The sequence below is a fragment of the Phragmites australis genome, chromosome 5 (assembly GCF_958298935.1).
Source record: "Phragmites australis chromosome 5, lpPhrAust1.1, whole genome shotgun sequence".
Classification (NCBI taxonomy): Eukaryota; Viridiplantae; Streptophyta; class Magnoliopsida; order Poales; family Poaceae; genus Phragmites; species Phragmites australis.
The window spans coordinates 30,079,081-30,151,169 of record NC_084925.1 but is presented as its reverse complement, the minus strand read 5'-3'; the positions used below and the strand labels follow the sequence as shown (position 1 = coordinate 30,151,169).

Sequence of the window (72,089 nt, the reverse complement as noted above, 5' to 3'; positions counted from 1 at the left end):
AGACCTGTTTATAATAATGCACGGTGCAACAAAAAAGTAAGCAACCTCAAATAACAGACGAGCAAATCACCTAACACCAAGTTCAAGCAGGAGAACAGACAATATCACTAGGCCTTCAATTAGTTACTGTATTTTCTCAAATAAAGGATTCGAGTCACGGTATTCTACCGTCTGAATTTCTCTTGTCAGTTAAACATGATTCCATTTCTCGTCAATTCCATTTGAAATGGCCAGAAAATAAGTCCAAAAACACCTCGAATCTAAATGCGAGATATTGTAAAACTGATTGCTGACAAGTATATTCAACATACATGCTCAACATCTTGCTAATAAACCAATGTTGTAAAATCACTAGCTTGAGAACATAATACAGACGGTTGATGATTCCAAGTCGAGGGAATCAGGGGGTACACAAAACCAACGATGCAATGCTGCATTGATGCATGCATGGTGCCTACGTTCCTATCGAATCTCTCCCTTCTCCATGTCCATGTCCGCGCCACCAGGAGCGACGCCAAGCTGCCGCTCCCGCTCCTCGCCGGCGTCGTCGGCCTTCAGGAAGAGCCCCAGCTGCCGCAGGATGCTGGGGCAGTCCGGCGCGGCGAGGAGGAGGCCGCCGTTCACCAGGGGCCACGCCGTGCGCACGTCCTCGAAGGAGCTCACGACGTGCTCGAACGCGGCGATGCCCAGCAGCTCCATGTCCAGCGGGTGTATGCGCTCGTCGGGTAACGCCGCCCTCTCCCCTCGAGCACCTCCTGGCGGGCCTTCTTCCTCGCGCTCTCCTCCTCCTCCTTCCGCCGCCGCTCTAGAGTTTCATGTGCCTTGGCGATCAGGTTAGTGATCGGGAGCGCTGCGTCCTGGTCTTGGAGCTCCTCTGGTTCTGCAATCTGCACCGCCTCCGGCGCTGCCTCCCTTTTAACGCCGAACGTGTCGCGCGGCACCTGGGCGCCCTTCCTCCCGGGTGAGAAGGACTCCTCGTCGCCGACGCGTTGGCCGGCCGGCTCTATTGCCATCTCGCCGCGCGCGAAAGCCGCGGCTGCGACGTACGCCCGGCCGCCGCTCCCCGAAATGGGCGCTCGCGTCGACGCTTCGCACGGAAGGTTTACGGGAAGCGGAGGCGGAGGTGGAGAAGAGTGGAGAGAATGGTGGCGCTCGCGCTCCCTACTTGAGGAGAAGGGGCGCGGCCGCGGCGGACTGGGAGTTGTACTCCGCCGCAGGGCAGATTCGGGGAAATAGCAGCGTTCAGGCCGACTGCAGGATGGAAACAGCAAGGAGGGACATGCACCCCACGTGCCAGCCAAAAAAAAGGGGGCAAAACAAATCGAATAATCTTCATAAAAGATTACCTTCATACATCTTCAAACTTCCCTGCCAAATTGTTACTAGTGTTTATTGATTCTTTTAGCTCAAGCAGAATCCATATATATCAATATAATTTCTCACCAATTGCTTGGCACGAAAACATTGCGCAAGGTCTTCAAACTTAGACTTTGATTATTATTTTATCACATAATATATTGTTTATAGCTAAGAAAAAACCAATATAGCGTGGACATGTCCCTTTCACTACTACAAAAACTATTTTTCGAGGGGTCATATGGCAAACCAGCTAAGTGATTTCTAGAGATAGGCGACATAATAATATACCTGTGTAAAGATCATTTTCACAGGCGATTCTTTATGTGAAGCGCCTATAAAAATAGAATGATTAACACATGCGGTTCACATAAGAAACCGTCTTTGAAAATAGATAACATGTTATCTTAAAAAAATTATAATTTTTTCATACGAATTCGAATAAGGACAAGTTTTATATAAAAATTATATCTCTCAACGAGATCTACAATTTTGTAGTTGACAAACTTTTTTATTTGAAGTCATTTATGTATCAAAATAATCGATTAAAGTTTTACACATAAGTGTCACATGCTATTTGTTTCGAGGATTCGAAACACACCGAGTGTGTTCAAATTGTTGTATTGCATAACTGTATATATATCACAGACGTGCCAGTATACTATCGTATACGAAAGTAACAAGAGACAAAATGTAATTGAAACACGTAACTTTATTCATTCATTATCGAAATCATAAAGTATAGTTTCATTTATTACAATTTGTTCATACATATGTACAAACGCACACACTATCTAATGAAACTTCCTGGCGATCGTGTCTTCCTGGTTCCCGTGGCCTCGCAAGGCCGCCGGTTAATTATATCTGGTTTCCCGGATAACCTTCGAGTAAGCTGCTTCACTGGTCGTCGTCAGGTCATCTCCGAGTCTGCAAGGCTATAGTCACACGTATCAAAACAGATCAAAGTAAGTATTAGAAAAAAAATAATTAAAAGGAAAAGACAGGACAAACAGTCTAGCGTGAGCTTTATGGACTGTTTATATATCTTGGATCATCATCGGCCACGTAGGTCTCAGAATCTGTAGCCCCTCATCATCGGTCTCGGCCTCAGGTACTACAAAGGAATAGAGGGAGAGAGTCTAGACACATGGCAGTCCACCAGCTTCAACCTAACGGAGCCTGGCGAACTGTGTAGCACCTAAACTCCTATCTACAACCTCTATTACTCTTCCACCGACCACCCAGCCACGAAGGCAAGCACCACAAAGGCAAAAGGGTAATAACAGTGGCAACAGAAAAGGGCAACCGCACTCCTGGACCTCAATATGGATCATTGGCCATGGCACAGTACTAAACTCCCAAACTCATAGACAATGAACCTGTTAATCATCACTGGTCCTTTTCATAACATGATTATCAGATCATAAGTACGAGTAGTAGAAAGGGCCTCAGATTAACATAATTTCATCATAGGATCCACAACAGTCGGACCATAATAGCAGGATCACAACCACAGGGCCATATCAGTAGTAGATAAAAAGCCACAAGGCAAAAATAAGGATATGTACGACATCAAACAGCCAGCCTCATGCACCATGTCAGAACCATATTAAACAACAGTGCTATACCACCTAGGAGCAGCACCATAAGCACATGATCTCAAAAGGGGCAGCACCAAGGGGCACCCACATCAAGCCATCAACACAGCAAGGCTCAGAACAACAGAGAGCTCCTGAAGCAGCAGAGCTCATAACAATCAACATGTCAGGCTACCACTGCACAAGGCACCATCACGTAACAGGATTAGCACCACTTATCTTGTGCTACCATAGCACCACTGCAAGGGGACAAGGACAGTAGCAACAAGACTCAAAATCGGCACGGCAGCGCACATGTCCGGCGGGGCTTAGACCCCCTGCCGGCATCCCGGCGGCCCTCTAACACCCTACCAACCACATGAGCACTACAACAAACAACAAAAGGGGCAACAACATATATGCACCTATCAAAACTCGTGATAGCACTTCCACAGCCATGGTGCAAAGCACCGGGCAAAGCACCTGTATAACACATGGTCAAGGTATAAAGCTGGTCGGATCTCATCACAGAACAAGAGCAGCCAGCCCAAAATCATAGTTATTCCTATCTCCTCGGTCACGGCATAAGGGATCGACCAGGACTCCATCAAGCAACAGCCGGCTAGAACACAACCATGAATCATGAACCAACAACGATCTATATGGCCATGACGCAAAGCGCCGACCGACATCCACTAGGGATCAGAAAAAATCAACAACGAGCTACACGGGCATATGTATCTCACACGACCACTCCACAAAATGCCGACCGGATCACAGCACCACTACACGGTCGCGACGATGAAGGCTAGCCGGTCACCACCACAACCAAACACAACCTCAAATCACCGCCTATTTCCACCTCCACGGCCATGGCACGGAGGCCGACTGGAACCACCACAAAGCAAAACAGTCGGCCACCACCACAAAGCAACACCTCATCCATGGACATGGCACACGGCCGGTTGAGCAAACCACAGAAAGCAAGAGACAGCCGTTGGCGCCCCAAAATCACAGCATAAATCCAAGGACATGGCGCAAGGGCCGGCTCAAACACCTGTATAGCACAGACGCGGCGCCGAAGCGCCGGCCGACAACTTTTATGCGCAGACACGGGCACGAAGCCATGACCGACCACCTGTATATGCAAGGTCACGATGCCGAAGTGATGGACAACCACCTGTACGTAGGAACACGATATGAACACCTGTTGGCTTCGCCTGTTATGCACAGACGTGACGCCAAAGCGCTGACCAGCCACCTGCTTATGCACGAATGTGGGAATGAAGCCCGATCAGCCACCTGCTTATGCATGGACGTGGGCACGAAGCCCTGCCGGCCACCTGCTTATGCACGGACACAGGCACGAAGCCCGTCGAGCCACCTGCTTATGCACGGACACGGGCATGAAGCCCGGCCGACCACTTGTTGAGTATGGACGCTGTAGATCCCTTGACACCTTCGATCACTTCAGCTACAATTGGACATCCTCAAGCTACTACATCATCTATGTGTATTGAAGGAGAAGAAGAGATTGCTTCCCGAGTGATAGCTCCTTTGCACATTCAGCGGAATCATCCACCTGATCAGATGATTGGAGATTTGCATGAGTGAGTCACACAGTCCAGGTTTATTGATTCTAAGTCTCATGCTCATTCAGCTTTTGTTGCTTCTTTTGAACCCAAAAATGTTTCACATGCATTAATTAACGGATCTTGGATCAATGCCATGCATGAGGAACTTTAAAATTTTGCACACAACAAAGTATGGAAGCTTGTCGCACCTCCTCTGGGTCATACACTAAATGGGTTTTCAAAAATAAACAAAGTGAGGATGGTGTTGTTGTTAGAAACAAAGCTAGACTTTTTGCTCAAGGTTTTATACAGGTAGAAGGGCTAGATTTTGAGGAAACTTTTGCTCCGATTGCTAGACTAGAAGTGTCGGAGGATTAACTCCTGTCGCAGGGATCCCGAGAGACCCCTTTTTAGAGATTCAGTCGGGGGGATGATCCTGAATAAGTTCGTCGGAGAAATGAATGAGAGTAAATGCAACGGCCGGTGGTGGGGGATGATGACCTAGTGCAAAAAGAAGTAAATGCACCGGAGTTTAGACAGGTTCGGGCCGTACGGGGGCGTAATACCCTACTCCTGTATGGATGCAATAACTGTCCTGAGTAAATCCCTCAAGGATGTAGCTGGTTACAAGAAATATGATCTAACTAAGAGCTTGAGGCTCCCTGTTCTTTGGCTGGAACTACACTCTGGTCTTGTGCTTTGTGTTCGTCTATGGTTTTGTTCTTGATGCTTGGATGCTTGGATGCTTGTATGCTTGTATCGGGTCTCGTTCGGTTTCTGGTTCCGTCTTCCGCCTTCTTTGTTCCTCTGTGCCACCGGCTCTTTTAAGCACTCGCCGGCTATGACATGCCCCAAACGGGAAGGAGGAGGGCACAAGTTCCAAGAAGCCATCCCTGGGAAAGGCGTCATCATTTCTTCTGGGCGAAGTGACTGGAGGGAGGAAAAACACCGCCCGCCCGGTCACCTATCACTGTAAACGCCCTGGCAACGGGCGCCATGGAGAGGGCCCACCGGGCAGCCGCAGAGCAACCCGGCGTGCCCGCCCTGTCTTGTTCCTCTGCCACAGCAGGGCGGCAGACGGAACGCGATCCTTGCGATGATACGGGTGATACGGGACGGGACCCGTGCAATTAATAGCCCCACGCCCCTCTGCCAAAGCATGACAGGAACTGACACTGCGGCGGGAGCAGTTGGATGTGTCAGGCCACGCACGCTCATTAAATGCGGCCTCGGACCTCTGACTGGCGGGCACCTCATCGGTGGGCCCCTCGGGGGCCTTTCTGGGTCGTCGGGGAACCGAGTGCTCGGGGGTACTGTTTACCTCCCCGAGCACTCTATCCCGGGAATGCCTATCTTTGTCTTCGGGGTACCGGGCGGTCGGGGGTACTGTTCACATCCCCCATCACTCTCTCCCGAGCACTCTTGCACGATCCTTCGGGGAACAGAATGCTCGGGGGCCGCCACGTGCAGCCCCGAGCACTCTCTCCCGAGCACTCTTTGTGTGGAACCTCAGGGAACCGAGCGCTCGGGGGCTGCTGCCCGCAGCCCCGAGCATGCTCTCCCGGAACTTTAGCTCTTCTGGTCATCGGGGAACTAGGGTGCTTGGGGGTGACCAGGCACCGGCCCGAGCACTTTTCTTCCCGGTACTTAGACTCCGCGGATCATCGGGGAGCTGGGGTGCTCGGGGACCAAGGACTGTGGCCCCGAGCACCTTCTCCCGGGACTTGAACTTTCCTCACCCCGCGGGAGGGACCTCGCGGGATGGCGCCATGTGGCGGACGGCTGGCCTGGCCTCGGGACTCAGGGACCCCCGGTTCTTGATACACCGACAAGAAGCCATTAGAATTCTTTTAGCTTTTGCTACATCTAAATGCTTTAGATAATATCAAATGGATGTCAAAAATACTTTTCTGAATAGGTACATAAATGAAGTGATTTATGTTAAGCAATCACCTGGTTTTGAAAATCCTAAATATCCAGATTATGTATACAAGTTGTCTAAAACTTTGTATGGTTTAAAACAAGCTCCTAGAGTATGGTATGATAGGATTAAAATCTTTTTGCTTGAAAAGGGTTTTGAAATGGGAAAAATGGACAAGATGTTGTTTGTGCTTAAGCATGGTAATGATCAACTATTTGTTCAGATTTATGTAGATGATATCATCTTTGGTTGTTTTTCTCATGCTTTGATGTCCCAGTTTTCAGAAACGATGAGCAGGGAATTTGAGATGAGTATGATGGGTGAACTAACGTACTTTTTGGGACTTCAAGTCAAACAAACCAAAGAAGGTACTTTTGTTCATCAAAGTAAGTATACACGAGACCTGCTACGATATTTTGAGATGGAAAATAGCCAGTCGATCATAACACCTATTGGAGCAACAACGACAGTTGATCCTGATGAAGATGGTGAGCCACTTGATCAAAAAGAATATAGAAGTATGATTTGATCACTTTTGTATCTCACCGCTTCAAGGCCAGACATACAATTTGCAGCATACTTGTGTGCACGATTTCAAGCTTCTCTACGTGCTTCACATCCACAAGCTATCAAATAGATTCTAAAGTATCTTCATAGAACTCAAGATTTTGGTATTTGACTTTCTGCTTCTTCATCTATTAGCTTAAGAGCTTTTTCTGATGCTAATTTTGGAGGTTGTAGAATTGATAGAAAAAGTACATCTGGTACATGTCATTTCTTGGGTAATTCTCTTATTGCATGGTCATCTAGGAAATAGTCCTCTGTTGCACAATCTACTGCTGAATTTAAATATGTAGCTACTGCTAGTTGTTGTTCACAAACTCTTTGGATAGTTGCTACACTTAAAGATTATAGGGTTAATTTAGAGAGTGTTCCACTTTTCTGTGATAATACTAGTGCTATAAGTATTGCTAAAAATCATGTGCAACATTCTCGGACTAAGCACATTGACATCAGATTTTATTTTCTTAGAGACAATGTTGAAAAAGGAAACATTGAACTTTTTCATGTGAATACTGAACACCAATTGGCAGACATTTTCATAAAACCTTTGGATTCTTCTCGGTTTACTTTTCTTCGGGGAGAACTTGGTGTTATTCATCCTATGAGATTATTTTGAGTGGGAGTTCTTATATCTTGGAACTTGTCAAAGTTTATAAAAATGAGAAAACAATGAAATATGATGAGCATCATATCTAATACATATGTAACTTTTGAAGCCAGTGCTTATGCTAAATAGGAGCTTTTGCACTTTCATATCTACATGTGTAACTGTGTAGTTTTTGTCATGATTTTTTTAAATCGAATGACAACTTGAATTGAATTTTGTCATGGTTAAACTCTCTTGATTGCTTTGATCTTTGATAAAAATGCTATATGTGAAAGAATCAAAGAAATAAAAAAAAGTGCTGAATAATAGTTGATAGACAAATGATCAAGGAAGTATGCACTATTGCACTTCTTCTTTTCGAGACTACTTATCATTGCACTTTGATATAAACTTGGAAGAAGTCGTGTATGACCATAATCATTGTCTTAAGCTTCTGATTGTCTTTTTGACATAGGCTTGGCATGGTTAGATAGAATAAGGCTGATAGTGCATATAATTCCATGCAAAAGAATATGAGAAGTTCTTGACATCAAAATTGGCATCTTGTTATATGTCTTTTTAATCAAAATATTGACATACTTTTGATATTCATGTTTTTGATAGCATATATATTGAGGATTCGAGTGATTAAGATTGGGAGACCATGTCTTGCAAATAAATCATTAATTATACTTGATAAGTTATGCTCACACTATATTTTTACATGTGTAGACGGGTTGGTCCAAGTATTCTTGATAGTGTGGCTTGGTCAAGTATTTGTTATATATGTGGATGATTTTTGATGCTCATTGAAATGATTGAAATAACAAGCTTGATTCTCTCTTTTGAATTTTTGATGAAATCATTGCCAAAGGGAGAGAGAAAGTTGCCCATTTTTTGAGAGAGTTGCGAAAATTTTCTTCAAAGGATTTTATTTTTGATCTTTTGATTTCACTTTGCATTTGATTTTAAAATCAAATCATGTCTGTTAAAAGGTTGCCAATGTTCACATGAGGGTTGCCAATGTTTTTATCAAGGGGGAGATTGTGAGATCATGTGATGAAAAATTGGTTTGATTGATGAAATTGGCAGAGCAAAGTGATTTAGCATAATGACATTTGGTTTATGTTCATGAGTTGCTAAGATATGCTTATGCTAGCGTGTTGGTTTTGCTTGGAGTTTGCATGGTGTTGTGTGAACTGATCTTGAGTCAAGTCGGGAAGGACTTGTGCTCGTACTCGATTGTTGTTTGATTTATGTGTAGGTATTGCTCGAAGGTGAACGTGGTTGATGATGGATCGACGAATTAAGTTCAGGGAGGAACTGAGGTTCAGCGACTAAGTTAAGAAGGAACTGAGGTCGTGGTGATTGACGATGTCATGCGGGACGTTCATGCTGAGAAAATAATGCATATGAAGACAAGGCTTCACGATGGACGCAAGAGGCGATCTGATCATGAGAGTACATGAAGACTAATTAATGTTCAAGTCAGAGCAGGCACGAGGGAGTCGAGTGGCGGCTCGACTTGAGACAAGAGTTAGTGTCGGAGACGGATTCTGAGTTGGTTACGTATATGCATGTATGCATGGGAGATGTGCATGCATGATTACGTAAGAGTTGTTAGCTAATTAGCTTAATTACCGAAAGTTGTCTGTCCTTTTGTGATTAGAGGAGGATAGAGACCAGATTGAATACAATAGGGAGTTGTAGTTCGATTCGGTCACGTTTGTGCGCATGGCTACCATATAAATAGAGATATCTGTTTTATTGGGCAATATAGCGCAGACCAGGACAACACAACGCAACAGAGAGATAGAGAAACTCGAGAGAGAGTTGTTTTAGGATTTCGTGGAAATACTTGTTGGATGTTTTGGAGAGGCATCTTGTAAACTCATCTATGGAATGAAAATCAAGTTTCGTAAGTTGATGAGTTGCTGATTCGGAATTTTCTCTCTGTTCTATATTCTGCATGCTCAGTTTTGGTTTTCAATTAATTTCATGTTTCTATGAAGTTTCATATTGGTTTAATCCATCCAAAATCTTGCTAGAATATCTAGTATTTGATCTGAGAAAATTTCGAGTGGATTTGGTTTGATCTCGAGTAGCTTTTTGTCAACTTGACTAGGTTTTGATCTACTCGATTCAGGTTGATACAGTCTGCTTCAACCAGACATAATTCTTGATCCATATATCCAATTTACTAAATTTTTATGGGGTTAGTTTCATATTTGAATCTAGTTTCTGCTTACCAAAAGTTAGAGCAATCCGAAAAGCAGATCTTTTTCTATATCGTTTTTACTAGAGCTTGTGCAATCTATTTCGAGTGAAATACCGAGTATAAATCGAGTTTTGATTTAGGTGAGTTAATCTTTGAATTTGGTTTCTGCAATCATTCACCCCCTCTGATTGGGCATTTTGCGCATATTCGATCCTACACACATGCTTGGACGCGAGGGCCCTGGAGCGGAGAGGGGGAAAGGTGAGAGAGCGGGGGAGGAGCGGGCCGGCTCGAGCATGCATGCGAGGCGGCTGAGCCGGCTAGAGAGTGGCGGCGGCGCACTTTGGGAGAGGGAGGCAATGGCACGCTTGGGAGAGTGAGACGTCGCATGTGAGGGGAAGGAGAGGAACAACGCCCGACCGGGCACCCTAGGGCAACGGGGCGTGGAGATAAGGAGAGGGGGTGCCCGGGCCGGGCCGATTTGATTGGGCCATGCAAGGGAAAAGGGAAGAGAGCCGGGCCGGCCAAAAAAGAGAGAGGTCAGTCGGGCCTCTCCTCTTTCTCTCTTTCTTCTTTTTTTTGTTTTCTCTCTTTTTTCACGTATATGTGTATGTGTATATGGGGATTGCGAATATACGCGGCAAAATACCGTCGTGCACTATTTTTACCATAAGTCCTATTAATACAAGTAAACTCAAGAACAACAAGAAGAAAAAGAATACTACCAACTCCAATATCTCCAACAAGATCAACAAGAAGAAGATGAAAGATCTCCATATCAATAACAAGACTTGACTTATAGAAGTACTAGTGAGAACAATAGCATATGCACTTTTTTTGATCGATATCTTATATCTAAAATTTGAAACGATTATTCCGATATCTAAATGACTTTAAATAAAAAAAATTAACTACAAAGTTGTAGATCTCGTCGAGGGCTACAATTTTCATATAAAATTTGTCCATATCCAAGTTTGTATGAAAAGTTATGAATTTTTTAGATAAATTGCCATCCATTTTCAGATGCGGTTCACTTTTGAACTGCCTCTGAAAATAACTCTCTATTTCTATATACGGTTTATTTATGTGAACCATCTCTGATATTAAATGACAGTTTATCTTAAATAATTCATAATTTTTCCATACGAAGTCAGATGATGATAAATTTTATATTAAAATTGTAGCCTCGATGAGATCTACATCTTTGTAGTTAAAAACTTTTTCATTTAAAATCAATTAGATGCCCAAATAATCGTTTGAAATTTTGGATATAAGGTATCAAAAGGAATACATATGCTATGATGATGAGAGTTCACGCGAGCTAAGAGTTCGAGTACTAAGAACTGCACGAGCTTGTATTTCATATGAAAAACTTGTTCCTTGTGACATCATGGCCGTGGGGGTGCCTGATCGGTCCAAAAAAAATCATTTTTTTGCTAAAAAAATATCAATTTGGGGACCGATTATCACAGTTGGTTCCTAAAGTGAACCGCCTATGATAATAGATTTTTACAGGTAGTCTCTTTTATACCTGTGAAAATTGTCCACTTCTACAGGTCTTCGATCACATACGAGTGTGCTAAACGACCGTGAAAACGAGTTATCACCCGCTTCTGAAAATATTTTTATTAATAGTGTTTCCTCACACCCATATGTGTGCCACATGGGATATCATCATTCCGATTGCCGAAAAGTGACTAGTGGCACTCGGAGTGCTGACTGGCACTTATTTTGTCTTGACATTGCTGTATTTTTAGCATGGCAAACACAACATTATCTATATGACTTTTTTAGAGCAATTAAGGATTTGACTATCATGTGAACCAACATCCGTTGTACCATATATCCTCCCAAGACCAAAATATTGATGAATGTATCGCATTATCGCTTATACACAAAATTTTATATTTTCGTAGGATAAGACATTATTAAGTTTGCTCCATATTGAGGCTGATATATCCTTTATAGGAGGAACACTGCCAAATAGGTAAATGTAACATATGATATGGACGCGTCAGGGATTGAAGGGCACAAACAGTCTGGTGTTCATCACCTTCAATTCTAATCTGTTTGTGAGGGTGTTCTCGTCGTGCATGTTCTTCACTACTCGCATCTTTGTTTAAGTTCAGCATGTAAGCTCGTTTGGCTCCACTTAGTGAAAAAACTGCATGTTAATCTCTTCTTAATTTTCAGAAGGAAATATGCAGAACTTTGGCATGTTGAAGGGAACAAAAGCCTTGCACGTTATCTTTCTGACACTCTGACTTGTAATGGGAGTCCAGTTATGGACTTTCCTTTAGCTATCTGGGGCCATCTAGGTGGCATCATGGAACTTCTATGTATTTTCAGGTGGAACACACTGTTGTCTGAATACAAAGAACTAAAAAAATCTTATACAACAAATAGTAGGATCATACCAGACCAACCATCATCATTACTCCATTCACTGTGCAGTTCTTCGTGCATTGCAGTTTGTCATCTGGTAGGTCCGACACGCTGCGCGCTCGGTACATTGCAGCTTTGCCAAGCATCTTCTTCTGTAGGTTGATAAGCTGGGGTTGCATTTGAGGGCTCTATTTACCAGGAGGGTTTCCCGGGGCCACTTCTTGCTGCTACGACCAGGATATTTCTTCGGGCGCAGATCATATCCTCGAGTTATGAACAGGGCTCTGAAACTGTAATTCTTCCAATAAGTCATATATAGTTTGTTTCTCTCCCTATCCTATATTTCCTATGATTAATTTCATCCTTATATTAAGGCATTATTTTTTATTTTTAATCAATTTTATATTTATATTTCTTTATGTAGTATTTGTCAAGTTCATATATAGTAACAAATCACCTAGCAACGCACTTTGTTATGCTGTATAAGTCTATTTGTATGATTATCTCCAGCAACTTAACAGGTAGAAACATTCATAACAATCTAAAATAACATGCATTAGATCCAACTTCTAGTGCGAAAAGGCAAAAGAAAGAGTTCACGTGGGCTCCACACCCTTGTCCCTGGTATTTCTTCTCTTTCTTTATACATCATACCACGCGTGATGCATGGGTCCTACTAGTAACTCCATGCCTCTACAAGTGTTTTCGCTCGCGGCACCCTCACCTTTTTCATCCTATCATAGTGTGTGTATATATATACTTGCCCTCCAGCCATGCATGGTGCGTGAGGGCCCATCCTAAAGCCCGACGACGAGCCACCTTAAAAATATGCCTAGAGCCATGCTAATGGTAGGACGTGACGTGAGTGGGAGCAAGCCCGTGGCTAAGATATTTTCATAGGATAAGACAACATTAAGTATGCTCTATTTTTAGGCTGATATGTTCTTTGTAGGAGGAACACTGCTAAGTATTTGAATGTAACATATGGATATGAAAGTATAAGGGATTGAAGGGCACAAATAACTCTAAGATCCATCACCTCCTAATCAGTTTGTGTGGGTGTTCTTATCGTGCATCATTGTGCACTACTTTTATCTTTGTTTAGACCCAATATGTACAGCTTATTAATATTTAGAAATAAAATATGCAAAGCTTTGGCATGTTCAAGGGAATAAATGCCTTGCACACATCTGACACTCTGACTTTGTAATGAGAGTTGAGATATAGACTTAATTTCTTTTTTCTATCTGTAGGCAATCAAGATGGCATTATGAAACTTGTATGCATCTTGAGGTGGAGCACATTGAACTAGACATATGCAAACCCACTTAAATAAATGGCTAGTGCACACATAAATAAATGGCGGGTACACACACAAAAAGAGGACGAAATAGTGATAAGCCTAGCTGAAAGGAATAAAAAGAAAAGGCTTTTAATTTAATCCTTATATTAGGGTATTGTTTTTTTATTTTTAATCAACTTATATTTATATTTCTTTATATATGTAGTATTTGTCAAGTTCATATATAGTAACAAAATCGCCTAGCAACGCACTCTATTGCCGTATAAGTCTATTTATATGGTTATCTCCAGCAACTTAACAGGTAGAAAAAATCATAACAACTTAAAATAACTTGCATGAGATCCAACCTCCAGTGGGAAAAGGCAAAAGAAAGAGGTCACACGGGCTCCACACCTCTACCCATGGTATTTCTTCTCTTTCTTTATACATCATACCACACGTGATGCATAGGTCCTACTAGTAACTTCATGCCCCTACAAGTGTCTTTGCTTGTGGTGCCCCCACCTTTTCCATCCTATCATAGTATATATATACTTGCCCTCGGCCACACATGGTGCGTGAGGGCTTGTCCCGAAGCCCGTTGCCTTAGATCCGGGCCTAGAACCATGCCGATGGTAGGATATGATGTTGTACGGCTATCGGGTGGCCGTATGCACAAATAACATGGTCACGCTCCTCGCCTAGGAAACAGTCGCCATTTATAGGGAAGTAATTAGGAAATCTATTAAAGCTATCTTAACATTGTTGTGCTTATTTTAGCAGGTATACACAATTTTAGCAATATAACATTTTAGGAACAATTAAGTAAGGATTTGACTATCGAGTGAACCAACATCCACCGTACCATATATCCTCCCAAGATCAATAGATTCATGTATCATATTATCGCTTATATACAGAATTTTACACTTTCATAGGATAAGACGGTATTAAGTATGCTCCATTTTTAGGCTAATATGTCCTTTGTAGAAGGAACACTGTCAAGTAATTGAATGTAACATATGGATATGGAAGCGTAAGGGATTGAAGGGAACAAACAACTCTGAGATCCATCACCTCCTAATCAGTTTGAGGGTGTTCTTAATGTATCATTTTGCACTACTTTCATCTTTGTTTAGATCCAGTATGTAGAGCTTATTAATTTTCAGAAATAAAATATGCAAAGCTTTGGCATGTTCAAGGGAATAAATGCCTTGCGCACTTCTGACACTCTAACATGTAATGAGAGTTAAGATCTGAAATTAATTTCTTTTTGCTATCTGAATGCAATCAAAATGGCGTTATGGAACTTTTATGTATCTTCGGGTGGAGCACATTGTTGCCTGCATACAAAGAACAACAAAAATCTTGTAGAATAAATAGAATGATCGTACCAATACTAACTCTCATTGTTATGTGTTTCATTGTGTATTTCTTCCTGCATTGCAATTTGTTACCCTATGGGTCTGACACACGACGCGCTTGATGGCACCTATTTCCATCATCTTCTTCTATAGGTTTTAGAAGCTGGGGATGCATTCCAGACTCCATTTACAAGGAGAGCTTTCTACAGTCGGTTCATCTTGAATCTTGATGCTACTGAAATATTTCATCAGGCACATATCATTTTGTCTTGAGTTGTGATCAGGGCGGTGAAGCTTAGTTCTTCCTACACATCATAGTTTGTTTCCAATCCATGTTCTATATCATGAACTCATACAAGGTTTTCCAAAACACATATTGTCAGCTACCACGCCTCACACCGTAAGCAATATTTTCCTTAAAACCATATGGAATCATGTGGCAGAAAATGTTTTCATATCTTGAAAATAAGATGTTGGGAAGCCTTGGCCTAGCTACCGCCACCAAAGGCCTAGGGTTTCCCCGTTGCTACCATCACCTCCTCCTCTACCCTCAGTGACCTTGCCTACAGTGAGGAGCGGGGTTCCGTCCTTCGCATATATCTACTGATATGATTTGTTTTCCCTCTAATAAAGGTAAGATCTGCTAGAGCTCCCCATGGTGGCTACGGTGATGCAGCGATCGTGTAGGGTTGGGTTCCTCCACCTCTCCTCCAGTAATGGCGACATAATCGACAGCGGTGCGCTAATTATTGACCCATTTTAGCATCAAATTATCTTCATATATGACAAAATTATCACTATGATTATAGATTATTATCACTAATATTGATGATTTTGCGACATAGTGTCGTTGGAACTTATTTTGCAGAAATACACAAAAAAGTGTTTCAAAACAATTAAATAGGATGATATGACAAAGAGGCATGGTTCTCTAACAAAAAAGGGGCTAGCGCCCTGCCATCAAGCTTAAAATGTCCCACAATGACCTACAAGACCGTACATGCAAGGCCATAACCCACCATGGTGAGAGCAAGTCTCCCAGAAGGTCCATACAAAGGCATCATGAAATCTGGAATTATTCATGGAGTCCTAGACAATAATACCTTCTAACAAATATTTGGAGTTCAAGACATCCTCAAATGGAAATCTTAATAATAAGGAAGTTGTAGATCTTGTTGAGAGCTTTCATTTGCATATATGAAAGACATATTTTGGAGTCCCGAGCTAGGAGATATTGCCCCCACAATCTGTGTTGCGCAGAGGGAGTCTAAGTTGGAATAGATAATTTGGGCCACATTTTTAAGACCAAAACAATACTTTCTGAAAATCCTGATAATACCAAAGATGCAGATCTTTTTGGAAGCTATAATTTAGAGTACAGATTCATCCAATTTGGAGTCCGGATATGGATGATATCATCTTTGAAAGGAACATCTTCGAAAAGGAAAGTCAAAACCAACTTGATTATGACTTAGATCTTGTCCAAGGTCTACTCCATAACTTCAATTGTTTTGTGAAAAGGACGGTAGGAGCATGTCCCTAGGCCCTCCACAACTATAAATACAATCTAAGGGGTGCTCCCAATGCATGCATCAACTTACATTTCATCCAATATTAGATCCCAAAGTTGAAAGCCATCAAATTAGATTTAATGTAGTTTAGTTGTCTAGTTTATATTAACTTGGCTAATTTACTAATCAGTACTCTAATTGGAGAGCCCCTATAATTAGGAATGCTCAAATTAGATTCTAATTAGCTGAGATCTAATTATCACCAGGTTCGGGAGCATAAGGCTTGATCATCGTTAGGTACGCGACTGATGGTGAGATTGTATTATGTATTTAATGAAGATTGATATATCTATTGTTCATACTTGTTAGCGATCTTGTTTCTCTCTCTTGATGACTATTTTGCACGAGTATGATTTATTCCACATTTAGTAAGTTTTTAGGCTATTAGCTTGTAGATATAAGCGTGGTGATTAGATCTATTAGTCGAATGTTTCTACCGAATATACTAGTATCAATTCTGGTACAATTCTGGTTTCTACCAAATAGACTAGTATCAACTCGAGACTTTTCATATATATTCAATGTTTCTAGTTTCGATACCATATGTTTAAGTTTATATTGTTGTAGAGTGTAGTGATTAGCCATCCTCGTGATAGGAGCAACCGGTGAGCATGTGATCTACGGTATCCTGCAAGAGGGAGGTCACAGATTTAAAGATGCTAAGTTGAACCGATATATAATCATTTTTATGCTGGAACTACAACTATATACATATTTTTATCTGGCTAAGACTTAGGACTATCTTTGGAGAACCTTGCTTTCTCTCATTCAACATTAACTCTCATTTCATATGTAATTGCTATATTCGTTAGATTTTTAATATGTTGTTTGGTTAGAAAACTCTAGGATCTCGATTACTAATCCTTGTGGATTCGATAACCTCATAATACTCCAGGTGAAAAACTACAAATGACATGTTTGCTTGCGGTTGTAAATTTGGTACATAGTAGACGTCAACATGTAGGAGGTTAAATTTTCTCCATCTCTTTGTAGTAGGGTTGTTGTTCTAGGTTGATGACTTCATAGTAGTTAGCTAGACCTTATGATTTTTAGGGCCAAGCTAGGGTTGGGCTGGTCTTCAAAAAGCCTGACTTATTATGGATACAAAATCTCTACCTAGGCCTGTCTAGTAATCCCATAGTCGCAACAAAATTTGGGTATGTATATTTTAACTTATAATATAATTATAGCCCTATTCTAGAAAAATTATGAAAAACGAAAAAAACTTTTAATTAAACCCTCTATTGGACAAACAAATTTTGAGATACCAGATCTATTCCAACCCAATCTTAGAAGGGCTACACACCAAGGTGATGTGGTTAAAAGGTATGCATCCATAACACACAATTGAAACAAACCAAGAAACAACTTTAAATATCTGGATCATAAAGGCCAAAGCAAATCTTATACGAAATATCTAGACCTTGGATGCCTGAAATTTCAAGAAATCTGAGTTGATTGCTTTTATCATTGGATTGATATCAAGATTCAAGCTCTGCTAGGGTCACTGTTCTCTTCTTCGCCCCTTGCGCCGCCACACAATTACACATTGCCCGATTAAGGTTAGAGGTTAGGGTGTGGTTGGAAGGGGGAGGGGGATTGTGGCCCAGGGTTCACCTAAAATACTTAGGCATAAAGGGAGGCTAAGGAGGTGGAAGGCCGGTGGTGTGGGCGGTGTTGCGATGAGGCAGTTGTGGCGCCACCATCCATGAGACTGGAGTAGTCTCGTACAATGCTACATGAGTAGTCTCGTAGTCATATATTTCAGCTTATGAGACTGTTGTTTCATGAGACAAAGACCTAAACCTATAAGACAACCACCGTACCTGAGCGTCATCGTTGTTGTAAACATCTTAGAAAAATATAGTGGCTTTGTATCCTTTAGTGTTTATCAAGGCTCTACCTTGCAATTTTGTCATGTTTTAATTTTTTTTTCAGATATGGTTTGAACCAATAAATAATCTTTGTAACATAAATCGACACTATTTTAGCAACCCATAAAAAATAGAGTGAAGTGTGTGGTAGGTCATAAACTTGTGTGGACATGTCATCTAGGTCTCTGAACTTATGAATTGCACGTTTAGGACCCTAAACTTGATAAAGGGTGTTAATAGAGGTCCAAGCCACCTTTAATTTGAAACCAATGATCATGTGACACTTTGACACCATTTAAGCCAAAGATTAACCATGCGGTTGCTAGATAAGATCAATAAAAAACTTGTTAAAGTTGTCCTACCATACGTGAAAGCTTCCTAAAGACCCAAAGTTATTCACTCTTTTGCAGTTTCAAATAGCATTTGCATGGCAAGCGGTTTTCCCTTTTCAATAATCATAAATGGCATGACTCACATATTCCGTCATACGGTCCTAGTGATATCTAAAGAATGCCACACACACACACACATTCTTAGCGTAAGGACCTATTTACAAAAAGAAAAAGAATGTGTAGCGTCCATGCAGTCATGCTGCTCATAATACCGTTTCTCCATTTCACGCATGTAGGCCCAATTCAATGCCGGCCCAACTCGATGCCGGCCCACGATAGGCCCAGCTACGCCCATCTGAGCCCATCGCCCGGCGCTCGCGCAGATCGGGGGGGTTTTATTTCCCCTTGCCCGCTCCGGGGCAGCTCGAGGCAGCAGCTCCCCGCAAAACCCTAGCTTTACCTCCGCCTCGTCCTCTCCCACCAAACGCCTCCAAGATGAAGCTCGTCAGGTAAGCCGGCGCCCCCGGTTCGTCCTCTTTTCTTTGGATTCGTTTCGGTTCGCTGATTTGTTTGGTGCAATTTTCGCCCGAATGGGTGCGGATTTGGGCGGGGTTGACGCTTGTGCAGGTTCTTGATGAAGCTGAACAACGAGACGGTGACCATCGAGCTCAAGAACGGCACCGTCGTCCACGGCACCATCACCGGTATGACGCCCTGCGGTCTTTACTGCTGCGTGAACGTTTTTTTTTTCTTCCTAGGGGACAGTCTTTGGTTACGCGGGCTTGAGAAAACTAGGCGTAATATCATGTTTCTGACGCAAATCTAGGGAAAGGTGAGCAGCAGAGCCATTGTTTGGTCTTGTCATCCAGTTGCTGCTCGGTCCAATTAGAGTGGATTTTAACAGTATGCAATATATTCAGTGATTTCTTTCCATAGATGATCTAGTGGTGTGATTTGCAACATCCTGTTGGCATTTCGTGTAATTCTATTCGTTTCCCCCCTTGCTGTAGTTTACGCTGCTAGCTTCACAGTATACGAGGTTGGAAAGTCGGCTGAGAACTGTTGACTAGTTTCAGTGGGTCACATAGTTGCTACGTCCTGATTTCAGTGGGTACTGTTGATCATGTGCTCATGGTTATGCGTAGAAAGGACAATTGTTGGGGTGACTTCTGAATAGCCAAATGCAGAAATTGAAGACAATACCAAATTTAACCTAAAACAAATTTAATGGCACAGTTTTCCAGGTTACTTCTAAGACATATGCTTGTGAAAATGGACAGGAAACCAAGCATCTCTTTGTACTATAGAGACTGAGTATAGTCTTCGTATAGGCATCTTCTTTATTTTAGGTTTTGACTTTCATGTCCTGCTGGCTTTATGAGTAATCGAGTATGCACTGGTGCACTTATTTGAATCTTGGATAATAAATTTTCATGTCCCCAGCATGTTGATTCGTTCTAGAAATGCATATAGCTTTTGTGATAGATTCTAAGGTATGTGGTAAAGGATATTGCAACTGCCCTTTATGTACTCCACTAATTCTACTTAGCACTAATTGTTCATAGTCGTAGTGTAACTTTATTTCTTAAGTTGGCAACCTTTATTTTTAGTTGCAAACTTGCTCATCGATAATGAGTTATAAAGTGTGTAGAACTGTACTCAGATAGTTAATTTGTCGTTCCTTGCTTTTAGAAATTGCTACATTATCTAGTAATTAACACAGAAGTATAAAGAAGTTTTATGTTATTGGTTTGTGATTTAAGAATGTTCCACCTAATTCGGTCCTCACATGACCTCTACACATTCTTGGATTTTGTTTAATTTGTCTCTTTGGTGACTCCCTACCCAGATACATACACAAGCCAATCACTTGCGACGATTTTAGATGCAGAACCTCAATTAGGGAGAACTTTTGATGATCTCTAGTAACTGTGGAATGTATTCCTTTCCTTGAAAGATGGAGGAAATACCGTTGTAGGCTTGTTGGGTTTCCCAGGTGCCCAAGCATATATGAATATAGGACCTTTGGATGATACTCTTTTGTTTAGAGAAATTTGAAGTGACTTGGGACGAGCAAAAATACAGTAAATTACCGGCGAACAACAATGAACTAGTCTCTACTGGCTTTACAGCGATATTGTAGCATTTCCAATGGAGTGTCTTTGATACGATGTTATTATAATAATTTTTTTTCACCATCCCATGATTAGAGTTATCATCATCATTTTTTCCTATGACTGCACAATAACCCTAGAAATTGTAATTCAAGATTATTTTACGATGTGTTCTGAATCCATGACCATTTTGTAGGAGTTGACATCAGCATGAATACTCATCTGAAGACTGTGAAGCTCACATTGAAAGGGAAGAATCCTGTTACCCTTGATCACCTCAGTGTGAGAGGAAACAACATTCGCTATTATATCCTTCCTGACAGCTTAAACCTGGAGACTTTGTTGGTTGAGGAAACACCAAGGGTTAAGCCTAAGAAGCCAACTGCAGGTCAGAAATTGTTTCTTGCCTTTTAATCTTTTAGATTTGCTTACTGCCAGCACTATCGTCTGATCAATCTCCATCTTAACCAGGGAAACCCTTGGGACGCGGGCGTGGCCGTGGTCGTGGGCGCGGTCGGGGTCGGGGACGCTGAGCTTGTTCCCTGCTTTTGGAAAATGTTGCATTGTGCGCTTCAGTGCAATGTAATCTGCCTTGTTATCAGTTGTACGGAGTATTGTTTTCATTAGAGCAAAGGCTTTGGTGTCAGTGGTTCCTGCTGTGGATTCAAGTTGATGTCCATGATGCCCTTTTCCAGAACTCTTGCTGATGATGACTATCAGAAGTTAAACCAATATGCTACCTTATATGCTCACCAACGTCGTTGTGTTGGTACCGTCAAATAGATGAAAGTGTCGAATATCTAACTATAGCGTATATGCGTATAAAAAGTACATCATAATAACTTCAAATATTGCAGATTTGAATCAACGGAGATTATGAAGACATATTGGGAAGGTTATGATTGGGTTAACCGATTCGAGTAGACTACTATCTAGATCGGATTGATTTAATTTGTCTTGGTTAATAAGACGAATGATTTTTTATTGATTATAGTCGGGCATAAGGTGGTGCCTCAGCATTTATGGGGTCCTTGGGACGACGGAGTAAGACCAAGACCCAATTAACTGAAGGTACTTAACGACTTTAACTTTACATTAGCTTAGATCTAATATCCTCTATTGTAATAGGTCTGGTCACATTGCTCATACTCGAGATAATCAATATACTATATCATTCACACATGGCGTATGGTATTACTTTAATTGGGAGTTCGAACCTGTATATATCGTGTGTCTTGTTTCCTGTCCGATCCCTAATCTTGAAAGTACCCCTATTTAATTTCAGATATATTATCAGACGCTAATCTTTGACAGTTGGCACGTTAGGTAGGAGCCTTCATCTGTTTTTCAGGATCGATCATGATTCTATGACCACTTCGAGTTGGCGGCAGTCGTCTTCGCTTCGCCTTCTACCGGATCTGAGATCACTTTTGAAACTATGGCGTACCAATGGGGCAATCAAGGTGGACTGATCCACATTGATATTATCGAGTCCAGCCCATTGGACATATACCGCGAGGTGGGACACCTCGATTGGGATCCCGAGGAGCCTAGCGTTCTTCGGTTCATAGATACCGACAATGATGGGGATGGTCATGAGAGTAGTGATGACAACTCCATCGATGGCCAGAGCAGCCGAACAGATCAATTCGTGTTTATGGTCGAAGGAGTTGATGGTTTACCCGCTGACCAGAACGTGGAAGATCTGAATGCCGTGGTAAACAATGGTGCAGGAATCCTTGAGGATCCAGTAGCAGCAGCTGCCACCCAAGTTATCGGTATCGCCAGAGAATTACTGCTAGGGATGTCTATAGTTGGTGCCTTGCAGGTCCCTGACACCACCCGCCATCGACGGACTGCGGAGGGTCGGTGTAGCAAGAATGGCCTTGTTAGGGTATGATTGTGATTTTGGTGATTAATGACAACGTAGTCAATGGGACTAACATGTTTGTCAAGAATATATATTAGTAGGTCTCATATATGCAATTCATGAGGAAGCCACCGAAGCCGGGACAAAGTTTGGTTGAATTGGAGAAATCCCAGGAGTTTTATTCTCACCGGATGGTCCGGTGTTGAATGTGTTGCACACACCGGACAATGAATAGTGCATACAGACAGAGATAGTTTTGCCTCACCGGATGGTCTGGTGTCAAGTAGGCAGAAGCATCGGAGTAATTCCAGCAGAGGTAGTTTCAAGAGTTGAAGTTGAAGATCAACTGACAGGGTGATCAGGTGTTCAAAAACCAATACACACCATAGCATTTGGTTCTGAGCAGAAGATTTTGAAGGCATCAGATAGTCCGGTGATGAAGCAAGAGTACAATAGACAAATACATCGGATATTGAACAATACAAAGAGGCAGGCGAAGCTCAAGCCATCGGATGGTCCGGTGATGAAGTCATGTGTACGCCGGAGCATATTTTCTAGAGAGGGTTGCATTTGGCTCAGATGACTAAGGATTGCTCACCGGATAGTCCGTTGATGAATTGATAAGCACTGGAGAGGGCACCGAAGCAATTTACACAAAGAAGATGTTGGCTCGGATGGCTAAGGTATACTCATCGGAAAGTCCGGTGATGAAGATGGAGTATACACTGGAGTATCCGGTGTTTACAGAGGTTTGAATGGGGTTCCAACGGCTAGTTTGTGAGAGTATACTCATTGGATGATCCAGTGTTAGTACTAGTGTTCTCACCGAATCATCTGATGTTAACAACTTTTTTGAGCCGTTGGGTTAACGGCTAGTCCGTAGGGTTGAGGCTATAAATACCCCTCCACTCAGTCATTTGATGTTGCTGGAGTCCTGAGAAGTTCATATACACCTAAGAAGACGTCCAAGTCACCAAAGTGCTTAAAGTGATCATCTAAGATAATTAAGCACACCATTAGAGAGTGATTAGTGCTTATAGGCCTAGAGAGTGTGTTGCTAGGTGATTGCTGCCTAGAGAGTGGATCAAGGAGTGATCTAATAATGTACCTCTTGGTACGCCGGTACCTTGTAGTCTTGATGAGTCATTGGCAAACTTATTGACCCTCCGACTTGGTGTGGAGCGGTGGCAAGGTGATTGTACGGGGACGCGGAGACCATTGCCATTGTGGCTCAAGCTCCGAAGTGATCACGACGATAATGAACTGGAAGAGAGACTAGTGGTGACATCTTACCTTGGTGGATTGGTGGCTCATTCGGGTGGAGGTCTTGTCTTTGTGACTTGGTGGCTCAAAGGCCGTGACCGGGTGCTGATCGGGAGCATATCTTTTGTGGAGCTCCAACGTAGATTAGGGGTGGTATTTATGCCATCGATACCACGGGATAAAAATCCTTGTGCCAAGTTTACTCTCTCTACCTTATTTACGTTTCCGCATTTACATTCTTGCAATTTACCTTTCTAGATAGGTTGCAAACTTTTTTGATTGGTAGAGTAGATACACGAGATAAACCTAGAGCACATTTAGATAGAAATTGATATAGGTTTATCTTGTGTAGTTTTTGGAGCTAAGTAGATTCTAAGTATCCTAATTCACCCCCCCCCCTCTTATGACGTCATCGATCCCTTCAGTCAGGTGAACCATGATATTCGACTTCGACTCGTTACGGAGACACCTCTTGGTCAGGTGATGCTTATACCAACAACGGCTTCAAGATCGGGGAACAAACTCCCTCGGAACAGCAATCACGGGGCAACGTCAGCTCAACCGCAGCCAAGCCTTGGTAGTGGTGTCTTCATCACTTCGGAGATGGTCGATAACCGTCACGCGGAGCGTAGTAAGGATGATCATTGTCATAACGATCGTAGATCTCTAGGACGGGATGGTTGATGTGACTCCCTTATCCGAAGGAACAAGCGTGACAGTCCTCCCCCATCTCCTCCTGAAGAATTCGACGGAGGTTGTGAAGCCTTTGCACCTGAGCTCCAGTCTATACGATGGCCCAAGAAGTTCAAAGTGGGTCTGATCTAGAAGTACGATGGGAAGCTCAATCCAAACGAGTGGTTATAGATTTACACCACCATTATTCGAGCAACTGGTGGCGATAAAAAGGTAATAGCTAATTACCTACTAACCGCCCTTGATGGACCTGTAAGGTCCTGGTTGTTAAACATGCCATCCAACTTGGGTCCTGGTTGTTGAACCTGCCATCCAACTCGATCCAATCATGGGTCAAGTTGAAGGCTCAGTTCATCGTCAACTTCTAGGGTACGTTCGAGCACCCGAGAACGGAAGACGATCTCCATTAGCTGAACCAAAGCAAGGACGAATCTTTTCAGGATTTCATCCAGAGGTTCAACGACAGGCACACTACGATCCCGGATATCTCCGATGGTCAGTCATCATTGCCTTCAAGAGAGGCGTCAAGGACAAAGATCTGGTCAGAAAGCTGGCCACCCAAAAGATCCAGACAGTCAAAGAACATTTCAAGCTGGGCGAGAAGTTTGCGAAGTGTTTTGAAACCCAAGAACACGCCAAAACCCCCCAGCCTGGCAAAGAAAAGTCAGAGTCTTCAAAGAATGAGGGGGAGAAGAGCAAATCTGGCGACAAGTGTAAGGGTCCTGATACGACTATAGCTGCAGTTGAGAGGAGCAAGTCACACAACACCGAAGACAACAAGGGCCAGAGCCATGGTGGCAGGAAGTGGTGTCCCGTTCATCGATCCAACCAGCATGACTTCGACGAGTGTCAAGTTATCAACAAAAAGCTTGAAGAGAAGCTCAAGGCTGCTATTGCTGACTACCATAGCAAACAAGTCAAGCTAGGCGCTGACGATGGCAAGCTCGAGTTCCGTGGGGCCGATCAGAATTTGGCACACATATTCGGAGGATCCACCATGTACAAGTCCAAGAGGCAGTACAAGGCGGTCTAAAGGGAGGTTAACCTGGCTCTAACTGGGCCTCCCTGATACCTCAAGTGATTAGAGGTTCCGATTACCTTCGAGCAAGTAGACCACCTAGTCGTGGTTCCACACCTAGGTTGGTACCCGGTCGTGGTCCAACCTACTATCCTCAACATCAAGGTTTTTCGAACATTGGTCGACAAGGGTAGCTCTCTCAACCTCATCTTCGCTAAGACATTAGACAAGATGGGAATCCTAAGGTCGGAGCTCAAGGTGGGAGCTGAGCCTTTCCATGGTATAACTCCAAACTCATCGACCGTACAGAGAAACTGACCTTCGATGTTGTAGATTTTGAGACAGCGCACAATGTGATCCTAGGTCACCCAATGCTGGGAAAGTTCATGGCCCTGGTGCATTATGCATACCAAGTGCTCAAAATCCCAGGTCCCAAAGGGGTCATAACCGTCAAGGGAGATCAACGTGAAACAATCAAGTGCAACAAGCAGAGCCTAGAGATGGTTGAGCACTTCTACCGAACGACGACTAACTCAAGAGACATAGAGTCTAAATGTCAGTGGCGTCAAGCCACCGGCAAGAGCAAGGACAGTGCCAAGGACTCTATGCTCGTGAATCTCGCTGATACTTTCAAGTCCGACAACTCTACCAAGGGTGAAACCAACGACGGTGCAAAGGACAAGAATATTGATGATGGTTTCAAGGTAGTGACCATCGACCTGTCTGAGCCGACCAAGACGGTCAAGATAGAGGCCGACCATGACCCCAAATAGGAACTCGAGCTCATCACTTTCCTCCAGGAAAACTAAGATGTGTTCGCATGGCAACTATCTGATATGCCCAGAGTCTCTAAGGAGGTGATCGAGCATCAACTAGTTGTGGAACCCAGCGTCAAAACTATGGTGTAGAAATAGTGAAGATTCATTGAGGACAGAAAGCAAGCCATCCATGATGGGGTCGGTAAACTCCTAAAGACGGGCTTCATTCGAGAGGTTTTTCATCCCACGTGGCTCGCAAATCATGTCCTCGTGAAGAAGGCCAATGGCAAGTGGAGGATGTGTGTTGACTTTACAGACCTCAACAAAGCTTGTCCCAAGGATCCTTTTCCCCTTCCTCGCATTGACCAGATCGTCGACTCTACGGCTGGTTGTGCATTGCTATATTTTTTAGATGCTTATTCGAGGTATCACCAAATTAGCATGGAAATAAAAGATGAAGAAAAAACTACTTTTATTACTCTTTTTGGTGTATTTTGTTATGTAAAGATGCCTTTTGGTTTGAAGAGTGCCGGCCCTACTTATAAACGGTGTATTCAAAATTGTTTAACACCCCAGATCGGGCGTAATGTTGGAGCTTATGTCGATGATATTGTAGTCAAATCTAGAACTAAAGATACATTGATTGACAACCTCAAGGAAACATTCGAACACCTCAGGAAGTATCATATGATGCTTAACCCCAATAAGTGCACATTCGGCATTCCGTTCGACAAGCTTCTCGGTTTTCTAATGTCAAGTTAAGGCATTGAGGCCAATTCGTGCAAAATCGAGGCTCTCGACCAAATGCGGTCACCTCGAACACTGAAGGAGGTTCAAAAGTTGACAGGATGCATAGCAACCCTTAGTTGATTGATCTCCAAGATGGGTGAGCGATGGATGCCCTTTTTCAAGTTGCTGAAGAAACACGACCAATTCGAGAGGACAGAAGTGGCGGAGAAGGATTTCAAGACTTGAAAGGTATTTATCATCTTCGTTAATTCTAACCCTGCCTAACGACAAAGAGGAGCTCTTTTTGTACATTGCAGCTACCCCACAAGTTGTAAGCATCGTCCTGGTGGTCGAACGGGAATGTCCCAAGAAAAAGGCCAAGATTCAAAAGCCAATTTACTACATGAGCGAAGTCGTACACGATTCTAAGCTATGATACCCACAAGTGCAAAAGTTGCTCTACGCAGACCTGATGACTTCCTGGAAGCTATGACATTATTTTCAAGCGCACAAGGTCACCGTTGTGATGACGTATCCGCTGAAGGATGTTATACGCAATATGGAGGCTACTAGAAAAATCACGCAATGGGCGGTCGAACTCAACGTGTTTGATATGGATATGCAACGCGTACAAGCGTTTAGTTGGGGTTACTAGCAAAATTAATCACTGAATGGACAAACATTGAAGAAACAAAACCAAACGTGGTTGAGGACCACTGCACGCTTTTCTTCGACTGATCGCTCACGCTCTAAGGCTCGAGGGCTCGCATCATACTCAAATCTCCAACGGGCGACGAACTCAGGTACATCATTCAATTAGAATTTAAAGTTTCTAACAATGTCGTAGAATATGAGGGACTGGTAAACGGGCTCCGCATAGCTACATCACTTAGAGTTAGGTGACTACTCGTGAAAGGGGACTCACAGCTAGTCGTAAACCAAATGCAAAAGAAGTATCGGTGCCTGCACGACAACATGGAGGCTTATCTAAATGAGGTACGAAAGCCCGAGCAGAAGTTCGAAGGGCTGGAAGTCACACACATCCGGAGAGGCTGCACTCCACCGCTGTTGAACTTGCCAGGCTTGCTTCATCTTGTTCACCAACACCTGTGAGAATCTTCATCAAGAAAATCTTTAAACCATCTATCTTGATAGCCTCGAATACAGATGCTGCCCAACTCAACCAGCAGTCTGGTCAGGTCAGCAAGGAAGAACTCAGAGACATGGAAGTTGCACTACTCGAACGCGAGCCAACTTGGATGACGCCATTTCAAGCCTATCTCGAAGATCGAGAGATCCCTGACGATGACGTGTCTATAGAGAAAATTATTCATAAGTCCAAGCTATATGCTTTGGTAGATGACAAGCTCTGCCAAAAGAGGAGTAACAGAATCTTAATGAAGTGCATTACTCAGAAAATATTGCTCGATATCCATGGAGGCACGTGTGGTAATCATGCGCCATACCGCACCTTGGTTGGAAAGGTTTTCCACCAAGGGTTCTATTGGCCGACTGCCCTCCAGGATGCTTACAAGTTGGTCAAAAAGTACGAGAACTACCAATTTTTCGGAAGGCAAACCACTCAACTAGTCCAAGCTCTGCAATTAATTCCTCTTTCTTGGCCTTTCTCCGTCTGGGGATTGGATATCCTGGGACCGTTCCCAAGGGCCGAAGGTGGTTATAAGTTCCTGCTCATGGCTATCGTCACGTTCATTAAGTGGATCGAGGATGAACCAGTAGGAAAGATAACCGTAGAAGCAGCTAAGAAGTTTATGAGGAGCATAATTACTCGATACGACATTCCGCATCGAATAATTATAGACAACGGTAACCAGTTCAGAAGTAGAACCTTTACTACGTTCTATGACAAAATTGGCATAAAAACTTGCTTTGTTTCAGTAGCTTGCCCTCAGAGTAACGATCATATTGAGCGAGCCAGTGGTATAGTCTTGTAGAGTATCAAAACTTGGGTCTTCGATAGTTTGAAAGCGTACTTGAAATGCTGGGTGAATGAACTTCCCTCGGTACTATGGGCTGTCTGCACCTCGACTAACAGAGCCATCGGTAAAACTCCGTTCTTCTTAGTCTATGGGGTAGAGGCAGTGTTCCCGATTGAGTTGCATGAGTGGAAAGTTACTCGGAAGAAGGGCAAGAGCAATTACGGGCAAACGATATCAACCTCCTCGAGGAGTATCGTGATTGAGCATCCATACGAGCGGCTAAGTATCAACAAGCGTTGCGTAGATATCGCAATTAGAAGATCTAGCCCAGGAATCTCACTGTTGGGGACCTTGTTCTACGAAAGGTGCAAAAACAAGCTAGGCGCCACAAGTTATCACCTAAGTGGGAAGGGCCCTACATAATAGTCGAAGTCACTCGACCTGGATCAGTACGATTATCTACTACAAATGGTGAGGTACTCAAAAACTCATGGAATATTAACCAACTCTGACTATTTCATTCATAGATAAGGTAAATTGAAGGTTAGTCAATTACATTTAATTAGACCAACTTTTCTATTACATACTCCCAAAGATAATATCTAAGGCCTTCCCCCATACTAAGAAGTGGTGGCCCTCATGGGACCCGAGAAGGCAGTCTAATTTCCTTCAGACATGTGTGGCTAACGCAAAGTTGACAGAAAGGATTCGCCTAGTTCTTGCAATGAAGATCCACCACTTCGAAAGTATGTGCTAGAAGAGTGAAGGAAGTGGAACCCTACTTGCCATTGAACGAGTTGAGGAATCTCTTCTGCTCCTCCTTGGGGTGGCAACTGATCGCCTCGGAGACTAGCCGCCGGCCAGCTAAAGGGCCAGGGAAAGTGGCCGAAGCGAAGACCCTGCCCGTGCTGGAGCTGCTGACCGGCGCCGGTGATGTCAAAGGACCCTCCGCGGGACGCAGAGATGATCTGGCGGTTGTCAACGGAGCCGATCGAACGTGCTTTCTTCACCACCGGAGGCTCGAGGGCTCCATCGCCAAAGACCTTGTCGGTGACTTGGTCGATGATCTCGTCAAGATCATCACCGTCTTCATCCCCCTTTTGCACGGCCCGTGCCGCTTGCTCCTACGCTGCTCACTCTATGGCATTGGCGTCGAGGAAATGCCAGAGGTGCTGGGTGAAGGGTCGACGACCTTCGATGGACATTCTGCATCCTCTTCTCCTATGCCTCTCACTCGATTCCTCCTCGTCGGAGGAGATGATGATGGTTCCTGGTAGAACCGTGGTGAGAGACTTTGGGGAAAGAGGTACTTGTCGGTGACATGGGAACCAGGGGTCCCCGAGTCCCGAGACCAGAACAGCAGAGTGCCACGTGGCGCCCTCCCTCGGAGGTTATCTCCCCGAGGTCTGAGAAGACCAAGTTCTGGGAGAGGGTGCTCGAGGCCATGAACAGTGGTCCCTGAGTACCCGAGTTCCCCGATGATCCGAGAAGACCAAGTTTCGGGAGAGGATGCTCGGGGCCATAAACAGTGGTCCCCGAATACCCGAGTTCCCCGATGACCCGAGAAGGCCGAGTTCCGGGAGAGGGTGCTCGGGGTCATGAACAGTGGCCCCCGAGCACCTGAGTTCCCCGATGACAAGAAAAGTCAGTTCCGGGAGAGAGTGCTCGGGGCCGTGAACAGTGGCCCCCGAGCATCCAAGTTCCCCGAGGACCTGAGCAGTCAAGATCCGGGAGAGAGTGCTTGGGGCCGTGAACAGTGGTCTCCGAGCACCCGGTTCCCCGAGGACCAAGAGAGGGCATATCCGGGAGAGAGTGCTCGGGGCTGTGAACAGTAATCCCCGAGCACTCATAGTTCCCCGAGGGCCTGAGAAGTCCTTCGCCGGTGGTCCCCATAGGGTCTCAACGGTGAGGTGTCAACTAGTGAGAGGCCCGATGCTGCATTTAAGAGGGCTCATGGCCTATCACTTCCAACCACTCCCCCCACGCCTGCTGTCAGTCCCTGCCACGGTCTGGCAGGGAGGCGTGGGGACATTTCATGCGCGGGTCCCATCGCGCGTCATCCGGCGCGCCTCAGGATAACGTCGCAGGGCTCGAGGCGCGACGCCTACCGCTCTGCTGTGTCAGACTCGCTCTGACCGGGCGGGCACGCGGGGCTGCTCAGTGGCTGCCCGATGGGCCCTCCCCGCTGCATCCGCTGAAAAGCAGAATGATGACGACGAAGACCGAACGGGGGCGCGTTTTCAACCCTCCCTGTCACCTCACGCAGCAGCCCATGATGGTTGCTTTCCATTTATGGCGCCTTGGAACTTGCGCCAATCCTTTTTGGGCACGCCACCCACCCCGACGGGTATAAAGGAGGGGCGGGCTCCCCGGAGAAGAGGAGGAGTTTTGAGAACACTGAGACTGAGCTCTGAGAGACCAAGACGAGTCTCAGAACACACGAGAGGTTTTTTAGAACGGAGCTGAAGAGCACATCGGACGAACTCCGATCGACGACGATAGAAGCACGAAGCTCTAGACTTAGACAAATATTCTTGTAACACAACAGATCCTCAAAGAGACATTCTCAGAGTATTTATAGCATACACACAGAGGCATGTGTTAAGTCGATGACAAAAAACTACACCTCATAAGGCATAACGACATCAGAGATTGTCAGACATCTCATGTCTAACTGCTACAAGGTTCTGAAGTCCTAATCGGTCACATATGTGTTCTCTATCGAGTTCCAGTTCGCATGCTGGATAAGTACATAAGTCGGTAAAAGTTTGCAAAAACCATCATGTTGTCTCTTTTTCTAGTTTTGCACTAGTTTTTTCCTTACTCTTTTGGTTACCTCGAGTGATTACTCGAGGGCTAATACGTTTAATGATGTGTCTAGTTGAGCTTTCAGGTGCCAACAGATATACAGTCAGCCAATTCCGAGTATGGTCATAACATGTACTAATCAATATTGCATCTACTTATGCTAACTCTATTTCATCGACAAGGAAATAGTAGGCAATAGCATGCTAGGAAAACAAAATAGCAGTAATATTACAGACATCCCCAAATCACAGGGCAAGTTTTAAATGTTTCAAATTGAGAACTACAGGAAATCAGTTAGAAGGACTACCCTCGCTCTCGTCGTCAAGCAATCTTAGCGCTAAAGACTCGACGAAGACGGGGATTAGGGGCCTGGCGCTTTGAATAATGTCCACTACCTCCTCTCTAGGGCACTTGAACCCCTCCGTCACTATCGATGTGTTGAGGTTAGGGTTGTAGCTCTTGAGGAGACCAAGCATCATCTCGGCGCTGATAGAAGTTGATTGGTTCATGCGGTCAAGGGTCTGCTCCCTCAGTTTTTGAAGTGCTACAACCACAGAATCCCATCTGGCAGCAATGGAGTCCCGATCAGTTTTCGCCTTCTTCAAAGTGCCCCTGAGTTCTTCCAGCCTTTCATCCTTCTTCTTGATGACTTCTATTGCATCAGTGACAGCCTCGAGTTTGATCTTCAAGTCGGCTTCGAGAGCTAGGAAAGCAAACGAAAGCAATTTAGCATTGGTTGCCTGACGTTTGAATCATATACTAGTGATCTGCAGGTAAACCAACCGTTTAAGGACGTCCTTCTCCTTAAGGGCCTTTTGGTGGCCAGAGTGGTCGATCGCCAAATGCTGATCTTTGGCGATCGCTACCTGGGCGCTTATAGTTGTAAGCATGCCAACCCACACTTCAGTTTGCACCTTCATGGCCTTGTTAAAAAAGAAGGGGCAGAGTTAACACGGTCGAAAGGCGAAGCATGGGTTGTATAATGAATGCATAAAGGCGGATTACCTTGACTCGAGCTTCTATTGCTGCCCAAGGATCAATAGTCGGCGTAGTCACAAGGGCCTCAGTTGTTTTGAGCTTCGAGTCAAGCTCCGGTGCATCCGCGAGAGGTTGCTCTATTCGAGAAGGTGGAGGCGGCACAACGGGGGAAGCTGGAACCAATTGACTGGCTGAATCGCTTGCCGTCTGCTCCTTTGATTTCTCCAGATGTGATGACCTGCAATCGACAGAGTAAGGAATGAAAAGGAAGGCTGTTATTCAAGATAAATACTCAAGTCAAACCTTTTGGCAACCGAAATACTCGAAAGGACGTCTGACTTCTTCCTCTTGGTTGATATCTTCTTCCTCATCATACCGACAGCTGGGACCGGCTGTGTCGAAGGGATGACCTAGGGGTCAGACGAAGCAAGGGCATCCATTGCCTGCAAAAAACCCACCCACAATGATTCATAATCATTTTGGACTTATCGAGCAAATGCTTAGAAGAATTACCAGCATAAGGGGTCAACTTGGTACGAGTTACCTCTCTTTCAGAGTCGTCAGGTGCGGCGGTTACTCGAGGAGACAATCGAGGAGGGGCTCCGGCAATAGAGGCAACCGAGTCTTCATCCAGGATGGATTTGGGTGGGAATGGAGGCCCTTATAGACTAAGGGAGAATTGACTGGGTCGGGGTTGGAGACGTAAAATCAATGTTTCTTCCAATCCTTTTGCCAGGAGGTGGTTAGCGTAATTGGGATGTAGGAATTCTTCCTCCTAATCCGTAGCTGGAAACCACAGCCTTTGACATATTTGTTCTCAATATTCCTTTTTAAATGGTAAAAGTACTGGAAAAAATTCAAGCTCAGCGTGATACCGAGGAAGGCTTCACGTAGATGGAAAAACATGCTGAGTATAGTAATCGACTTGGGGTTCAAGTGGTGAAGCTCAATTTGGTAGCACTCGAGTATGGTGAGAAGGAACTTGGAAGGGGGAACATTGAAACCACATCAGAAAAACAATTCAAACACCACAATCTCATGATCAAACTGGTAGGAGGGGAATTCCTCACCCGACGTCGGTCTCCAGTTGGCCAGCTCGCGAGGAGCAACTATCCCTTTAGCCTCAAGTTCCTGGAGCTTCGACTCTTGCATCGTCGAGATTGACTAGGCATCTGTCAGGAGCTTCATCTCGTCCAATTGCTTGGGAGAGGTGTCTACGGCCATCACGTCAGGGTTCTTCTCAGGAGAAGAAGGAGCGGTGACATTCGCAGAGGAGCTGGAAGCCATGGAGCTAGGTTTCTCTACGTCGGCGCGCGCTCGGGTAGAGAAAGATGAAAGCTTGTGGGAGAAGATTGACAATGAGAGGGTGAAAGAATGGCTACAGTCCAGGTTCGTGCGGATAAATAACCAGGAACTTACCGTCTCTTTGATAACCACTCCCTTCACTGTGATGCCTCGTTCGGTGTGAAAGGTGGGGTGATGGCATTGTGCGAATCTTTGCATGCCCATCCGCGCGCATTAAATGCGCCTATACCCAATGGTTCAAATTTCGATGTTTTCTTTTTTAACTCTACTTAGAGCCGGGTGTGGATAAGTAGAGTTTCAAGATTTTTTTAAGTCTTAAGTGTGGACAACGGTAGGACGCTCGACCCAACTGAGTTTCCACTCGATATTTGGAATATGACCTTTCCTGCTCGATTCTTTCAACCGCAAGCTTGATCCACCTTACTCAACCAACCTTAGACTTGGTGGTACTCAAGTGTGCACTTGTAAAAACCCTCCCTACTGAGCAGAGTTAGGGAGTCTATTGTCAAATATTTAACTATAAGGTATATGCGCATAAGTAGTACACCATAATAACTCCGGATATTGTGGACCCGGATCTGCAGGACCCGATATACTCGGAGATTATGAAGACATATACTGGGAAGGTCTCGATCGGGTTAACCGACTCGAGTGCGACTAGTATCTAGGTTGGATTCATCTAATTTGCTTTGGTCGACAAGACAAATGCTTCCTTATTGACTATGGCCGGGTCTAAGACGATGCCTCAACCCTTATATAAGGCGGGGTCCTTGACCCCCTAAAGAGGATTTGGGAGGACAGAGCAAGACCAAGACCCTATCAACTGGAGATACTCGACGACTTCAATTCTAGATTAGCCTAAATCTAATCTCCTCCATTGTAATAGGTCTAGACATATTGCTCATAGTCGAGATAATCAATATACAACATCATCCACACAGGACATAGGATATTACTCCAATCAGGAGACCCAAATCTGTATACATCGTGTATCTTATTTCCTGCTTGATCTCTGATCTCAAAGTTACCCCTATTTAATTACACATGTATTGTCGGGCACTAATCTTCACCAATAAGTAAGCACATACCTATCTATGTTTTCACTAATCACAGATGTTCTATGCCTTTCATGCCCAACATGTTTGGCATTTGGTCAGTGCAGATATCGTTCCGTGGCCGGGCTAATTTTGTAGTATTTCCGATAGAGATGAAACATCCAGTCTGAACGTCTCATGTGTGAATCCAGTGATCCAACCTGGGCATAACTGTATTCATTGTCTAGCGCTCTTGTGCATCACCAGATTTCATCATAGTGATGGTGAATCAAGATACGCACCAGCACGGTAGGCCTATGAAGTATTATTTACATTTTGAACAAATGAATACCACAAACCATTTCAATTTGGTTACAAATGCAAAAGGATCGAAATCATGAACGTTTAGCTTTACAGAAAGATTGTACAGTACAAACAACAAACACTGATGAAGGTATTTTTGCAAGAACAAATCATCCAAGGCCAGCTATTTTTGCACTAGGCAAAGCAAGGAGTGTCTTGTACATTGATATGACTTGTCACCAGTGTCCACCACCTCAGCTGCAGCAGCCACCAGCCTGAGAGGAAGAGCCAGCACCACCTCCAGATGAGTTGGGGACAGCGTAGCCAACTTTGATTCCGTTGGACTGCAGCAATAATTTGAGAAAACATTATATACTGAAATAAATAAAAATCATGCTGTTACAAAACAACGACATAACACATGAAGCAAATGGGGACAATTCCTTGAGTGCCACTGGAAAGTTCTCCGATCCCGAAAATGCCACGAGAAGCACCCGTATCCCTAGGGTGTCAGCCTTCTTAAACTTTATCCCCATCTATGCCACTACCGTCAGTTCTGCTACGTCTGACCATGAGTCAATCTTCGAAATGCCCTTCCTGCCCCTCTTCTCCTTCTCTATCATCATGCCCTTCTTTTTTTTCATGCCATGAACATGGTTGTGACTTGTGAGCGCAACACCTACCTCAACAACCTCGCAAGGACGAAGCTCGACGCCGACCAGGCGCTGCATCTTGCGCGCCTTCAGGTCCATCTTGTCCGCCGCATACCGCAGCCTGTGCAAGTCAGCCTCGCCAACACCCTTGACGAGGGCCGCGAAGAGGGCGTCGAACCAGTGAAGGAGCAGGTCAGCACAACGCTGGGAGAGCCATGCCACAACACAAGAGAGGTCCCAGCATGCGTTGGCCATCACGGCGAGCACGAGGGCGAGGAGCGCCGTGTCGTCGTTGGCCACTAGCCTGCAGACACCCTCGAGGCGGATGGCCTCACCCCGAAGGCGAGCGACCTAGGCGTCCCCAAGCGCTCGCCACAGGTTAGCGGCCCGTGGGAATGTGGAGATGGTTCCTCCCTGCTCCAAGATACAACCGCAGCTCGGGTGACACCATAGCTGTCGGATCGAGCCATCCCCAACGCACCGCTGCTAGACCCGGCCTCTGCACACTCCCCAACGCACCGCTGCTAGACCCAGCCTCCGCACACTGGGGCAACGCCATGGCCACCGGATCCCAGGCAAGCTCCTCGACGCGGCCCTGGTAGGTGCGCGCAAGCTCGATAGCCTCCACCTCGGCCGGCCTCTCCTAGCTGCACGCTCGTCGGCCGTATCTGCACGCCGCTAAGCTGCGTCCAACTCCGGGCGCAGCGCCGCCACCTCCCGCTCTAGTTCGCATTTTGGCAAGAGATTAGGAGGGGGCGTGCTTTGTTTTGCTTTGATTGCCATGCGTCTCACCGTCCTGGCTACTAGCAGAAGCAGAATAGGGGAAAATGAAGAGGAGAAAGTGGAAAGAGGAGGAAGAAAGAAATGACATATGGGCCTAGGGGGAAAATGGTCTTTTTGCATGTCTATCACGGCTTGACTGCCGGAAACTGGTCAACAATGGCATGTCCAGGGATAAAGTTTAAGACGGCTAGCACCGAAGGGATAAGTGTGCTTGCAGTGGTATTTTCGGGATTAGGGAACTTTCCAATGGCACCGAAGGGATTATCCCAAGCAAATGCATGTACTTGTTAGTACTTGGCAGTCTAGATTACACAATACAAACAAACGAAAACTTAAAATTATTTAGAATACTAAATGGAAAACCCATTGCAACACTTGATAATCAGATAGGAAGGTGAATTATAACAAAAGCTGCAAAGCATTTGCATACCAGCAGAAAGAGTGCATGAGACCATATATTGGGAGTTTAAATCCAAATCCAATCCACCAATGCACACTACTCTGCTACCAGCACCTAATGCTTTGCTGGTTTGATGGCAAGAGAATTGATTATCACATTTCTTATTACTAGCCAGTAAAAAGGTTTGAATTTGTGGAGCTGCAAACAATTGCCTTTTTTCGCATAAAAAATCCAAGTGATTATCGATTGAACTACCATAAACTACAAAGTTGTTGTAAAGAATTTGCACTCCCTCAACTTAAACAAGATTTATGTGGATCTATAAGTTTTACATGATTGAGATCGCTTCAGTTCTCACATGGAACATGCAGTGACATCAACAAATCATTATGCTGTATTTCTTATAACAAACTATCATGTACAAAATGTGTCAAATACGCAACAAAGACATTTCTAACAGATATCATATCCAACATGTTTTTCCAAATACTTGCACTTTTCTGAGGTCTTATAACATTACAGATAAAAGGACTTTAAGACCAAGCTCAGACTGAATTCAATTATTACTAAACCAGGAACTTGTGACCTCAGTAACAATCTATGATTAGCACAAACTTGAAGAAACATTTAAAGAGGGAAAAGTCAAGCAACTGCAACTGACCTCGTTTGATACATCAAAGATACCATCTTGGATTTTCTTATATATTGTTCCGGCAGTCTTAATGAATGCCTACATCACAAAATATGTCAATATTTTGAAAAGAGCAAACTGCATAATCACACTCAAAAGCAAAAGGGTAAGCAACCACCTCCTCAACATTTTGTGCAGTTTTAGCAGATGCCTCCATAAAGACCAGACCATGCTCCTTAGCAAACTGTTCACCTTCCTCGTAGCTGACAGCACGCCTATGAGATAAATCACATTTGTTTCCAATCAGCATGACTGTCATGTTGGCATTTGCATGCTGCCTTGCATCTTCTAGCCAGCTTGCGAGATGATTAAATGTCTCCCTCCTGAAGTCAAGTGAGTCAAATGTAAGCATCATCGGTGATTAAGTATGAAGCAGCAAGAGATGTATAGCCAAAAACCAGTAGCATACCTGGTGATGTCATAAACCAAAAGGGCACCAGCAGCCCCTCTGTAGTATGATCTAGTTATAGATCTGAATGATTCTTGGCCAGCCTGTAATGTCAAGTGATAATAAAATGAGGTGAATGTGCTTCATGACATCAAACACAACAAGAAAGATTAATATTAAACACCATAAACAAGCACTGCCAAGCAAAATTGTGCTGCAGTTTATTAGGCAGCCTTGACCACTAAACCATATAATGAAGTAAATAAACAAAAGCCGGTAGGAACATATGACATGATGAACAAACAAAGAAGTCGCAAAAATAAACATGATTCTGAAACTCGTATATACACAAGGCTCATGTCATATTCTCTGGTCTAAAGAGACGGTGAGTTGTACTAAATAATTTCATTGGGTGATAAATACGTGCAGCCTACCTTCTCTAAATTATTTCGAGATTCCTACAGCCGTCCCTTAACAATTGCAAGCTGTGCACGACAGAAACGGCACTGTGAAGGATGGATGGAAACAGAATGGAACAGAGAAGGGGGGTAGCAGCAGCACGGACCGTGTCCCAAATCTGGAGCTTGATGGGCTTGTTGTCGATGGTGATCATGCGCGCGCCGAACTCGACGCCGATGGTGAGGTCGTGCACCGGCTGGAACCGCTTGTCCGTGAACTGCAGCAGCAGGCACGACTTCCCCACGCCTGCATACAACCAACCAAACAAGCAATCGATCGATCAATCATCGCGATAGAGTATCAATACCAACAACCACACGACGCCCAAGCAGCACATCCCCCGCCGCACGGATCCAAGCTCCCCGCGCCCGCGCGCGGCCCAGGCGGAGAGCAGCGGGGGGGGGGGGGGGTCTGAGGCGCGGCGGAATCGGTAGAGGGCGGTGAGGGACGGGGCGAAGGACCTGTGTCGCCGATGATGATGTACTTGAAGAGGTAGGCGTACGACATCCTCGATCGGTCGGTCCCGGCGGTGGTGATCCTCCGGTGGTTCGTGGGCTCCGAGAAGCGGTGGCGGTGAGTTCCGGAGGATTCGATTTGATCCAATCCTGCTCGGTTTGATGGCGAGTCGGGGACTCGGGGATGGGGGGGGGGGGGTTGATTGTGAAGCGAGACAGCTAATGGCGACGCGTCACGCGTCCCGTCCCAACCCAACGGTGCGCCTCGCTGGATGCGGTTGCCCGCGCATTCGTGGCTAAGGAAAGGAAAGGAACGGAACGGAACCCGTTTGAGTTTGCATTGAACCAGGTCCCAGATAATCCTCGACTCCGATCCAAGTTCCGCGCAAGGAGGATTTAGATTTGAATTATGGAGCCTGCTTTCGACTCGCACGTTGCGTTTGGTTGAACAATAAAATTAGATGGGATATGATTATTTATGATTTATTGATAAGATGATCTATTTTTTTTTTATTTGATAGGTAGATAAGTCGATCTAATTTCTTAATTGGTTGAACGAATAAAACTTAGACGGAGTTAGAAAAAAATATAGGACTCGCTTGTCATATATTTAGTTTTTTATCGAGATATAATCATGTAGGATCTTGTTTTGTTGATTTAATTACAATTAATACAATGGTACAATTAGATCACAGATTTGATAAACGGTTTGTGAGATAATATAATTTAAAATGTGCTAACAAAGAAATGCATTTATTTTAAGCAACCAGAATATGCCACATCAATAGTGATAAAGCCTATCCAGAGTATGAATGGCTTCATCCGGCCAATTTTATAGGATAGGTTTATCCAGTACCTTAGGAGAATATTCTGTTAGGTGGTCATCCTATTTAGCTTACCCTCTAACTAAACACCTTCAAAAACTAGATGAACATCTTTCATCCAAAGATATCTCCAACTAAACACACCTATAATTGTCACTTAGACATGAGATTTTGTTTAAATAGTATTAGTCAGTTTATTATTCGATAGGTGAAACGTTTTTCAAACTGTAAGTTCTCTGCCCTCCTTATATAGTCGGGCTAGGAATGTGTATCATATTTAAAGTCTCTGATCGGATTGTATTACTTCTTAATATCTAGAGTACTTATTCCTAATTCTGGTATGATTTTTATGTAGAACATGAGGAGCTACTAAAATACCAGTACATATCTTATTTACTTCATAACAGTTATAAAACTTACCCTATCAGATGAAAAACACATGTACCATGATAATCTATCTCTATATCTTCTAGTAAACTTCAATAATTAATTATTAAATCTTTATCAATTTCCTTTTAGTCTGTAAACTTAACAATTTCTACATCGAATTCCTTATCCTAAACTTCCACAGCAACATGTAGAAAAAATAGTTTTTGTTACACCAAACCTGCATAAGGGTCTGTTTGCGGTTGTTGGGTTGTGTGTGGAATTTGGTTATTTGGAGAAAAAATTGCTATTTCTAGTGTAATTTTGGTTGTTACCTATCTAAAAAGATGTTTTCAACTAACAACTACACTCAAAAATAGATAAATAAGCGAAAGCCACCGTAATATCAAACAAAGTCTAAATGTCCAAATTACTAACTACACCATCCAACTTGAATAGAGGGTTAGGACACAATTAAACATCTGAATGACTCGAATCTGAAACGAGCTGCGATCCTGCAAGACCCTACTACGATTCTACCGGTTACAACTCGGGTAACGAGCCGGATTAGTGTTGGTGGTGTAAATATGTCTCCAGAAATTTGCTGGCATTCGTCTTGTCACCAGGACTATTACAAATTTCAGATGAACGAGGTCAATTAAAAATCATAACACAATAGTTTCTTTGTGCAAGTGTTACTCGAGAAAACACGCACTAAAATCAGAATTATCAAAGATTAGTGTACAGAACTGACGTTAAACAAATGCTTCTGGATATACACGTATAAACCATGGACAAAAGTGAATCATAGTTCATCATAAATGAGAGGAGCAATAGGAGGAGCATTTGCTGGGACAGGGCCATGCTATACTTTGGCTACAATGTCCTCAGCTGATAATGAACCTGATCTGATGGCATCCGCCAGGTTCCTTTGTAGTGTCAACAGGCCAATGCGTCCCGAGACGACATAAAGAACCGCCAAGGAGAAAACGATAAAGCCAATAGTCAATATGATCCTGGGAAACAGTTCTGATCAGCACAATGGAACAATCCAAGCAAAATTAATTGCTATTACACAGGTAAAACTTGTCGTCCAGGCAAGAAATCAACTGCATAACACAATAGAAGTTAGCATGTCATTTACACAAGTTGTTCCTATGTGTTTCCAGGAGACATAAGAACTGCTGAGAATAAGGAATAGAATAGTTATGCATGGAGTGTTATTGGGCTATGCAACCTTCAAACAAAGAGTATGCATCCTGGATGCATCAATATATTCTTGGAAATGCAGCGCTACAAGTTATTGGACTTGGAAGATAGGAGCTTTTTGCCTCATCTGTTGTAGTATCTGTTTTGATAAGAAGAAAAACATTTTGACTGAACCAGTTCGCAAGATAGTGCCTTTTCTCCTTTACTCGGCTGGACTGCAATGCCAACCAATGAGTCATCTGGAGCAAGGCACAAATCTCATCTAGGAGGTAGCAAGAAAAGGTTGCCAGACCTGATTCCTCTACGACTGACTGTTGGCTATGATGTTCTCTGGCATTACACAAACATATTTTCTTTTATAAATGCTTTTGACAAACTCGTTAGTCCTATTAAATTTTTTGTTTGGAAACTTTGTGTAGTATCAAATGCAAGTTGAGTGCCAGTGTATTTTCCATAAGTCACTTCTTTTTGCCATTTACATCATTTTGGCTGAGAAAATAAGAAAAATTTTGTCTGACGAGCTGAAACGAACTATATATTTCCTGTTTCCCTAAAAACAGTAACCAGGATAGTTCTACATTTGTTTAAAATGAGAAATGCGATGGCTACAAGAATGATCCTGACAAATGAAAGTTGAGTACTGGCATGTCGCTTTTGTCATCTTCTCTGCGAGTGGAGCCATCAGCCATGGATGTAGTTAAATGTGCAGATACTAAGAGTGCAGAATGTGCCTTTCAGCTCTTTTTATTTGACTGGAAAACAACAACGCAGGCTATAGGACCATATCGTAAACTGATTTGCAACTCTACAAAAGATTGAAGGTACCTGCCTGTCTAGAACATCTTGCCGTTGCATCGTGGAGAGCAAACCACGGGTACGCATCAGCAAAGAGCGGTGTCCTTGATATTTTACGTTCAGCCTTCCGGAGAACACTTGTTGATTCATCTGCATAATTTAACAAATTAGCTTGCATGTTGCAATTTGACTATGATGGTTCTGAAAATGCTAGCGAATAAAAAAAGATCTGATTCATACAACATGAAGGACAGAGTCACATAGTACCATACTTTTCAATGATAACAGAAGAACATTATAATTAAATAACAACGCATGATGTGAAAAAACTCAAATAGAAATATACAAACTAAACTAACTACGCCATCCATCCCTAATATCTGTAACTGTAAGCAACCTATTTTCTCCGTTTTGACCCATCAGATGCATAATCAAATTAAGACAAGGCCAATCTTGGCCAGGAGATGCCAGCGAAACACAAAACCAATCTTCCCAGAAAATGATAAATTTTTGAGGAATTTTACGGTGGTCCAAAATTAATATGAGCCATCTATTTTTAGAGTTCAATGGTCCAGATTAGCCAAGATACTACTCATTTCTTACTGGTATTATAGGTAGTATATGTGAGTAGTATGGTAGTATTAGGGTTATTTTTGGGAGAAAAATATATTGTATGAAAGTAATATTTCATTGCCGTTTTAACATTTTAATTCGCATTTAGCATGAGAGTTCATTTGCTACCTATCGGTTAGGGTTAGCGATCTAACGTTTGCGGCGTCGATCTTTCTATTAGCAAAGCATGGTGGGTAATTTTAACAAAATTTCTATAATTACCAAAATATCCAATTATGTGGATCGTCGGATTAGATTTATACTACCTCCTACCTCTAGGTAGTATGGACCACCGTAAAAGAGCTCAAATTTTTTTATGAACATACATATTCTATACGGACTACAGGCTTAATTAAGAGCATAGTAATACATACCAAAAGTCGCCAAGGTATTTGCACATCCCTCCACCTCCTGAAAAGATTTGTAACAATTACCTAAAAGTTTAAGAGCAATAAGCCATCGGCATACAAGATATCAATATAACACATGGGTATGCTAACCTGAACCATCAGCTAGCAGGACCGGCGGAGGCTCTCGGTGATACTCTCAGTTAGAGGTGGCCGACTGGGCCTGACAGGATGGGGCAGCGTGGCACGGCCGGGTAGTGGGCGGGGCAACTGCGGAGGGATGGGGCGACGGCATGGCGGGGTGGCAACGGCCAGCAGGGTGGCTCAGCCGGGCCAAGCTGAGGCCTCGACCTAGACATGGCCCGGCAGATCGTGCCGTGCTGGTCTAGCCTGGTTAAGGTTGTGCTGTGCCTATAGTACCGGGCCACGTGTCGGCTCATTAGACACGACCCATTTGGTCAGCAGTACTCTTAGTAACAAATGTCATCCCAGCCTTTGTTCTGCATCATTTGTAGATCAGTGTTCATTATACATAATTATGCGCAAAAATTAAATACCAATTGGACTGTTAGAGTGCGCAACAGTCTGACCTAGCTCGCTATACCCACAAGCTAGTGCCCTCAGCCTAGGTCTCAATAGGTCTGCTAAACACATAGGTCCAACCAGAGCCACAATCAAGGTCCTGAGCCAATTCAACCTAAAAGACTAGCCTGATAGGTGAGGGGTCATCCACCTTTTAAGTCATGCTCCTCCACCATCACACCAAAGTCCCAACAATCTCCCTTGTCACACACAACACATGTAACTCTAGTGACGTTTCAGGCTCACCAGCAATGGTGCGATCCTGGAGATGTTCCGGATTTGCCAACCTTGAGCTTTGATACCACTTGAGGTCTGGTTACATGAGTCCTATTCTAACTCTACTATGTACCGCTAATACAACTCTAAATCCTATACATAATCAATTCCATACAATTATTCGACACATCTTCAATATGGACAATAAACATAAAAGGGTGGCTCTTTCCAAGTGCAAATCAACATGCAGCTTGGATGATGCACTAGCATCAGGGTGAAGAAATTTTTTACTAGGAAATTGCTCATATCGATCATATAAATTTGTGTAAGTTGTCAGATGTATAGTCATGCTATTTTAAATGCGTGTTGTGTGGGCTGTCCAGAATGACGAGTGATAGTTGTTGATATGAAACTAGTGGCTTACAAAGTGCATAAAAGAATATATCTAGCTATTTTAGGGCTTTTAAATGCATGGAGATATCTCCTTGGCAAGTTTTACATGGACTCACGAAAAAAACATGATAAGGAAGATTCAAGTCAAGTTGGACTCAGTTTAGTGTAGTCAGACATATGTGGATTAAAAGTTTCATAAGTCTCTCATATGGAGTCGGTTTTGGCTCTATAAGTACTCGTTGGAAAGCTTATTTCATGAAATTTCCAATGCATGCGGTCCCATTATTAGATTTGTCACGAGCTGGTCGCAGTCATCACAACAATGTGTTAGTTGTAACTTAGGTTTTCTGTTTTGTTTCGTATTTGAGTACAAGTTAGTCTTAACTATCCTATATTCTATATAAACTTATGTACACAAGAATATCATACCCAACTATGAACCGTATGAGCACATCCTCTGTCACCCCCCACCACGCTTACAGCTCTATACCCCAACCCAACTTGCTTTGGCCCTGGGTCCTCCCACATCTCTTCCTCGGTAAGTGGATCGTGACCTTTGAGGTCAGGCCATGTTTATTGGGAAAAACTTAAATCAATTGCTCTTGTTCTCATCTAGGGTTTAGCCTCTTGCAAACCATAAACTAGATAGAGAATTATGAGCTACCATCGACTGTTCTTGTTGTTTATTGGGAATTGAGGGAGCAATTCATCCACTTCTGCGTGATCAAGTGGATTTATCCATCATAGCGTATAGTTATGTGAATTGGAGGTGAAAGACGTGTTGCACAGGCAGCATGTTGTTCATCCACTTTGTCGGGTTTCATGGTGTTTCTAGATTCTACGTAGAGAAGATTGGGTGCCCCATATCAATACACAACCAAGAAGAAATGTTGTAGATAAATAGAGATATGGGTCAAGTGCTATGACAAATGCTCATGTTGCCAAAAGAATTCATCACATCTGTACTTAACCCAAACTCTATATCCCTCGAATTATATGCAAAGTGGTTCTTGTATTTTCTATCTATTTTCTCCATTAGGAAGAATTAGCAGGGTGTCTTAGTATTCCATCTCTCTTTTGCTCTTCGGCATGCCATCGTATCAATTTGTCATGTTTTTTAATTCGCAAATAAATGTTTCAATTGATATATTATATGAAAATATCACACCACCTTAGTGAGGGGTCTTCTCTTTTTACAATTCACCCGAACGTCATCAGTATAATTGAAGTCATCATCATTGCACTTGTACCGCGATGATTTGCACACCAAACACACATCCAAGTTCACATTTTCTTTCTAATATAGGATATAGTCGTTGAGCATGCATGTATTTTTTTGTATTTTTAATCCCAATGGGTAGACAACTTGGTTGGCTTGATACATGGTTTCAGGAAACACGTTCTCTCTAGAAGCATATCCCCCAATGTCATAACAAGCTCTTTATCGAACCAATCATTGTTTGCCATCAATTGCAGTAGTAAAAGCACGGTCCTTCTCACAGCCTAGAAATAATGGTGTTTTAGAGTCTTGTAACATCCTAAATTTTAGCAAATTTCGAAATCAAAAATCATTTCAAAAGAAATGATTTCCAAACAAAATTCAAAACCTCTTCCTTTCACTCCCTCTCCTTGGACTCAATCTGGCCCGGCTCCTTCTCCCCGGCCCGCCCTCTCTCTCTCTCTCTCTTTCTCTTCCTGCAGCCCAGCTCACCCCTCCGACCTGCTTGCGCCAACTGGCCCATCCCCTTTCCCCTTCTTCCTCGTGCTCCTACTGCTCGCGCGCTCAAAACAAGCTCGCCAGTCGCTGGACCCCGCCACCTAGCCGCGACACCGTCACCCATCTAACTCTGCCACCACCGCACTGTACTGCCAACAAAGTCACCGTCCACACCATCCCTGCCTCGACTGCCGAGCCAAAACTTTCTTGTCCTGTGACAGCACTGTCACCCTTTGGCAAAACAAACACACCATACCGTACGCGGAGCTTTGCCGTTGGACTCCACTGCCAGCACTGTCACCCCTCTGCCTGACTATAGAAGCCTCGTTGCTCACTCCTCCGTTGCTCACCGCCTTCCACCGAGCACGTTAAGGCAAACTCTAGCGCTATTCCCCCCCCCTCACTCTCTCTCTCTCTCTCTCTCTCTCTCTCTCTCTCTCTCTCCCCTCTCTCTATCTTCCCTCTGATGGCCACCACCATCGATCCACTCCCTAGAGCCGTCGCTGGCCAATTGGACCCCACAACGAGCTTCACCGCACTACCTTCCACCTCCTTTGCCCCTTCGCTCAACCCTTTTCTCTCCCCCCAAGCTACCACCAAGCCGCCATGGCCGCCTGCCTTCACCTCCATCACCCGTAGCCCGTTGATGCCCCACCGGCCAAGCCGAGCATAGGGTACACTCCTCACACCCTGTGCACAGTCCTAACGCCCTAAACCCCTACCCAGACTACCTCCCTGCCTGTTTCACCTAAGGTCACTGCCTTCGCTATCTCTGGCATGTAGATGGCATTGTTCCGACCGCTGTCCGCCATCGAGGTGTCCGCCACCAGATTTACCGTGATGTGTTGGTTCTCGTGGGCCAGCTCTCAGTCCGATCTGAGGCCAGAAGCCACCGGTGGTGAGTTCTCCAGCGAGCCCCGTCGTGGGTTCTCCATCACCACCGTCCTAGCACTGCCCCAACCACCAAATCACCATGTGCTGGCACGTGTCCCTCCGTGTCGACCACCACCTTGGCACCACATCAGCACCGACCCTACCCCTTAATCTAGTCAGTTGCCATGTCACCTGATTCACGCCCTCGGTTCACCATAGACTATAGGCTAGAGTTCCTCCGGTCCACAGATCCGTGAATCTAGTCCATAGAACAGTAACCTTTTTCTTTTTCGAAAACCCTTTTTCCAAAGAATATTCCCCCTTTTCTTTTTTCGAATTTATTTTGCCAGCTAACTTCCGAAGCCCATATCTCCTCCGTTTCAACTCCAATTTCGATGATTCTTTCACCAATATCCATCTAAATTAAAATTATATCCATTCCCACTAGTTTCATAAATTTTGGTATTTATTTTGTATTTATTTGTGTGCATGTGTTGTTTGTGTACCGCGCTTTAGAGACCAGAGAATTTGAGGAGGAGCTGGGAACGCAAGACATCGAGCAGGACCCCTTGAGGATTTCAGTGGAGACAAGTCTCAATCCATTCCCTCATTGACCATATTGAACCCAATTTTGTCACTACAACCTGTAGTAGACGTTCTCCACCAAATAACTGCATGAAGTATTACTTATCGGCAAAAGTTGAATTGTTGAGCTAGTTATATCCTATTGTAGATTAGTTAGCTTGATTGTTATCATTCCGTATGTAACCTTGATAACCCTAGGATTTCCATCACGATAATATCAAATACGCTAAGATAAATCCCTTGATACTAGTATGCTTAGGACTGTGTGTCTTACTCTCATTCCATGCTTAATCATAATTAGTTTTGCAAAATGTGTGAAACTCGGTACTTTGGTGTTGAGTGAATTGTTGGGATGGGAAGATGTACCAGATAATGATAATAGCAGAGAACATGTTAGAGTTGGGGCAAATCAGGGTTTTCATTGGGAATGTCTTAGGAGTTTTAGTAATGCATGTGTGGCAGGCTTAGTGTGAAGATGTTTGCCTTGGCTTAATTAAGGACCGAGTTGGTACCATACCTAGTCTTCACAGTACAACCACTTGATTCTGTATGAGGCATGGCTTAGTCTAAACCCCACCAGCTAGTCTACTAGATATCCGGATGTAGGTGTGCAACAGGAGACCATAGAGTAGGTGCAGGATTGTCGACTTGGTTGGAGGCCTAGTATAGGTCAGGAACCCCTGGTTAGCTCCCTTAGATGGCCAGTGGGATGATGTTGTGGTGGGTAATAGTTTTGTTGAGTCACACTGCCACAACGGTGGTAAGTGTACCACTCTGTAGAGATGAAAACTATTTGAATAGCTATGTCCACGGTCACGGATGAACTATGGTTTGGTCACAATAACTAGTATAAGTTGTGTGTGTTTTCCTTGGAGTGTGAGTGGGCAAGGTGTGCCCATTTTTGAAGAATAGGTCCAACCGTGTGCTGTGGGTTGTCGTGGATGGGATGTCTAGCAACATTAGAACTTGGGCCTGGGTGACTTTCACCACGGTCGAAACCCTCCTTCATTTAACAATGATGATATGGTTTTTCACAAAAATCAGCCTTATGGAAATAAGGCCTTGCGTGTGTAAATGTACATCCTTACTCTTGCCAATATTGTATGCAAGGGTAAGGATTGCGACTTACTGAGTACGTTTGTACTCACCCTTGCTTATGATTTTATAGGAAGATCTGGACTTCACTGACGCCAACGGTGAGGCTGACGAATAGTCTTGTTCGCGTCCGCACCTAAGTTGCCTGTGGAGTGGCGTGTAAACATGTTATTCCTACTGTACTCTCTGATAGCATGGATTCTATTGATTGCAGGAAACCTTTATGTATTATTAGGATGGTGGATTTATTTCATCTCTTCCTTTGTTGCATGACTATGATATCACCTGTTGTAAGACTTGTTTACTAGCAACTGGTCTAGGGGCTGGTATAATAAAGTTTTAAGCACCGGGGATGACCTGGGGCGCTTCAAGTCCTCTACTATACGCTAAATTTTTTGAAATTGTCTTTCATTGGTATAGTCCCCCCTCCCCACACAACATCCGACCCAGATCACCTTCGACTTCATCGACTAACCAATCTGCATCGGAACCATATTTGGTATCAACCAGCATATTGTTGTCTTTGTATTTTTCGATATGTTTTGCCCTTCCTGTATAATCTCATCTTCACCATGCTTGATCCAATAGGTATAGCCAAACTTAAAACCCATTAGAATCAAGTATGAATGTATCTGCTCCATGATAGAAAATTATTTCTTGTCCTTGCAATCAATGCATGGACAACATATATAGTATGCATGTTTATTTGACTTGTATTCAACGACCGCTCTTAGAAAAGCAGTCACATCGGTAATGAGCTCTAGGGAGCGGCAGTCCGTATCGTACATCCATCTCTGATCCATCTATAATTAATTATAACAAACTGATTTTCATTATTTAAAATCCATTAAATTCATAAACATCAAATAATAATATAATGCTAAGTAATTAAAATGAATATGCTCAGACCTTGAAGTTATACTAATGGGTAAATGCATTTAAAAGATCAATGTATATAATCTATCTAAATTTCATATGAAGAATCATAATTAAAAAAACTATTTTTAATAATTAATTCTTGATCACACAATATTTTATTAATTATATTAAATTCACTAAATTAATTAACAATAATTAATTATGTCATGCTGCTTATTAAACTAGATTCAAATCTTAAATTGGAGCTAGATCTTGGTCTAAGCAATCTCCATAAATCTACTATAAGGTAATTGGAATCTATTTCCTAAATTAGAGCTCAATTGGAGCTCTAGCTCATTAAATATTCATCACCATGGAACAATCACCTACATTCAAAATCTAAAGCAATCTAACAAATAAAGTTAACTGCAAATGAAAGATAGATCGAGTTACTAACTTTGGAGCACCTAGGATATGAGGATTCCTTCAAATTTTAAAGCCTCCAAGAACGAAATCGCCACAAATGGCTGATAAGAAGATGGCTTATTCCAAAATTCAGCTCCTCTTGGTTCATTTCAGGCTTGGGGGAAGGGGAACACATGCTTTTATATTGTACAATTATCACTACTGATGTGCAATAAAAACTAGCAGTGGTACTAACATATAACTATCGACTCGTGTTACTAACCGACACAAATACATCATTGCCGGTTGGTAACATGAACTGGTAGTGATAAGGAGGTTATCACCATTGATTCATGTTACCAACCGGTAGTGATAAGTGGTACCTCTGCTGGTTTATGCGACCTCAATGATTATTTGGCCGTTGGTGGTTATAAACCAGTAGTGATACCTTATCACTAGTGGTTCTAGCTAAACTGGTAGTGATAGCTGATCGTCTATTGGGGTTTCTATGTAATATAATCCAACACTAGCGTTAGATAAATTAAACTTATCTCCATCGAGAATGACATGAACCCACATTAGGCTCTATGATGTAGAGGAAGCCACGCAAATCTAAGGCAGTGGTGACTTGTAGCCATATAGTTTTGTTGAGAGGAAGCAGCGAATGAGTGGTCGCATAAATCCGATGCACTGCCCGCAAACCTTATTGGCGCCCATAGTGTAGGTCACACGACGACAAAGGCAAATGCTCACCCTTGGCCTGGTGCACGCCAAGTAGAAGAGCCGTCGAGATCTAGCAGTACAACACAACAATACATATCACCAAATGGATGAAGAAAGGAAGGGTGTGTATATGGGAGGATGTATCAGGATGTCTCTAGAGCCTTTTATAGGAGAGCGGCTACTCTTTAAGGGTTGTTTCACCTACTATCACCCCTCACCAATCAGTAGCTTGGTCAATTAACCCCAAATTATGGCATTATTCATGTATTGATCAACTCATGACAATACAAAATGATTTAAAAATGAGGGAGAGAGTAATGCACCGGCGGCAAAAATAAGGTTGGTGCACTGCCACAAGTCACGTGAAAAAACACAGTTGTGTGCGCATATCTAGGCCAAAGTCCTATTCACAATTCTTTTGCTTTTTTGTTTCAAAAAAGGTAATCACAGCTTATTAACTAGTGTACATTCACTTGTACAAACAATTTCTTTGGCACTTCATGAATGAGCCTTCTCATCGGCCACACTATTGCATACTCCATATAACATCATATGAATTAGTGCATATAAAAGTGAAGGGAGGTGAGGAGTAATAATGTAAAATACCACTTTATCCTCAAGAGCTATATGCCTCTACATTGGAAACCTAAACGTAAACGGAGGGTAGAAGCATGCATTACTCTTTCCCTAGGTCTAGATGGATGGTCTCAAATGAGGTGTCTTCTCTTGAGTCACCAGCCCTTTGCCCCACTAGTCCTTCTGCCCGAAGGTATGCCGATATCTTCAGGTCTTGGGCTTCACAAAGGTCCTCTAGGTCTTTACTTTTACCTTTGAAGGGTACAATGCTCCTTTAAACGCCTTCTTTCTTAGGCTTGTCCAATAATCTCTCATACAACCTCCGGGACAATGGAACAAGAAAGTGGCAAGCAGCTGCGTGCGCTCCATGAACAATCCATGCATGTGTGTTATATATAGTATCTTAAAGATATTACATCAAAAACATTTGTGCACGTCATAGGTCTCATATCTTTTGTGGAAAACTTCTTAAGTAGGATATGAGTTTCTTGTTTGTTGCCTCCTCGCTATGTGCAAATGGTCAATCGGATCAGGATCAAACGCTTGCGCTATCGCTTGAGATAATGTATCATATCCTTTTTTCATATATATGTAGTCATATTAGGAGTAATTAAACTCGTACATACAGTGCGCCTAGTTATATGTATGCATGTATGTCAAAGGGCCTGTCTAATTCAGCTTGTCTACCTTTACTACTCAGATTTCACAAGCTGGTTTGGACTTTTTATGGATTCCGAGGATGACGTTATGAAGTTGTCACTAACCCACCAGGGGTGCTACATATACTATATACTTCATTGATCCACGATAAAATCCAATCTAAAATCAACTTATGAAAAACCATGATCTAAAATAAGTTTTTTAAAAAGCACGGTTCACTACCATAAAATAGAATTTTTCAGTGGGTAATTTTCGTGAGGGACATAGAACACCGCCAAAGAAATTATTATTTTTCGTGATGAGTAACCTAAACCGGAACCACAAAGAAAAGTAGCATTTTGTTTTCCTGCCGGTGGTTAGAGCACCGCCACGAAAATTGAATTTTTTTTGTGGCGGTCGTCCTAAACCACCAAGGAAATATATAGCCACAAACACCATAGTCTCAGCGGCCGCGGCACATCCTGGTAGTGGTCGAAACAAACCGTCCCTGAGCTGGCAGCTTGGCAAACGCGCCACCTGCGCTTTGTTGGCTTGGGAGCTGGCCAAATGCAAGCTACGATGTGGCGCCCGGGCGTGATGACACGCAAATACATCTCCTGGCTAGCGCAGGAGTTCTGCCCATCTTCACCACGTCAAAATAGCATATCTATATCTATCTTTGCAGTTGTCTGCATGCATGCTAGCTAAGCTGGCCGCATATGGCAACGTGCGTTTGACCACCAAGTCGACCGATCTAGGCCGGGATCTAGCGGTTGACCACTACTCCGCGGCCCCTAATAATGCTTTATGAAATTAAAAAGAGGAAGCGTTATTACTGTAGTAATAATGATTTATTGAAGGGCAGACTAGTTATAGAAAAATCATACTACTACTAGATTTATCTTTACAGATAATTCTATAAAATATTAATTTATCAGTATTCTTTTAATATAAAAAAATAAACTTTACGGAGGTTATGTTTCATTTTGTTTCTTGTAGGCACACCACCTTAGCCTGAACAAATCGCTTGGTGCATGATTGAGATCCCAAAATGCAAGTTAGGGGTGGTATAAAAAAGTTGAACAAACAACCACGACAAGAAATACAACTCTCTGTAATATGGTGCACATGTATCTTCTATCTTTACCATTCATCCTTCTCATCTATTTATTGATTCTCTTACCTACATATGTTTTTTTTTTCATTTAACCCTCTCGCACGAATCTTAATGTAAATATATGGTTAATATAGAGGGTGCATACGTTGTGAAATTTCCCTTCCAGCCACGACTTGCCGGCGATAGAAAAGGTGCGTAGCCTTGGGGCGAGGGGGCATGACCGCATGAGGTGGTGGTGCGTTGGAAGAGAGACGCTGCTGAATTGGCAGCAAAAGCCAAAGGAGCTAGCACACCACCGCTGGTCAACAGAGGCGGACCCAGCCTAAAATTATATGTAGGGCGGAGTCGCCTGCTCCGCCATGAATCAACGCCGCTGGGGTGAAATACACGGTGCAAAGAGATCAACGTGGAGGTCTCGCCGCCGGAAAGGTAGGGCGGCCGCCCTACCTCGCCCTATTAGTCGGTCCGCCCCTGCCGCTGGTGCAGTGCGTCAAGTGGCACAAGAGGTGAACGGACGTAGGAGGTAGCTAGCTACGAACTAGGGGGTATGTATATTTTTTTATTCGTCATAGCAGTGAGGATTTTGATCTATATCCGATGCGATGAGTTTTTTACTGTTCTTGGGAGGCACCGAGAAGAGAGAAAATGTTACTTTTGTTAACTCCTCATGAGATAAGAGGTACATACCGGTGGTACCTCAACGGAATGAATTTGAGTGCTGCATGCTCGCTCCCTAAAGCAATATGCGCGATTACAAAACCCATGAGCCGTGGACGTGGTATGCTATATATATATATATATATATATATATATATATATATATATATATATATATATATATATATATATATATATATATATATATATATATATATATATATATATATATAGTTTAATTTGCAGATATATCTCCTGCAATAAATCCCAGTAAGAACGCTGCAGTACTGAACATAAATTAAAAGATCTTTTTTGAGAGGGAATGATCATTAGCCAGAGTAAGCATGCATAGCATGGGTACGTTATAAAAAGGGGCCTCAGCCTCCCGGGACGTTCCATCACCGGTCCACGAGTTTCAAGCAAAGTTCCGTTTTCCGCTAGAGCAGATCTCTACAGATAGCACACCCCCCCCCCCCCCTTGGTCTTGTACTTGTTGAGGGTGTACGATGGTGACTGTGCTGCTGGTTGCCTTCGTCGCCCTCTGCCTCCTCGCTGCGGTGGTGTTCCGCCACTTCATGCCGCTGCATCACAACCCCGGCGCCCCCAGGGGCAGCTTCGGCTGGCCCCTCGTCGGCGAGACCATCGGCTTCCTCTGCCCCCACGCCTCCAACACCACCGGTGCATTCTTGCATGACCACATCACCAGGTACTAATTAAGCACGCGCGTTCTAGTCAACCTAGTTTCAAACTGATATATACCACGTACAAGCGTCGTTGATCACGGTCGTCTCTCATGCATGCACGTGTCTTCGTGGCTGTCGCGCGCCGTCGTGGTGTGCAGGTACGGGCCGGTGTTCAAGTCGCACCTGTTCGGAGCGCCGACGGTGGTGTCGTGCGACGAGGAGCTCAACCACTTCGTGCTGCAGAACGAGGAGCGGCTCTTCCAGTGCAGCTACCCGGGCCCCATCCGCGGCATCCTCGGCAAGTCCTCCTTGCTGGTCGTCACCGGCGAGCACCACCGCCGGATCCGCGGCATGGCGCTCGCCTTCGTCGCCTCCACGGGGCTCAGGCCCTCATACCTCGCCGACGTCGACCGGGCCGCGCGCGCCGTGGTCGCGTCCTGGCGCGGCTGCCGCGCCGTCGCCTTCTGCGGCGAGGCAAGAAAGGTACTCCATCAAACCCACCTCACTTACCCTGCTTGCGCTCGTGTACGTGTACTGCCTAGAGTACAAGGACCAGACCAGACAGGATCCCGTGGAACAAGGAGTCAGCACTGTGCCCTGCTGTAGCCGCTCGTGTGCATGTTTTGTCTGCATGCATGGTCTTTCTTTCCCAAGGTGCCAACCTGCCATGCAGGGTCCTCTGGCCTTTTCTGCCTTTTTGGTTTGACTTTGGTTTGTCTGTTTGGCACATGCATGCAGTTTGCCTTCAGCGTGATCGTGGAGCAGGTGCTGGGTTTGTCGCCGGACGAGCCGGTGACCGGCCGGATCCTGCAGGACTACTCCACCTTCATGAAGGGGCTCATCTCTTTCCCTCTCAACATCCCAGGGACATCGTATGCCAGGGCTGTAGAGGTAACTATTTGTGGTAAAACATGGTGGCCATTTTGATCAGTTATATGCATGCTGGTGTACAGTATATTATAGCCCAAAGTAGTAAATAATGTTGGCCCTTTTTTTCAAGGTGTGCTACAGATAGCATTCTGGTACTAGAGTCCAAAGGAGTGAATGCTGTAAATTGATAGTCTGAATGTTTTTTTAATGATGTTTGATAAAAAAAAAAGGGGGCATACAAATTACTTCTGATATATAGTCATTGGTTCGTTTAACTTTTGAGCTACTTACAGGCGAGGAGGAATATATCTCTCACTTTGGAGGCAATTATGGAGGAGAGGAGGAACGGTGGCACATTCAAGAAGGTAGCTTTCCTAGACGTGCTTCTCTCAAACAACGAGCTGTCCCACGATGACAAAGTCACCTTCGTGCTGGACTCCTTGCTGGCAGGCTACGAGACCACCTCAATTCTGGTTTCCATGGCCGTGTACTTCCTAGGCCAATCTCCCAAATGCCTGGAGCAACTGAAGGTACATCAAATATAGCATTACAATTTAAGATTACGCATAGTGGCTAATTGTACTGTGCTTTCTTCTAAAATTATAGTTGATTAAATTCTGTAAATGCAGAGAGAGCATGAGAGCATAAGGTCCAGCAAGGGGAAGGAGGAGTTCTTGACCGCTGAGGACTACAAGAAGATGGAATATACCCAACGTGTAAGATGATAATTTGATTTCTGTTTTTTTAAAGATGTTCATCCATGTTTTACTGTGATCAACTATCTACACCACTTATATACTTTGAAACGAAAATGTGGTCCACTTGCTTGCATGATGTCACGCAGGTTATCAACGAGACAATGAGATGCGGCAACATCGTCAAGTTTGTGCATAGGAAGGCTCTGAAAGATGTCAGATACAAAGGTAATTAAACAATGTGAGGTTTTAACTGAACTAATACTTGTGCTCATGAAATGATCGTCATTGCTCAAGCAAAAGCGATGATTCTTCCTTCAGTGCCAGCAATATTTAGCATTCCTGTGACTAGCTTTTGTGAGAGGACGTCTAAAACAAGTGGCCGTGTTCCCTAATTTATTTATTTTTGGCAGAGTATATGATCCCAGCTGGCTGGAAAGTCCTGCCTATTTTGGGCGCTGTTCATTTGGACCCTGCACTTCATGCGAATCCCCAAGAGTTTCAGCCTTGCAGATGGGAGGTATATACATGTTTGTTCCCTGCATAAGCCAGTGGTTTTAGCATCTATTTCGTTTTTCCCTTCTTGAGAGAATATTTTTTTTGTTTGATCCAACTGATGAACAGGGGTTGAATCAGACGCCTGGCAAGAAGTTTGCACCGTTCGGCGGCGGACTCCGGCTTTGCCCTGGATCGGAGCTCGGCAAAGTGGAAGTTGCTTTCTTCTTGCACCACCTTGTGCTCAATTATAGGTAGGGAACATGACAAATCAACAGCATCCTAGTTTATACTACGACTAAGATTATTGCGTTAATCTTTGTAAGCTGTAACTAAACAAAAATGATGCGCCGTGCGCGTACGCATGCAGGTGGAGGATGGACGGAGAGGACGTTCCGATGGCGCACCCGTACGTGGAGTTCAAAAGGGGCCTGCCCATAGAGATATGGCGCCAATCTGATCATCCGACCCCTTGGTTCGTCACGCAGTAGCATATATGGAGCTGCTGGAAAAGAGGTCGAAGCGAAATAAGTAGACAAAAATCCTTGATAGTATCAGCTAGGCTGTACCGCTGTATGCAGTAGCCGGGAAGACAGACAAAGCAGCAGTAGCGATAGTAGAGTAGTAGCTGAAGCTTATATAATTGGCAAGAATGGCAACTACTAATCAAGTGATCAAAACTAAACATACATAGACAGCACAGTTTGCTGCTGTTCTACATGCCCCAGCCACTGAGTACATGCATATGCATACGTTGGTGATCGATCGCGGTTCCGGTTGGTTCATCCGATCGGTGATCGATCAGCCCCATGAAATTCATCCGGCTTTTGATGAATTCCCGACTGCAGTGTTGAGGCAGCACCGCGCGCGACGCCGAGTAGGCCACACGCACGCCATGGGCTGGGGACTGGGGAGGCGTACGGTCGAGGCCCCGCGCCGCGCAGCACCACCGACGCCGCGCCTGGAAGTTAGATGGGGAACGCGCGGCAAAGAAAGCGGTGAGATGGCGGAAGTAAATTGTATAGGATCTTGTCTAGAAATATTCTTATAAGATCTCATCTATGCTATTTATCCTATAATTCAATGACTAAGTTAAAGAATAAAGAGAGGGAGTAGACATATATTATTATAGGAGAGAAACTCTTTTATTGAACCTGCTACTGTAACCTTTGCTTTCGAGATGGTGTGGCGCATGGGATCGCCTCGATCGGGTTCGGCCTGCAAAGCGTGCGATGCGGCGCGTGGAAGGGACTAGGGAGCGGCCGCGGCGTCTGGACGTCTGGTTAGCGCGGGGCGGCGGCTGGGGATTGGAGCAGCGGAGGCTGAGCCGAAGGAAATAGCGCGGAGAAAGAGGTAGAATGGCCCATGCATGTCACAGCAGTCAGCAACTAGTACGAATGTCGAGCAGAGAAACGAACTGGCCTTTTACTCCCAGACGGCCTTTTTACGATGGCCCGTGCGCAAAATCCATTGACGCGGCACGGCAACCGTTCTTAGTCCCAAACCGAGAAAAATCTAGTTATAAAAGCAAGAATTGTGACCTCCTTCGTGGTTTCCGCCATTTCTAATCTTCTTTTTGTCACTTTCTTTCTTTGCTTCTTCTACAACTGATTCGAGCTGCCTGGAAAGTCCTGCCTATTTTAGGCGTTGTAGTATATATGGAGCTGCTGAAAAGGAGGTCCAAGCAAATCCGTGGAAGTATTAGCTAGTAGCGATAGTACTGGGTGGAGCTTAGAATGTCCGAATGGCAACTTGTTAAGGAACCATACACATACTTAAAGAAGCGGAGAAGCGTAAAGTTTGCTAGCTGTTGTTATACATACCTCGGTCGCCGATGACATGCATGCATGCAGGCACACATGATACATAATTCGGTGGTCTCGCGCGAAGCTTACATATGGCTCGTTGGCTGATCCGATCGATGTTCTATCGATCAACCCCATGGAATTATCCTCCGACAGTTGTTGATGAGAAACTAAGTTAATATGTGTTTTAGTTTATTTTGTGTGATGAGTGATTAATATTTATGTGATTTTTGTTGATTAGCGTATGTATGGTTATATATTGTAATGTAGATTTTGTCTAACCAAAGTTGAAGAATTGAAGTTTGTATTGTTGTCTCGATGCAAGAAGTTTACACTCACAGGATAGTTCGATGTGAGGTTTTTTTACCTTACCGGATAGTCCGATGTGCGGTAGATATGAGCACCTGAGCTTTTCAGCGCAAAAGAATAGAACAATTTATTTACCGGAAGGTCTGGTGTGAGTGTGAGTGAGCACCAGACTAATTTTTTCATAGAAGGGTGCAAATGTGAAAGTTTAGTGTGGTAGTCTCACCGGATGGTCCGATGTGTGCACAGGTGATCACCGGAGGCTTCACCAGACAAAGATTTTCAGAGAGGTTGAAAAACTAAGTTCCAGTGATGATGAACTCATCGGATGGTCCGGTGAAGGGCGTGTGAACACAAGAGAGTATCACCAGAGCTTTTCAGTTCTAAAGCAAATGTTGAGGTGTTCATAGGATTGTTCGGTGTTGGGATTTTGTGGTCATCGGACTAATTTTTCCAAATAGGAATGCAAACTGGGTTCCAGTGAAGTTGTACTCACCGGATGGTTCAGTGTTGTACTGGTGTGAACGCTAGACCTCCGGTGTTTGTATTTTTGTTACGTCTGATTTTTTTTAACTTGATTTAGATTTAGACTAACATGTGATGATGTTATATGGTTCTGGAGATGCATGTTTGCAGGTCTCATGGTGTGTAGGTGATGGATACAACTTGACGGTTGACGACGAGTAATCGGGGCTAAGCGGGGTGCTTGGTGCCAAAAAATCAAGGAGGCTGGATGGAGTCAAGGATGATCCTAGCGGTACACTGTGGAGGTCAAGCAAGGTAAAAGATGAAGGTTGATAAAGGTGGCGTGTTGACAAAATCAAGCGAAGAGGATGCTGGTACAAGTGACAAGGCGGCCCGAGGGATTAGGAGCGGGAGAGACTTTTCGGCGGTCAAGGTCGCAAGACGGAGGACACACGTCAACATCGGAAGACTTGCTTGAGGTCAAAGCAAGCAGCTGTGAGTCACGCCTTATTAAGCGTGAGAGTCGGTTTCTCAGTTTGGCCACAAAACCACAGGCGGATGGAGTACATATGGCATCATCGCGAAACTTGTGTCGAGACGAAGCTAAGTTGTGAAGGCGCCGCGGCCGATGGATGGAGGAGAAAATAGACCAAAATATCCCTATTGGTAGGTAGGAATGTACTACAAGAGAGGAGTATTTTGAAAATAGTTAAGAAAACTTAGGAGTCAAGTTTACTAGGCTATAAATAGAGAGGTATGGCTGGTTGGGTAGCCTACTCCTTGAGCCATCTATATGAGAGTATTGTGCTAGGATTTTAAAGGAGAGGGAGATAAGTGCTTAGCCTATGTAATAGATGAGAGTTTTAAGAGATAAATCTTTATAATTTGTCTAAAATTGGACTGACATCTTTAGTAATGAAGTTTAATTTTTGCATATACTTGAATTCCTCTTATTCTAGTTTCTTTCTATTTATTCCCTTGCAAGTTTGTAAGTTCTTGATATTTTGTTGTTGATTTTTGTTTTTCTTTTTGAGCTGAAATTTTAATACCTTGGAAAATGTTTTTCTCGATGCTAAAGGTATAGAATTCACATACATATGCATATGTGATGAAGTCTTGAATTCTCTTGACTCTAGATCATCATCTTGGAGAGTTTACTTGCTCGATAATCTTATCTTTGTTTCGTCCGTCTTTAAAGTTATGAATTTATGGATACAAAGACATATGAAATGATTTTGAATAGAACCTATGGTTTATATTCTATCTGTAAAGTCATATTAGCTTGAAACTTTTCATTTTGCTTTGTCTCTATGAGTATTATTCTTCCGTTCAAGGTTTGAAATACGTTAGATGATTAAAAATAAGAGAAAGTCATCTATTTTATAAGAAATTGTTGAGGCCCTTATTCACTCTACTCTAATCATCACTTTTAATCATAAAGTTGAATTTTTCGACTACCGACGCATGGCAGCGCCGCGTACGACGACACTGAGTACGCCCGACGCTGGACGCACCCACGCTGTGGAATTGGAGACGCACGGTCGAGGCGGCCCCCGGCCACCGCCTGAAAGAAAGATGGGAAACCGTGATGGTTCCCTCGAAGACAGTTGAAGTACTGCAGGCTGACAAGACCACCCAGATGGTGGCAAATTCTATGTTCGCAACTTGAATTGCACATGATCAACATGTGCTAAGCTACCTCCTTGCATCTCTATCAAGGGAGGTGTTAGCTCAGGTGGTGACATTGACGATCGTTGCTGAAATCTGGAATGCAATTTAGGAGATGTTTGCTTCCCAGTTGTGCTCAAGGATCATTCATCTACGGTCCAAGCTAACAAGCACAGACAAAGGAGATATGTTCATAGTGGAATATTTCTCCAAGATGAAAGGTTTTATAGACGAGATGGCTGCTGCTGGAAAGCGACTTGATGAGGATGACATTGTGTCATATATCATCACGGGTCTTGATGCTAAGTGCAACTCACTAATTGAGGCAATAAGTGCAATAATTGATCATGTTAGCTTAAGTGATATTTATGCTCAACTGTTGTCTACGGAGGTGTGCCTAAAAGTGCAAGTAGACGAGATGGTTGCTGCTGGAAAACGACTTGATGAGGATGACATCGTGTCATATACCCTCACGGGTCTTGAGCTCCACCCAGAGTGGGCTCAATCAACATATTCATGCATTTGTCCTATAATGTTTATGTGTTGATTCATTTCTGTTTGACACAGTCATTCAATGTGATGTATCACGCTGCAGCTTGTTAATTATTAGAGTATATTTTTATTAATAAATTATTGCTTTAAAGTTCGCTCAGGCTCCCTGATTTTCCAGTCTCCACCACTGCGTATATTTGCTCTTGAATCTGGTATAGAGCCTTTTCTTCTACCCCACCTGACTTTGTTTATGAATTTTAAGGTTAAGTGATTGTGATTGTTATTAATGAGGATTGAGGGGTAAATCTGTGAGGTCTACTCCACCCCGGCTTGAGTCATCTTGCCCAGAAGTAATATAACATCAAGTGCATATTTAGATAATCTTAAAACAAGCTATTAGTACTAATCTCCACCCTATTGATTGAGCTCACTCTTCGTGAACGTGAACAACTTCTGAGTTGATCTGATACTGCCTTTGGTCCCATGCTATTGATCAGGTTGATGCATGTCCAACTTGATCTATAGGTGCGCGTCGTGCTTCCATCCGTAAGAACACGCACGGTGCACTCAAATTCTGCGTCAACAGCCATTATTCGATCAGGTGTGACGACGGTGATCGTAACAGAAATGGAACTTTCATAGTTGGCGGCATTACTTGGGCATCCGTACGTAACTGCATCTTGCTCACAATACACAGGTGCATCTCGTAGGATTAGAGTGTCAATACCGCAGTGTAATGCAGCATCTACAAAGTCTACGCTATATGGGCGATTGTTGTTAATTAAAGAACATGTGGCATGCATACAGGTATGTGCCAGGTTCAGAGTATAGCCAATGTACTCAGTCTCTGGATGCTTGTGGTGTAGTCAACTTGTGGAAACTTCTTGGAGCAATATTCCAATAACAGCTATTTGGCACGGACATTCGCTACTATAAATCCAAGTTTATATGTCCGTCCATCATTATTTGTCTCTAATTGATCGGTAGTGATGTGATATTACTGTTGGTTTATAAGCTGTGCGGAAAGAATCAGTTACTCATGGTTTATGAATCGGCAGTGGTAAGTGGTATCACTGTCGGACGATAGATTGAGCCGGCAGTGATGCCTTACTCCCTTATCACTACCGGTTTAATCCACCAACCAGCAATGATAGTATAATATCACTACCGGTTGGTTAAATGAGCCAGCAGTGATGCTCCCTTCCTCACCTTTTTCAAGCTCGAGCTAACAGATAGTTCGATCAAAACTTTCTCTCCCTCTCACAAACTCTCATATAGTAGCACCCACTTCATTTTCCCCCCTTTGATTCTCCCACCACTCAAGCTTACTTTTGATCAAGAAGAAGGTCTAGATGAGCTCTCTCTAGCTATCCAAACAAAATCCCTTCTTTCCTCTCTATTTGCTCATTTGCCTTTTCTTTAATTTTTGGGCAAGTGAACACTGAATTTTTCCCAAACAGCAAGCATGCTTTTAGGAGCCTCTTGAGGTCAAGTAAGTTAAAATCCCTAAGTTAAATTTTATATTTAGCATTTTAACTTTGTTACCTTAAAAACAAAAGTTGATCTTATCCCTTATTTTGATTTTTAATAAATTAGAAAATTTCGCTATAATATTTAGGTACGTAGCAAAATCCAATTGTATTTTTGATATTTTATTTAATTAGCAAGCTCCAATATAGAAACTTTATGTATGAATGTATTTATTTTTCATATTTTCTTAATGATTCATAGATAAGGGGTTGAATAATAAAAAAATTAGGAATGACACCAACAAATACTCATCAGAAGTGGACGCGAAAGCATGCAAAAAGCGGCTCCTCCAACTCGGGCCAATTGTCAGTAGGAGATGATGAAGTAAATTATTTGTTGGTGATCATAAATCTTAGATATTATGAATTTGGATTTACAATAATGATATAGTTGTAGATGGACAGAAGATGGATATACGATGCGAACCGTGTGAGCGTAGAGTATAAGGACGGTGTGGATTGTTTCCTGGTACAAGTCATGGCGCATAAGTCAAATACACAGTCTCAATACATGTGTTATCCATGCGTCGATTACGAGAACAAGAAGCAATTTTCCATGGTCCGGTGCTATGGAAGTGCACACACCGGAGAATGAATAGTGCAAAGAGAAAGAAAAAGCAGAAGACCCCATCGGATAGTCCGGTGATGAAGCAAGAGTATAGCAGATAAATACACCGGACAATAAACAGTACAAAGAGGCAGACGGAGCTCAAGCCATCGGATGGTCCGGTGATGAAATCATGTGTACAACGGAGCATATTTTCCAGAGAGGGTTGCATTTGGCTCGACTGGCTAAGGGTTGCTAACCTAATAGTCTGATGATGAATTGATAAGCACCGGAGAAGGTATCGGAGCAATTTACACAGAGAAGATGTTGGCTCGGCTAGCTAAGGTATACTCACCGGAATGTCCGGTGATGATGTTGCAGTATACACAAGAGTGTCTGGTGTTCACAGTGGCTTGAGTGGGGTTCCAACAGCTAGTTTGTGAGTGTACTCACCGGATGATCCGATGTTAGTACTAATTTTCTCACTGGATCATCCAATGTTAACAGCTTTTTAAGCCGTTGGGTTAACGACTAGTGCGCAAGTTTGAGGCTAAAAATACCCCTCTACCTAATCATTTGAAGGTGTGGCATGCTTCTAGAGTCTAGAGAAGTTCATATACACATCCAAGCCACCAAAATGCTTAAAGTGATCTCCAAGGCAATTAAGCACAAGATTAGAGAGTGATTAGTGCTTATAGGCCTAGAGAGTGTGTTGCTAGGTGATTGTTGCCTAGAGAGTGGATTAAGGAGTGATTCAAGCTTGATCAAGGAGTGATTCAAGCTTGTACCTCTTGGTATATCGGCACCTTGGAGTCTTGGTGACTCGCCGGCAACTTGAGCTGGGGTTGCTCAAGCTTGTTGACCCTCCGACTTGGTGTGGAGCGACAACGAGAAGCATGTACGAGGACGCGGAGACCCTTGCTTTGGTGGCTCAAGCTCTGAAGTGATCACGGCGGTAAGGAACCGGAAGAGAGGCTAGTGGTGAGACCTTACCTTGGTGGCTTGGTGGCTCATCCAGGTGAAGGTCTTGTCTTTGTGACTTGGTAGCTTAATAACCGTGACCGGGTGCCGACCGAGAGCATATCCTTTGTGGAGCTCCAACATGAACTAGGAGTAGCATTCATGCCATCGATACTACTGCAAAAATCTTTATGCCGAGTTTGCTCTCTCTACCTTATTTAAGTTTTCGCATTTACTTACTTGCAATTTACCTTCTTAGATAGGTTACAAGCGCTTTGATCGGTAGAGTAGACATACTAGATAAACCTAGAGCTCATTTAGATAGAAATTGATATAGGTTTATCTTGTGTTATTTTTGGAGCTGAAATAGTTCTAAGTGTCTTAATTCACCCCTCTTAGGATATCACCGATCCCTTCACCTTGGCCCTAGGAAATAAGGAGCATGGTGGTCGCACATGAGGCGTTGGGTGATGGTTGGAAATATGGATTCTCAAGCGATGTCGACAGTTACAAGAGTCGAAAGAGATCCCATGCAGAGCGAGATGCAAAATAAGAGGTAAAACAAGCTAGGATAATGGAAATACTTGAACAAGCGCTAAAAAAAGAGAGGGAACATATAGAAGAAAAAAGCACAAGCATTACGATAAGCCCTCATGTGTGAACGGGGTACCATTGTGAGCGAATAGGAACGACCGGCAACGTCTCCTAATGTTGCGCACTCCAGCCTCGGTGGTCGTCGGAGTAGCTGTGCATCTACTGGAGTTTCGAGAGCTACTCCATCATAGCACAAACATCGTGTGAACTACACATTGGTGCTAGGAACATTACCATCAAGGTGGCTTCCGGCGTGGCTTATCCCAGCGACTCCCATGAACATTTGCATGGATGTCTGATACCGAAGTGTTATGCCATGGTCGAAGTAGATGAGGCAGTTGACCAGTACCGCCATGTTGAGGTGGACTACCCCATAGAGGAGGGGGCGAACACTATAGGAGAGAACGAGCACACATTTATTGCTTGGGAGAAGGTCTACATAGTGTTTTCACTAGGGATAGTTTCCGAGAATCTCTACTCTCCACACACCCTGGGCCGTCGTCGCCTCGAAGATCTCCCAAAAGAAGTCCACCTCCTCAGCCATCGTCTCAAAGAAGTCTATCGCTTAAGAAGCCACCACCATTAAGAAGCCAGCCATCAGCTCGGAAAATAAGATCAGGTTCTACAACATCCAAAAAGACGACATCATCTAATAAGTTAGTGGCATCTAAGAAGTTAGCGGAACCCAAGGATATCTATTCACTCACTGCTGAGGAAACCAAAAAGATTGTGGATGGCAGTGTCACGTCTCATTTCCATCCTCCACCACCTCCACTGAAGCCTGTTGTGCCTGAAGATACCTTGAATTTTTTTTATGAAAATAGCCAAAGCTAAACAGACGAGGATGGCTTCAAGTAAGCCACCGACTGACTATGAACGTATTAGCAAGAAGCAAGCCAAGAACAAACCAGGCCCAATCATTAAGGATACTCCAAGCATTGCAAACTTCCTAGCTGATTCAAGAATAACAGCAGAGAAACTAGCACGACTTATTGTGGGAGTGGATATATCAATGTTGGATGTTACATGGCTGTTTGAATTGAGCAAACCTTTTGTGAAACCAGATATAGAAAGAAACCTTACAACTCAAATGCACTGATTACATCAGTGGTACTTGGAGCAGTCCATGCAGGGTTTTCAAGCGTTCCCTGTAAGATACAGAGATAAATATTTTCTCAATGGGGACGGCTTCTTCTGGTTGAAATTCTTGCACTTGTATGAACTGTACAAGGAAGATGCTCTCGATGTGGCTATAGTCAGAGCATAGACTCTGTAAGTGACTTATGTATATAATTCATGTTATATGATCTTGTACTTTGAAATTGTCTAGCTAACTTCTCTCTTTCGTAGAATGGAGATCCAAGCATACGAATAAGATTTAGATAAGAAAGTAGGATTCATCAATCCTGGGCTTATGAATTAGAAACTTGTAACGAAGAATCAAGACTTCACCGAGGACTACTTATTGAAGTGTCTACTTCACCACCAATACAAGAAATTCACTCTTACCCTACAGCTGTGAGTACGTGTTTATGTGCCATGGTGTTTTCATTTTATGGGCAACTCGATTCTAGTACTAATTTGCTATGGTGATATATTCTGCAATTTTTATTGGATCCTCTTTATTATCCACCCAGACTTGAACAAGATCATTGTCTCAGACTCATGAAAGAGATATAAGATGACTTACCAACCCCTCATCAACATGCTAAATAGGTTAACTCAATCATTTAATCTTCTCGACAATTGCATCTAAGTTTAATTAGTATTTATATTCACGTACATGATGTACACAAGATATCGCAAAAAGAGTGTTATCCACTTTCCATTCAGGAAGTAGTACGACGTAAAAACCAACTTTCCGGTATACAATCTATATTCATGTCTTGCATTTTCTATTGAATAAAAAGGTTCAATTCATTCCACTGATGAATCATTTCCTCTTGAAGGCAGCCACCCGACAACAATCTCTGTATGTTTTATGTTTTTACTTTTATGCACGCATTCAGCCCGGACGGAGACGCTATTAGGTTCAATGATCTTGAGGTATGTAATAACATATCGATGCCTTCTTTTCAATTTCTACACGTGTTCAAGGACTAATTCTTTCAATTGTTCAAACACAACGCTCTAAACTATGCACAAGTGTGTTACAACATGCAGAAATACATGCCCTTCAAGAATAGATAGCCGAGTTCTTCTTGGAACATATTATCAACCTAAACGGTGAGTTTCATGAACCGATCGTGTCGTCCACGCATGAGAGACTTTCAGATGACACCGTATCTTCTAGTAGAGAGTATGCGACAAGGAGGAAGGCTACCAAGGGGCTTGACAATGTATTATATTTCGCTAATTGATTCAATATTAATGAATGACATTAATTACTATTTATTAATGAATGATATGAATTACTATGTATAATGTAAAGTTGGTATCGTTGGATGACTCTTCAACAGAATAGCCTTCCATTGATGATGCAAAGGAGGAGTAAGAAGCAGTGACCAATAAGCATACCCAGGAGGAGGATGAGAGGATGGCCCATCAACTGTGCACTATGGAAGAGCAAGAAGCAGCGTCCCATAAGCGTTCTTAGGAGGAGGAGAATGAAAGGCTGGCCCATCGGTTGTGCACTGCGGAGGAGCAAGAAGCAGCGTCCTGTAAGCGTACCCAGGAGGAGGAGGACGAGAGGGTGGCCCGTCAGTGTGCTACAGAGGAGGACGAAGGCTCAAACCGTAGAGGCAATCATGTGAGACTTCGATGTCTTTGACACGCCGGCGAGCTTGGAGCATAGGCGATGCTACAGTCGATCAGGCATGGTCGGGTCCTCTGCTCCACCACTATCGGCCCCCTGGCGTCCCCGGACGTACACATACCATCAGTCGTCAGTGCGGAGACGCGGTCCTCGTCGCAGGAGAAGTAGAGGGATATTGTACTGGCTCAACTTGACCAACTTTTTAAGGGGTGACCTGTGAGAATTATTATGTATATATGTGTGTTTGTTGATGTCTGACTTTTAATATGTGTTCATTAGTATGTATTAATGAAGGTGCTTTTATTATTGATTTAAAGTAAATATATGTAATCATGTATTGAGAGAGAGACAAATAGACCGAGGAGGGAGAGAGGGAGTACAGAGAGGATAGAGAGAGGGAGGATCGAAGAGGGAGGAGAGGGAAAACACTACCGGCTTAAACCTTCAGTCGGCAGTGATTCCAGTGAATCACTGCCGGCCGAAGGCTTCACCTGGCAGTGATATCTTAGGTATCACTATTGGTCAAATCCTTCATCCGGCAGTGAGAATCCCCTTCACTGCCGGTCCACTAAGCTGGTAGTGAGAATCCTCGACTATCACTGTTTGTTACCCACTGTCGACTCCAAAACCGGCAGTGAAGGCGGGTTTTGGAGCTGATAATGAAGAGAGTTTCTATAGTAGTGATTTTTTGAAAAGTCAAGGTATTTTGAATTTTTTCTGTTGGCACTGACAAAAACAAGGGAAAAACTACCCACCATCGTTCGAGTAACATGAAGATCACATGACATTTCACATTTGAATATCTAGAGATGTTATTAATCAGTTGGTGTGTCACTACTCACTACGTATCAATCGCCACGCATAATTACATCGCGTAGGATCGAGTTTTCAATATTGTGATGCAATGTATACATGCTCATACGCTATATCTATGTGTAGATTTCCTTTTTACTTCTTAGGTTTCAAAATTGGTGTAATGATAAAAGAAGTACTTTGAATCACTGCTATTTGACTTAGACCTATTTTGAAAAAATCGAGTATTTCGAATTGTTTGTTGGCACGAACAAAGTAAGAGAAAAAACTATACCCAAATACGTGTAATCTCGATCATGTGATTCTGCAGTGCTGTTTGTAAATAGATATATGTATGCTACACTATTCTTTTTCCCCGACAGATTTCATCGTAAAAATATATGATGGTTTGAAGGAATCCCAGGTCATATGCTCGATTTAAAAGAAATGTCCAGGTGGCACATTTGATCCGTTCTCCTAGTACTTGTTTTCGTATATAATATGGGTCTTGATCTCTTCGAAGAAACATGATGGTTCAAATGGATCACGAATTGGATATTCAGTTTACAATATACACGACCTACTTGGTATTTTGTTAAAAAAAACACGTGAGGAACCTTGAGCAGACACTGTTATTTGTCGCCCAAGTGACGTAGAGGGGCTGCATGGCGGCTCATGAGGGAACCTATCAAGTTTTTCAAGGCACAAAAACCCAGGCCGAACCGTAACAACAGATTTTTACGATTTGTTTGGTTTTTTATTTTCTGTTCAGTTTTTTCTCAAACGGATGATATGAGAGTTGCCGTTATATATTAGAAGGAATAAAATCTAGGAAAAAAAAAAGTTCAGCGCTGCTCAGGAGTTACAGAGAAGTCATCTGGCCCTCACACCAACTGGAGCCAGGGACATAAACACCCTCTGAAAATCAAGGAAAAATACAGCTGCTATGTTCTTTAAGCCAAAAGTCAGAAGACCACTACACAACATAGGAACTTAAGAATGGGCAAGAGCTAAACGGTGTTGGTCAATGTCTTCCTTAATCCGCAGCACAACTTGCATAGTCAAGAGCGCCTTATTTTGGAAAGTCCTTCGATTTCTTTCCTTCCAAATTTTCCACCAAAAGTACATTGTTGTTCCATCGAAATCCTTTCATTCAACTTTGTCGAACTTTTTTCTTTCCTTTTGCCACCATTTGTTAATTGTTGTGGACTCACTGAAATCCGGCAGGTTCTGAAACTGAGCCACACAGTAAGATCCTTCCATACTTGCTACAAGAACAGATAATTTTTGCACAAATACGTTGGCGTCTTATTTCGGAATGGCTTAGTTTGCAGGTCTGATCGTGCGGCCAACCTCTCCTTGCCAAGTTGTTTTCCGTTAGTATCTTTCTCTGCATGAGAATCCATATCGGCATCATGCTCGGTCTTCTCAAGCTACTTGCAAATTGAATCTCGTAGGCACTCTTTGTGGTGTATTCCCCATTTACCATCCACCTCCATGCTATTGTGTTCGGGATTTCTCGATTCAGTATGATGCCCTGGATATCTTCCCGTAGCCTCATGAACTGAGTAAGTTCTTCTTAGCTTATTAGATGCCCCAGGTTTGTGATCCACCATTGCTCTGTTAATGCCATTTTCACCACCGCATTTTGCCTTTTGGTTTTCACATATAATGTCGGCACCGTGTTTTTGTGGGCCTGGCCATGCACCTAGCTAGAGTGCCAGAAAGATGCTTTCAGCCCATTCCCCACTTTGACTCGTGTGGAGGCGTGAAACAAGTCTTGATCAATCTGATCACATGGGGTCTTCATGTTTGTCCATGGTTTCTCTTCATTTTTTTCACCTAAACCACATCCACCTCAACCTGAGAGCTCTCGCAAAACGCTGAAGATCCAAAACACTTAACCTCCCAAGTTTTTCGACCTGCAAACCTTTGCTCCAGTTGACTAGGCAGTGGCCACCCTTTACATTTTCTAGTTCATCACTTCGCTAGACGAAACTCCTACGAATCCGATCAATCCTTTTCAGTAGCCATTTTTGTAGTGGGAATACTGTTAGATGGTAGATTGGCTATGAGGACAAAACAATTTTTAGTAGTGTCTCTCTTCATGAGGTTGAAAATATCTTTCCTTTCCATCCCAGCAGCCTACCACCGAGCTTGTCAATTAAAGGTTGCATATCCACCCGATGAAGTTTGCGTGTATGCAGAGGTGGCCACAAATACTTTCCTGGGAAATTGCTAATTTTTCTTGGAAAGTCTTGAAGAATATGTTCTAATGGGATCTCTTCGCAGCGAATGGGGAAGATTTCTGTTTTACTAAGATTGGTCTCCAAACCAGAACATTTTTCAAAGGCCTGAAGGATTTCATGCATAGCGTATAGCTCTGTACTATTTGGATTTGCGAATATGGTTACATTGTCTGCATATAATGAGCATCTCAATTGAGCTAATCTGGGTAACAGTGGTTTGAGGATGTTTCGTTGAGCAACCATTTCAATTATCCGCTATAAAGGGTCAATAGCAAGGATAAAAAGCATAGGGGATAAGGGATCTCTCTGGCAGAGTCCACGTGCATGCCAAAACTCGTTTCCCGGAGTTCCATTGTGGAGCACTTTTGATGAGGCAATGGCTAAAAGGACTGATATCCAATCTCTCATTTTTTGTCCAAAACCTAAGGCTTGCATGACCTCCAGGTGATAAACCCAGTTTACCAAATCGAAGGCTTCTGATATATCTAGCTTGATGAACAAAGCCGACTGCTTATTTCTATGAAGCTCTCTGATCACATTCTGCACATATAGAAAATTGTTGTGAATGCACTTCTTTTTTTATAAAGGCGCTTTGGCTTTTGGATACAATTTCATTTAGCCTTGGTGCCAATCTTTTTGCCAGCCATTTGGTGATCAATTTTGATATGCTATTAATTAATCTTATGGGCATGTAGTCTCCTACACTTAGAGCTTATATTTTCTTTGGCAGCAACAGAATGTTAGCATTATTCACTAGGCTCAATCTCCCTGTTTTGAGGTTTAGAAATCTTGTACTGCCACTATCAAATCATCTTTCACAATGAGCCAACATTTCTTGTAAAATAGTCCAATGTACCCATCCGAACCTAGTGATTTTTTAGCCGGCATTGATTTGATTGTACCGTGAATCTCTTGTTCCTCAAAAGGCTCTTCCCATTTGGAGAGATCCCGTTTATGATAGCCTAAATTGTCTGATTCTAGACCGACCTCTCTTTGCTTATGCATTCCTAGCTGCTTGACAAAGTGCTTGTGCAGTTCCTCTTGCTTTTGCACCTGGGAGATAGCAGTATCGGTGTCCGATTGAAGCGATTGGATGAAATGTTTCCTCCTTGCATGTATTAGTATCTGCTTTGCTAATCCAAGTTAGCCTTGAGTGCTGTCGTGCTCTTGTTTTCTCTGTCGTTGCGAGGCCTAGTGCTTTGTCCTTGAGGTATTTTCTAAACTCGATTTCATCTGCTGTTAGTAAGCAGTTTACCTGAGCTACATCCAACCTGTAGATGACCTCTTGAGTGATGTACAAATGCAGTTTCACATCTCCTATTGTTTGTCTTTTCCAAGTTTTGATCGCT

General features: G+C 43.5%; 3 protein-coding genes and 1 pseudogene across 3 annotated transcripts; 2 read left to right on the top strand and 2 right to left on the bottom strand.

The window, feature by feature from the left end:
* The first annotated feature begins 18,996 nt into the window (after positions 1-18,996).
* LOC133919184 (small nuclear ribonucleoprotein SmD1a) lies at positions 18,997-21,470 on the top strand. The gene is made up of 4 exons (XM_062363489.1): positions 18,997-19,113; positions 19,232-19,308; positions 20,915-21,106; positions 21,190-21,470. The coding sequence occupies exons 1-4, from the start codon at positions 19,100-19,102 to the stop codon at positions 21,249-21,251; spliced, it is 345 nt and encodes a 114-aa protein (XP_062219473.1). The 5' UTR covers positions 18,997-19,099; the 3' UTR covers positions 21,252-21,470.
* A 13,845-nt stretch (positions 21,471-35,315) lies between these two features.
* Positions 35,316-39,437, bottom strand: LOC133919183 (ras-related protein Rab-2-B-like). Its single transcript, XM_062363488.1, has 6 exons — positions 39,253-39,437; positions 38,898-39,037; positions 38,354-38,436; positions 38,063-38,267; positions 37,915-37,983; positions 35,316-35,761 (listed from the first exon to the last, which is right to left on the bottom strand). The coding sequence occupies exons 1-6, from the start codon at positions 39,296-39,298 to the stop codon at positions 35,672-35,674; spliced, it is 633 nt and encodes a 210-aa protein (XP_062219472.1). The 5' UTR covers positions 39,299-39,437; the 3' UTR covers positions 35,316-35,671.
* A 1,804-nt stretch (positions 39,438-41,241) lies between these two features.
* Positions 41,242-48,323, bottom strand: LOC133917949 (uncharacterized; annotated as a pseudogene).
* Positions 48,324-54,341: 6,018 nt separating this feature from the next.
* On the top strand, positions 54,342-57,069 carry LOC133917948 (cytochrome P450 724B1-like). The gene is made up of 9 exons (XM_062361755.1): positions 54,342-54,541; positions 54,677-55,001; positions 55,257-55,409; positions 55,682-55,918; positions 56,018-56,104; positions 56,233-56,311; positions 56,497-56,603; positions 56,708-56,832; positions 56,949-57,069. Exons 1-9 carry the CDS (start codon positions 54,342-54,344, stop codon positions 57,067-57,069), a joined length of 1,434 nt encoding a protein of 477 aa, XP_062217739.1.
* Positions 57,070-72,089: the final 15,020 nt, after the last annotated feature.

What these genes read in the sequence shown, in the direction of transcription:
- LOC133919183 (XM_062363488.1), bottom strand. Translation starts at nt 39,298, where the DNA reads ATGTCGTACGCCTACCTCTTCAAGTACATCATCATCGGCGACACAG. An exon ending in AGCTCCAGATTTGGGACACG is followed by an intron (nt 38,437 to 38,897) that starts GTCCGTGCTGCT and finishes TTGACATTACAG; the next exon opens with GCTGGCCAAGAATCATTCAG. An exon ending in TCTTTGATGTATCAAACGAG is followed by an intron (nt 35,762 to 37,914) that starts GTCAGTTGCAGT and finishes TTATTGCTGCAG; the next exon opens with TCCAACGGAATCAAAGTTGG.
- LOC133917948 (XM_062361755.1), top strand. Translation starts at nt 54,342, where the DNA reads ATGGTGACTGTGCTGCTGGTTGCCTTCGTCGCCCTCTGCCTCCTCGCT. An exon ending in CGTATGCCAGGGCTGTAGAG is followed by an intron (nt 55,410 to 55,681) that starts GTAACTATTTGT and finishes AGCTACTTACAG; the next exon opens with GCGAGGAGGAATATATCTCT. An exon ending in AATGCCTGGAGCAACTGAAG is followed by an intron (nt 55,919 to 56,017) that starts GTACATCAAATA and finishes CTGTAAATGCAG; the next exon opens with AGAGAGCATGAGAGCATAAG.
- LOC133919184 (XM_062363489.1), top strand. An exon ending in CGTCCACGGCACCATCACCG is followed by an intron (nt 19,309 to 20,914) that starts GTATGACGCCCT and finishes ACCATTTTGTAG; the next exon opens with GAGTTGACATCAGCATGAAT. An exon ending in GCCTAAGAAGCCAACTGCAG is followed by an intron (nt 21,107 to 21,189) that starts GTCAGAAATTGT and finishes CATCTTAACCAG; the next exon opens with GGAAACCCTTGGGACGCGGG.